Source organism: Schistocerca gregaria, chromosome 3, assembly GCF_023897955.1.
Source record: "Schistocerca gregaria isolate iqSchGreg1 chromosome 3, iqSchGreg1.2, whole genome shotgun sequence".
NCBI lineage: Eukaryota > Metazoa > Arthropoda > Insecta > Orthoptera > Acrididae > Schistocerca > Schistocerca gregaria.
The window spans coordinates 21,194,411-21,262,177 of NC_064922.1; the positions used below are offsets into that span (position 1 = coordinate 21,194,411).

The following is a 67,767-nucleotide window of genomic DNA, read 5'->3' on the forward strand; positions in this document are numbered from 1 at the left end:
TCGTGGTGTCATCGAGTGCAGATCTGTCTTAGGTATCACGGCTTAACGTCATTGAAGTCTAGAGGTGGACAACACGTTCGTCTTACTCAGAGCGGTGTCTGAACTCTATTTTCGACGTTATGCGTGCCACTTTCATTGTGGCCAACTACGATTCGATACAGAATGCACGAAACCTGAAAGACACCCTCACTGATACATAGAGAGTAGTGTTTGTCTGCGGAATAATGGGAGTGCAAGGGTCTGTGACGTTGATATGACTGTATGTAGCACTACTAGTTACCGGGGGGTGGGCGTAGCTCAGATGGTAGAGCGCTCGCTTAGCGTGCGAGAGGTACTGGGATCGATACCCAGCGCCTCCAGAATTTTTAACACACCTACATGCGCACCTTGCGATGCAAGTGGAATAATTCCCAACCGGCAGAGGTGTGTAGGCAGATACAAGCGAACGACTAGCATCCACAATTGCGCCGATTTCACGTAAATCCCACTCCACGTTCCCATCCTTTGCGTGCAGTCGGCTGCTACTGGTGTTGCTGGTTGTGACTGCTGATAACAGATGCCGTAGCAATCAATTCATGGAGTGAGTTGTATGTTTTGCGATAGTCTGTCTCTGACAAGGAAGCACAGGTGATATAGGTGCGAACACAGAAAGCTTGCAGCCCCTCGCTGCCTGCAGACACAGGGCAGCCACACTAGAAGAGCGGCCTAAGCCGTAGGCGAAATGTGCTCATTCGCTTTGGCGCGACGTCGAACTATAAATAAGGCTGTCACTAGCGTGAGCGTTGCGTGAGCGTCGTGTAAAGTCGGAAAAGTCATCTGCATGGGTGATTGCCAAGTTTGGGGAGCGTTTCGTAGTACGATCAGTGCAAAGGGGAAGCGGAAACTTGTTGTGTCCCAGTGTTTTGCAGTTGGACGACAAGAGTTTGACACAGCAGCAAAGAGCGAGGCACTGAGTTGGCATGAACAATGGAGAGCACAATGGGGCTTGAGATGTGCTTGTTACCTCAGGTGCTGTGTGATTGTGGACAAGGAGTGAAATGGACCAATTTGTGACCGCCCTTTCAATTTAAGACGTTCAAAACAGACGGAATTTGCATTCGTAATACCAGAGCATCGAAACTACTTGGAACTCTTGTGTATATGAACGTGTCCGCGCCTTTGTATTCTGGTACCTTCGCCGCTACAAACCAACCAACCATCGTGTCCGTGCACATCAGAGTCGCAAAGAATGGAGAATAGCCAGGCTTGGTCGTGTGTGTAGCTGTAGCTCAGTTGGCAGATCGTTCGCTTAGCGTGTGAACGGTCTGGGTTTCAAGCCCCGGCTCCTCCATGTTTTGTGGTCAGTGCATGGTAAGTGTTGGTCGCAGCGAACATAAACGCACGCAAGAAGTTGCAAAACCAGCGTCACAGACTGATATGATGTATACTGTCATAAGGAGAGCAAGATGTAAGTGTGGGGACCGGCTGTTATCGTGGTGTCATCGAGTGCAGATCTGTCTTAGATATCACGGCTTAACGTCATTGAAGTCTAGAGGTGGACAACACGTTCGTCTTACTCAGAGCGGTGTCTGAACTCTATTTTCGACGTTATGCGTGCCACTTTCATTGTGGCCAACTACGATTCGATACAGAATGCACGAAAACCTGAAAGACACCCTCACTGATACATAGAGAGTAGTGTTTGTCTGCGGAATAATGGGAGTGCAAGGGTCTGTGACGTTGATATGACTGTATGTAGCACTACTAGTTATCGGGGGGGTGGGCGTAGCTCAGATGGTAGAGCGCTCGCTTAGCGTGCGAGAGGTACTGGGATCGATACCCAGCGCCTCCAGAATTTTTAACACACCTACATGCGCACCTTGCGATGCAAGTGGAATAATTCCCAACCGGCAGAGGTGTGTAGGCAGATACAAGCGAACGATTAGCATCCACAATTGCGCCGATTTCACGTAAATCCCACTGCACGTTCCCATTCTTTGCGTGCAGTCGGCTGCTACTGGTGTTGCTGGTTGTGACTGCTGATAACAGATGCCGTAGCAATCAATTCATGGAGTGAGTTGTATGTTTTGCGATAGTCTGTCTCTGACAACGAAAGCACAGGTGATATAGGTGCGAACACAGGAAGCTTGCAGCCCCTCGCTGCCTGCAGACACAGGGCAGCCACACTAGAAGAGCGGCCTAAGCCGTAGGCGAAATGTGCTCATTCGCTTTGGCGCGACGTCGAACTATAAATAAGGCTGTCACTAGCGTGAGCGTTGCGTAAGCGTCGTGTAAAGTCGGAAAAGTCATCTGCATGAGTGATTGCCAAGTTTGGGGAGCGTTTCGTAGTACGATCAGTGCAAAGGGGAAGCGGAAACTTGTTGTGTCCCAGTGTTTTGCAGTTGGACGACAAGAGTTTGACACAGTAGCAAAGAGCGAGGCACTGAGTTGGCATGAACAATGGAGAGCACAATGGGGCTTGAGATGTGCTTGTTACCTCAGGTGCTGTGTGATTGTGGACAAGGAGTGAAATGGACCAATTTGTGACCGCCCTTTCAATTTAAGACGTTCAAAACAGACGGAATTTGCATTCGTAATACCAGAGCATCGAAACTACTTGGAACTCTTGTGTATATGAACGTGTCCGCGCCATTGTATTCTGGTACCTTCGCCGCTACAAACCAACCAACCATCGTGTCCGTGCACATCAGAGTCGCAAACAATGGAGAATAGCCAGGCTTGGTCGTGTGTGTAGCTGTAGCTCAGTTGGCAGATCGTTCGCTTAGCGTGTGAACGGTCTGGGTTTCAAGCCCCGGCTCCTCCATGTTTTGTGGTCAGTGCATGGTAAGTGTTGGTCGCAGCGAACATAAACGCACGCAAGAAGTTGCAAAACCAGCGTCACAGACTGATATGATGTATACTGTCATAAGGAGAGCAAGATGTAAGTGTGGGGACCGGCTGTTATCGTGGTGTCATCGAGTGCAGATCTGTCTTAGGTATCACGGCTTAACGTCATTGAAGTCTAGAGGTGGACAACACGTTCGTCCTACTCAGAGCGGTGTCTGAACTCTATTTTCGACGTTATGCGTGCCACTTTCATTGTGGCCAACTACGATTCGATACAGAATGCACGAAACCTGAAAGACACCCTCACTGATACATAGAGAGTAGTGTTTGTCTGCGGAATAATGGGAGTGCAAGGGTCTGTGACGTTGATATGACTGTATGTAGCACTACTAGATACCGGGGGGGGTGGGCGTAGCTCAGGTGGTAGAGCGCTCGCTTAGCGTGCGAGAGGTACTGGGATCGATACCCAGCGCCTCCACAATTTTTAACACACCTACATGCGCACCTTGCGATGCAAGTGGAATAATTCCCAACCGGCAGAGGTGTGTAGGCAGATACAAGCGAACGATTAGCATCCACAATTGCGCCGATTTCACGTAAATCCCACTGCACGTTCCCATCCTTTGCGTGCAGTCGGCTGCTACTGGTGTTGCTGGTTGTGACTGCTGATAACAGATGCCGTAGCAATCAATTCATCGAGTGAGTTGTATGTTTTGCGATAGTCTGTCTCTGACAAGGAAGCACAGGTGATATAGGTGCGAACACAGAAAGCTTGCAGCCCCTTGCTGCCTGCAGACACAGGGCAGCCACACTAGAAGAGCGGCCTAAGCCGTAGGCGAAATGTGCTCATTCGCTTTGGCGCGACGTCGAACTATAAATAAGGCTGTCACTAGCGTGAGCGTTGCGTGAGCGTCGTGTAAAGTCGAAAAAGTCATCTGCATGGGTGATTGCCAAGTTTGGGGAGCGTTTCGTAGTACGATCAGTGCAAAGGGGAAGCGGAAACTTGTTGTGTCCCAGTGTTTTGCAGTTGGACGACAAGAGTTTGACACAGTAGCAAAGAGCGAGGCACTGAGTTGGCATGAACAATGGAGAGCACAATGGGGCTTGAGATGTGCTTGTTACCTCAGGTGCTGTGTGATTGTGGACAAGGAGTGAAATGGACCAATTTGTGACCGCCCTTTCAATTTAAGACGTTCAAAACAGACGGAATTTGCATTCGTAATACCAGAGCATCGAAACTACTTGGAACTCTTGTGTATATGAACGTGTCCGCGCCTTTGTATTCTGGTACCTTCGCCGCTACAAACCAACCAACCATCGTGTCCGTGCACATCAGAGTCGCAAAGAATGGAGAATAGCCAGGCTTGGTCGTGTGTGTAGCTGTAGCTCAGTTGGCAGATCGTTCGCTTAGCGTGTGAACGGTCTCGGTTTCAAGCCCCCGCTCCTCCATGTTTTGTGGTCAGTGCATGGTAAGTGTTGGTCGCAGCGAACATAAACGCACGCAAGAAGTTGCAAAACCAGCGTCACAGACTGATATGATGTATACTGTCATAAGGAGAGCAAGATGTAAGTGTGGGGACCGGCTGTTATCGTGGTGTCATCGAGTGCAGATCTGTCTTAGGTATCACGACTTAACGTCATTGAAGTCTAGAGGTGGACAACACGTTCGTCTTACTCAGAGCGGTGTCTGAACTCTATTTTCGACGTTATGCGTGCCACTTTCATTGTGGCCAACTACGATTCGATACAGAATGCACGAAACCTGAAAGACACCCTCACTGATACATAGAGAGTAGTGTTTGTCTGCGGAATAATGGGAGTGCAAGGGTCTGTGACGTTGATATGACTGTATGTAGCACTACTAGTTATCGGGGGGGGTGGGCGTAGCTCAGATGGTAGAGCGCTCGCTTAGCGTGCGAGAGGTACTGGGATCGATACCCAGCGCCTCCAGAATTTTCAACACACCTACATGCGCACCTTGCGATGCAAGTGGAATAATTCCCAACCGGCAGAGGTGTGTAGGCAGATACAAGCGAACGATTAGCATCCACAATTGCGCCGATTTCACGTAAATCCCACTGCACGTTCCCATTCTTTGCGTGCAGTCGGCTGCTACTGGTGTTGCTGATTGTGACTGCTGATAACAGATGCCGTAGCAATCAATTCATGGAGTGAGTTGTATCTTTTGCGATAGTCTGTCTCTGACAACGAAAGCACAGGTGATATAGGTGCGAACACAGGAAGCTTGCAGCCCCTCGCTGCCTGCAGACACAGGGCAGCCACACTAGAAGAGCGGCCTAAGCCGTAGGCGAAATGTGCTCATTCGCTTTGGCGCGACGTCGAACTATAAATAAGGCTGTCACTAGCGTGAGCGTTGCGTAAGCGTCGTGTAAAGTCGGAAAAGTCATCTGCATGAGTGATTGGCAAGTTTGGGGAGCGTTTCGTAGTACGATCAGTGCAAAGGGGAAGCGGAAACTTGTTGTGTCCCAGTGTTTTGCAGTTGGACGACAAGAGTTTGACACAGCAGCAAAGAGCGAGGCACTGAGTTGGCATGAACAATGGAGAGCACAATGGGGCTTGAGATGTGCTTGTTACCTCAGGTGCTGTGTGATTGTGGACAAGGAGTGAAATGGACCAATTTGTGACCGCCCTTTCAATTTAAGACGTTCAAAACAGACGGAATTTGCATTCGTAATACCAGAGCATCGAAACTACTTGGAACTCTTGTGTATATGAACGTGTCCGCGCCTTTGTATTCTGGTACCTTCGCCGCTACAAACCAACCAACCATCGTGTCCGTGCACATCAGAGTCGCAAAGAATGGAGAATAGCCAGGCTTGGTCGTGTGTGTAGCTGTAGCTCAGTTGGCAGATCGTTCGCTTAGCGTGTGAACGGTCTCGGTTTCAAGCCCCCGCTCCTCCATGTTTTGTGGTCAGTGCATGGTAAGTGTTGGTCGCAGCGAACATAAACGCACGCAAGAAGTTGCAAAACCAGCGTCACAGACTGATATGATGTATACTGTCATAAAGAGAGCAAGATGTAAGTGTGGGGACCGGCTGTTATCGTGGTGTCATCGAGTGCAGATCTGTCTTAGGTATCACGACTTAACGTCATTGAAGTCTAGAGGTGGACAACACGTTCGTCTTACTCAGAGCGGTGTCTGAACTCTATTTTCGACGTTATGCGTGCCACTTTCATTGTGGCCAACTACGATTCGATACAGAATGCACGAAACCTGAAAGACACCCTCACTGATACATAGAGAGTAGTGTTTGTCTGCGGAATAATGGGAGTGCAAGGGTCTGTGACGTTGATATGACTGTATGTAGCACTACTAGTTATCGGGGGGGTGGGCGTAGCTCAGATGGTAGAGCGCTCGCTTAGCGTGCGAGAGGTACTGGGATCGATACCCAGCGCCTCCAGAATTTTTAACACACCTACATGCGCACCTTGCGATGCAAGTGGAATAATTCCCAACCGGCAGAGGTGTGTAGGCAGATACAAGCGAACGATTAGCATCCACAATTGCGCCGATTTCACGTAAATCCCACTGCACGATCCCATTCTTTGCGTGCAGTCGGCTGCTACTGGTGTTGCTGGTTGTGACTGCTGATAACAGATGCCGTAGCAATCAATTCATGGAGTGAGTTGTATCTTTTGCGATAGTCTGTCTCTGACAACGAAAGCACAGGTGATATAGGTGCGAACACAGGAAGCTTGCAGCCCCTCGCTGCCTGCAGACACAGGGCAGCCACACTAGAAGAGCGGCCTAAGCCGTAGGCGAAATGTGCTCATTCGCTTTGGCGCGACGTCGAACTATAAATAAGGCTGTCACTAGCGTGAGCGTTGCGTAAGCGTCGTGTAAAGTCGGAAAAGTCATCTGCATGAGTGATTGGCAAGTTTGGGGAGCGTTTCGTAGTACGATCAGTGCAAAGGGGAAGCGGAAACTTGTTGTGTCCCAGTGTTTTGCAGTTGGACGACAAGAGTTTGACACAGTAGCAAAGAGCGAGGCACTGAGTTGGCATGAACAATGGAGAGCACAATGGGGCTTGAGATGTGCTTGTTACCTCAGGTGCTGTGTGATTGTGGACAAGGAGTGAAATGGACCAATTTGTGACCGCCCTTTCAATTTAAGACGTTCAAAACAGACGGAATTTGCATTCGTAATACCAGAGCATCGAAACTACTTGGAACTCTTGTGTATATGAACGTGTCCGCGCCTTTGTATTCTGGTACCTTCGCCGCTACAAACCAACCAACCATCGTGTCCGTGCACATCAGAGTCGCAAAGAATGGAGAATAGCCAGGCTTGGTCGTGTGTGTAGCTGTAGCTCAGTTGGCAGATCGTTCGCTTAGCGTGTGAACGGTCTCGGTTTCAAGCCCCGGCTCCTCCATGTTTTGTGGTCAGTGCATGGTAAGTGTTGGTCGCAGCGAACATAAACGCACGCAAGAAGTTGCAAAACCAGCGTCACAGACTGATATGATGTATAGTGTCATAAGGAGAGCAAGATGTAAGTGTGGGGACCGGCTGTTATCGTGGTGTCATCGAGTGCAGATCTGTCTTAGGTATCACGACTTAACGTCATTGAAGTCTAGAGGTGGACAACACGTTCGTCTTACTCAGAGCGGTGTCTGAACTCTATTTTCGACGTTATGCGTGCCACTTTCATTGTGGCCAACTACGATTCGATACAGAATGCACGAAACCTGAAAGACACCCTCACTGATACATAGAGAGTAGTGTTTGTCTGCGGAATAATGGGAGTGCAAGGGTCTGTGACGTTGATATGACTGTATGTAGCACTACTAGTTATCGGGGGGGTGGGCGTAGCTCAGATGGTAGAGCGCTCGCTTAGCGTGCGAGAGGTACTGGGATCGATACCCAGCGCCTCCAGAATTTTTAACACACCTACATGCGCACCTTGCGATGCAAGTGGAATAATTCCCAACCGGCAGAGGTGTGTAGGCAGATACAAGCGAACGATTAGCATCCACAATTGCGCCGATTTCACGTAAATCCCACTGCACGATCCCATTCTTTGCGTGCAGTCGGCTGCTACTGGTGTTGCTGGTTGTGACTGCTGATAACAGATGCCGTAGCAATCAATTCATGGAGTGAGTTGTATCTTTTGCGATAGTCTGTCTCTGACAACGAAAGCACAGGTGATATAGGTGCGAACACAGGAAGCTTGCAGCCCCTCGCTGCCTGCAGACACAGGGCAGCCACACTAGAAGAGCGGCCTAAGCCGTAGGCGAAATGTGCTCATTCGCTTTGGCGCGACGTCGAACTATAAATAAGGCTGTCACTAGCGTGAGCGTTGCGTAAGCGTCGTGTAAAGTCGGAAAAGTCATCTGCATGAGTGATTGGCAAGTTTGGGGAGCGTTTCGTAGTACGATCAGTGCAAAGGGGAAGCGGAAACTTGTTGTGTCCCAGTGTTTTGCAGTTGGACGACAAGAGTTTGACACAGTAGCAAAGAGCGAGGCACTGAGTTGGCATGAACAATGGAGAGCACAATGGGGCTTGAGATGTGCTTGTTACCTCAGGTGCTGTGTGATTGTGGACAAGGAGTGAAATGGACCAATTTGTGACCGCCCTTTCAATTTAAGACGTTCAAAACAGACGGAATTTGCATTCGTAATACCAGAGCATCGAAACTACTTGGAACTCTTGTGTATATGAACGTGTCCGCGCCTTTGTATTCTGGTACCTTCGCCGCTACAAACCAACCAACCATCGTGTCCGTGCACATCAGAGTCGCAAAGAATGGAGAATAGCCAGGCTTGGTCGTGTGTGTAGCTGTAGCTCAGTTGGCAGATCGTTCGCTTAGCGTGTGAACGGTCTCGGTTTCAAGCCCCGGCTCCTCCATGTTTTGTGGTCAGTGCATGGTAAGTGTTGGTCGCAGCGAACATAAACGCACGCAAGAAGTTGCAAAACCAGCGTCACAGACTGATATGATGTATAGTGTCATAAGGAGAGCAAGATGTAAGTGTGGGGACCGGCTGTTATCGTGGTGTCATCGAGTGCAGATCTGTCTTAGGTATCACGGCTTAACGTCATTGAAGTCTAGAGGTGGACAACACGTTCGTCTTACTCAGAGCGGTGTCTGAACTCTATTTTCGACGTTATGCGTGCCACTTTCATTGTGGCCAACTACGATTCGATACAGAATGCACGAAACCTGAAAGACACCCTCACTGATACATAGAGAGTAGTGTTTGTCTGCGGAATAATGGGAGTGCAAGGGTCTGTGACGTTGATATGACTGTATGTAGCACTACTAGATACCGGGGGGGTGGGCGTAGCTCAGGTGGTAGAGCGCTCGCTTAGCGTAAGAGAGGTACTGGGATCGATACCCAGCGCCTCCAGAATTTTTAACACACCTACATGCGCACCTTGCGATGCAAGTGGAATAATTCCCAACCGGCAGAGGTGTGTAGGCAGATACAAGCGAACGATTAGCATCCACAATTGCGCCGATTTCACGTAAATCCCACTGCACGTTCCCATTCTTTGCGTGCAGTCGGCTGCTACTGGTGTTGCTGGTTGTGACTGCTGATAACAGATGCCGTAGCAATCAATTCATCGAGTGAGTTGTATGTTTTGCGATAGTCCGTCTCTGACAAGGAAGCACAGGTGATATAGGTGCGAACACAGAAAGCTTGCAGCCCCTTGCTGCCTGCAGACACAGGGCAGCCACACTAGAAGAGCGGCCTAAGCCGTAGGCGAAATGTGCTCATTCGCTTTGGCGCGACGTCGAACTATAAATAAGGCTGTCACTAGCGTGAGCGTTGCGTGAGCGTCGTGTAAAGTCGGAAAAGTCATCTGCATGGGTGATTGCCAAGTTTGGGGAGCGTTTCGTAGTACGATCAGTGCAAAGGGGAAGCGGAAACTTGTTGTGTCCCAGTGTTTTGCAGTTGGACGACAAGAGTTTGACACAGTAGCAAAGAGCGAGGCACTGAGTTGGCATGAACAATGGAGAGCACAATGGGGCTTGAGATGTGCTTGTTACCTCAGGTGCTGTGTGATTGTCGACAAGGAGTGAAATGGACCAATTTGTGACCGCCCTTTCAATTTAAGACGTTCAAAACAGACGGAATTTGCATTCGTAATACCAGAGCATCGAAACTACTTGGAACTCTTGTGTATATGAACGTGTCCGCGCCATTGTATTCTGGTACCTTCGCCGCTACAAACCAACCAACCATCGTGTCCGTGCACATCAGAGTCGCAAACAATGGAGAATAGCCAGGCTTGGTCGTGTGTGTAGCTGTAGCTCAGTTGGCAGATCGTTCGCTTAGCGTGTGAACGGTCTCGGTTTCAAGCCCCGCTCCTCCATGTTTTGTGGTCAGTGCATGGTAAGTGTTGGTCGCAGCGAACATAAACGCACGCAAGAAGTTGCAAAACCAGCGTCACAGACTGATATGATGTATACTGTCATAAGGAGAGCAAGATGTAAGTGTGGGGACCGGCTGTTATCGTGGTGTCATCGAGTGCAGATCTGTCTTAGGTATCACGGCTTAACGTCATTGAAGTCTAGAGGTGGACAACACGTTGGTCTTACTCAGAGCGGTGTCTGAACTCTATTTTCGACGTTATGCGTGCCACTTTCATTGTGGCCAACTACGATTCGATACAGAATGCACGAAACCTGAAAGACACCCTCACTGATACATAGAGAGTAGTGTTTGTCTGCGGAATAATGGGAGTGCAAGGGTCTGTGACGTTGATATGACTGTATGTAGCACTACTAGTTATCCGGGGGGGTGGGCGTAGCTCAGGTGGTAGAGCGCTCGCTTAGCGTGCGAGAGGTACTGGGATCGATACCCAGCGCCTCCAGAATTTTTAACACACCTACATGCGCACCTTGCGATGCAAGTGGAATAATTCCCAACCGGCAGAGGTGTGTAGGCAGATACAAGCGAACGATTAGCATCCACAATTGCGCCGATTTCACGTAAATCCCACTGCACGTTCCCATTCTTTGCGTGCAGTCGGCTGCTACTGGTGTTGCTGGTTGTGACTGCTGATAACAGATGCCGTAGCAATCAATTCATGGAGTGAGTTGTATCTTTTGCGATAGTCTGTCTCTGACAACGAAAGCACAGGTGATATAGGTGCGAACACAGGAAGCTTGCAGCCCCTCGCTGCCTGCAGACACAGGGCAGCCACACTAGAAGAGCGGCCTAAGCCGTAGGCGAAATGTGCTCATTCGCTTTGGCGCGACGTCGAACTATAAATAAGGCTGTCACTAGCGTGAGCGTTGCGTAAGCGTCGTGTAAAGTCGGAAAAGTCATCTGCATGAGTGATTGGCAAGTTTGGGGAGCGTTTCGTAGTACGATCAGTGCAAAGGGGAAGCGGAAACTTGTTGTGTCCCAGTGTTTTGCAGTTGGACGACAAGAGTTTGACACAGCAGCAAAGAGCGAGGCACTGAGTTGGCATGAACAATGGAGAGCACAATGGGGCTTGAGATGTGCTTGTTACCTCAGGTGCTGTGTGATTGTGGACAAGGAGTGAAATGGACCAATTTGTGACCGCCCTTTCAATTTAAGACGTTCAAAACAGACGGAATTTGCATTCGTAATACCAGAGCATCGAAACTACTTGGAACTCTTGTGTATATGAACGTGTCCGCGCCTTTGTATTCTGGTACCTTCGCCGCTACAAACCAACCAACCATCGTGTCCGTGCACATCAGAGTCGCAAAGAATGGAGAATAGCCAGGCTTGGTCGTGTGTGTAGCTGTAGCTCAGTTGGCAGATCGTTCGCTTAGCGTGTGAACGGTCTGGGTTTCAAGCCCCCGCTCCTCCATGTTTTGTGGTCAGTGCATGGTAAGTGTTGGTCGCAGCGAACATAAACGCACGCAAGAAGTTGCAAAACCAGCGTCACAGACTGATATGATGTATACTGTCATAAGGAGAGCAAGATGTAAGTGTGGGGACCGGCTGTTATCGTGGTGTCATCGAGTGCAGATCTGTCTTAGGTATCACGACTTAACGTCATTGAAGTCTAGAGGTGGACAACACGTTCGTCTTACTCAGAGCGGTGTCTGAACTCTATTTTCGACGTTATGCGTGCCACTTTCATTGTGGCCAACTACGATTCGATACAGAATGCACGAAACCTGAAAGACACCCTCACTGATACATAGAGAGTAGTGTTTGTCTGCGGAATAATGGGAGTGCAAGGGTCTGTGACGTTGATATGACTGTATGTAGCACTACTAGTTATCGGGGGGGTGGGCGTAGCTCAGATGGTAGAGCGCTCGCTTAGCGTGCGAGAGGTACTGGGATCGATACCCAGCGCCTCCAGAATTTTTAACACACCTACATGCGCACCTTGCGATGCAAGTGGAATAATTCCCAACCGGCAGAGGTGTGTAGGCAGATACAAGCGAACGATTAGCATCCACAATTGCGCCGATTTCACGTAAATCCCACTGCACGTTCCCATTCTTTGCGTGCAGTCGGCTGCTACTGGTGTTGCTGGTTGTGACTGCTGATAACAGATGCCGTAGCAATCAATTCATGGAGTGAGTTGTATCTTTTGCGATAGTCTGTCTCTGACAACGAAAGCACAGGTGATATAGGTGCGAACACAGGAAGCTTGCAGCCCCTCGCTGCCTGCAGACACAGGGCAGCCACACTAGAAGAGCGGCCTAAGCCGTAGGCGAAATGTGCTCATTCGCTTTGGCGCGACGTCGAACTATAAATAAGGCTGTCACTAGCGTGAGCGTTGCGTAAGCGTCGTGTAAAGTCGGAAAAGTCATCTGCATGAGTGATTGGCAAGTTTGGGGAGCGTTTCGTAGTACGATCAGTGCAAAGGGGAAGCGGAAACTTGTTGTGTCCCAGTGTTTTGCAGTTGGACGACAAGAGTTTCACACAGTAGCAAAGAGCGAGGCACTGAGTTGGCATGAACAATGGAGAGCACAATGGGGCTTGAGATGTGCTTGTTACCTCAGGTGCTGTGTGATTGTGGACAAGGAGTGAAATGGACCAATTTGTGACCGCCCTTTCAATTTAAGACGTTCAAAACAGACGGAATTTGCATTCGTAATACCAGAGCATCGAAACCACTTGGAACTCTTGTGTATATGAACGTGTCCGCGCCTTTGTATTCTGGTACCTTCGCCGCTACAAACCAACCAACCATCGTGTCCGTGCACATCAGAGTCGCAAACAATGGAGAATAGCCAGGCTTGGTCGTGTGTGTAGCTGTAGCTCAGTTGGCAGATCGTTCGCTTAGCGTGTGAACGGTCTCGGTTTCAAGCCCCGGCTCCTCCATGTTTTGTGGTCAGTGCATGGTAAGTGTTGGTCGCAGCGAACATAAACGCACGCAAGAAGTTGCAAAACCAGCGTCACAGACTGATATGATGTATACTGTCATAAGGAGAGCAAGATGTATGTGTGGGGACCGGCTGTTATCGTGGTGTCATCGAGTGCAGATCTGTCTTAGGTATCACGGCTTAACGTCATTGAAGTCTAGAGGTGGACAACACGTTCGTCTTACTCAGAGCGGTGTCTGAACTCTATTTTCGACGTTATGCGTGCCACTTTCATTGTGGCCAACTACGATTCGATACAGAATGCACGAAACCTGAAAGACACCCTCACTGATACATAGAGAGTAGTGTTTGTCTGCGGAATAATGGGAGTGCAAGGGTCTGCGACGTTGATATGACTGTATGTAGCACTACTAGATACCGGGGGGGTGGGCGTAGCTCAGGTGGTAGAGCGCTCGCTTAGCGTGCGAGATGTACTGGGATCGATACCCAGCGCCTCCAGAATTTTTAACACACCTACATGCGCACCTTGCGATGCAAGTGGAATAATTCCCAACCGGCAGAGGTGTGTAGGCAGATACAAGCGAACGATTAGCATCCACAATTGCGCCGATTTCACGTAAATCCCACTGCACGATCCCATTCTTTGCGTGCAGTCGGCTGCTACTGGTGTTGCTGGTTGTGACTGCTGATAACAGATGCCGTAGCAATCAATTCATCGAGTGAGTTGTATGTTTTGCGATAGTCTGTCTCTGACAAGGAAGCACAGGTGATATAGGTGCGAACACAGAAAGCTTGCAGCCCCTTGCTGCCTGCAGACACAGGGCAGCCACACTAGAAGAGCGGCCTAAGCCGTAGGCGAAATGTGCTCATTCGCTTTGGCGCGACGTCGAACTATAAATAAGGCTGTCACTAGCGTGAGCGTTGCGTGAGCGTCGTGTAAAGTCGGAAAAGTCATCTGCATGGGTGATTGCCAAGTTTGGGGAGCGTTTCGTAGTACGATCAGTGCAAAGTGGAAGCGGAAACTTGTTGTGTCCCAGTGTTTTGCAGTTGGACGACAAGAGTTTGACACAGTAGCAAAGAGCGAGGCACTGAGTTGGCATGAACAATGGAGAGCACAATGGGGCTTGAGATGTGCTTGTTACCTCAGGTGCTGTGTGATTGTGGACAAGGAGTGAAATGGACCAATTTGTGACCGCCCTTTCAATTTAAGACGTTCAAAACAGACGGAATTTGCATTCGTAATACCAGAGCATCGAAACTACTTGGAACTCTTGTGTATATGAACGTGTCCGCGCCTTTGTATTCTGGTACCTTCGCCGCTACAAACCAACCAACCATCGTGTCCGTACACATCAGAGTCGCAAACAATGGAGAATAGCCAGGCTTGGTCGTGTGTGTAGCGGTAGCTCAGTTGGCAGATCGTTCGCTTAGCGTGTGAACGGTCTCGGTTTCAAGCCCCGGCTCCTCCATGTAATGTGGTCAGTGTATGGTAAGTGTTGGTCGCAGCGAACATAAACGCACGCAAGAAGTTGCAAAACCAGCGTCACAGACTGATATGATGTATACTGTCATAAGGAGAGCAAGATGTAAGTGTGGGGACCGGCTGTTATCGTGGTGTCATCGAGTGCAGATCTGTCTTAGGTATCACGGCTTAACGTCATTGAAGTCTAGAGGTGGACAACACGTTCGTCTTACTCAGAGCGGTGTCTGAACTCTATTTTCGACGTTATGCGTGCCACTTTCATTGTGGCCAACTACGATTCGATACAGAATGCACGAAACCTGAAAGACACCCTCACTGATACATAGAGAGTAGTGTTTGTCTGCGGAATAATGGGAGTGCAAGGGTCTGTGACGTTGATATGACTGTATGTAGCACTACTAGTTACCGGGGGGGTGGGCGTAGCTCAGGTGGTAGAGCGCTCGCTTAGCGTGCGAGAGGTACTGGGATCGATACCCAGCGCCTCCAGAATTTTTAACACACCTACATGCGCACCTTGCGATGCAAGTGGAATAATTCCCAACCGGCAGAGGTGTGTAGGCAGATACAAGCGAACGATTAGCATCCACAATTGCGCCGATTTCACGTAAATCCCACTGCACGTTCCCATTCTTTGCGTGCAGTCGGCTGCTACTGGTGTTGCTGGTTGTGACTGCTGATAACAGATGCCGTAGCAATCAATTCATCGAGTGAGTTGTATGTTTTGCGATAGTCTGTCTCTGACAAGGAAGCACAGGTGATATAGGTGCGAACACAGAAAGCTTGCAGCCCCTCGCTGCCTGCAGACACAGGGCAGCCACACTAGAAGAGCGGCCTAAGCCGTAGGCGAAATGTGCTCATTCGCTTTGGCGCGACGTCGAACTATAAATAAGGCTGTCACTAGCGTGAGCGTTGCGTGAGCGTCGTGTAAAGTCGGAAAAGTCATCTGCATGGGTGATTGCCAAGTTTGGGGAGCGTTTCGTAGTACGATCAGTGCAAAGGGGAAGCGGAAACTTGTTGTGTCCCAGTGTTTTGCAGTTGGACGACAAGAGTTTGACACAGTAGCAAAGAGCGAGGCACTGAGTTGGCATGAACAATGGAGAGCACAATGGGGCTTGAGATGTGCTTGTTACCTCAGGTGCTGTGTGATTGTCGACAAGGAGTGAAATGGACCAATTTGTGACCGCCCTTTCAATTTAAGACGTTCAAAACAGACGGAATTTGCATTCGTAATACCAGAGCATCGAAACTACTTGGAACTCTTGTGTATATGAACGTGTCCGCGCCTTTGTATTCTGGTACCTTCGCCGCTACAAACCAACCAACCATCGTGTCCGTACACATCAGAGTCGCAAACAATGGAGAATAGCCAGGCTTGGTCGTGTGTGTAGCTGTAGCTCAGTTGGCAGATCGTTCGCTTAGCGTGTGAACGGTCTGGGTTTCAAGCCTCGGCTCCTCCATGTTTTGTGGTCAGTGCATGGTAAGTGTTGGTCGCAGCGAACATAAACGCACGCAGGAAGTTGCAAAACCAGCGTCACAGACTGATATGATGTATACTGTCATAAGGAGAGCAAGATGTAAGTGTGGGGACCGGCTGTTATCGTGGTGTCATCGAGTGCAGATCTGTCTTAGGTATCACGGCTTAACGTCATTGAAGTCTAGAGGTGGACAACACGTTCGTCTTACTCAGAGCGGTGTCTGAACTCTATTTTCGACGTTATGCGTGCCACTTTCATTGTGGCCAACTACGATTCGATACAGAATGCACGAAACCTGAAAGACACCCTCACTGATACATAGAGAGTAGTGTTTGTCTGCGGAATAATGGGAGTGCAAGGGTCTGTGACGTTGATATGACTGTATGTAGCACTACTAGTTATCGGGGGGGTGGGCGTAGCTCAGATGGTAGAGCGCTCGCTTAGCGTGCGAGAGGTACTGGGATCGATACCCAGCGCCTCCAGAATTTTTAACACACCCACATGCGCACCTTGCGATGCAAGTGGAATAATTCCCAACCGGCAGAGGTGTGTAGGCAGATACAAGCGAACGATTAGCATCCACAATTGCGCCGATTTCACGTAAATCCCACTGCACGTTCCCATTCTTTGCGTGCAGTCGGCTGCTACTGGTGTTGCTGGTTGTGACTGCTGATAACAGATGCCGTAGCAATCAATTCATGGAGTGAGTTGTATGTTTTGCGATAGTCTGTCTCTGACAAGGAAGCACAGGTGATATAGGTGCGAACACAGAAAGCTTGCAGCCCCTCGCTGCCTGCAGACACAGGGCAGCCACACTAGAAGAGCGGCCTAAGCCGTAGGCGAAATGTGCTCATTCGCTTTGGCGCGACGTCGAACTATAAATAAGGCTGTCACTAGCGTGAGCGTCGTGTAAAGTCGGAAAAGTCATCTGCATGGGTGATTGCCAAGTTTGGGGAGCGTTTCGTAGTACGATCAGTGCAAAGGGGAAGCGGAAACTTGTTGTGTCCCAGTGTTTTGCAGTTGGACGACAAGAGTTTGACACAGTAGCAAAGAGCGAGGCACTGAGTTGGCATGAACAATGGAGAGCACAATGGGGCTTGAGATGTGCTTGTTACCTCAGGTGCTGTGTGATTGTGGACAAGGAGTGAAATGGACCAATTTGTGACCGCCCTTTCAATTTAAGACGTTCAAAACAGACGGAATTTGCATTCGTAATACCAGAGCATCGAAACTACTTGGAACTCTTGTGTATATGAACGTGTCCGCGCCTTTGTATTCTGGTACCTTCGCCGCTACAAACCAACCAACCATCGTGTCCGTGCACATCAGAGTCGCAAACAATGGAGAATAGCCAGGCTTGGTCGTGTGTGTAGCTGTAGCTCAGTTGGCAGATCGTTCGCTTAGCGTGTGAACGGTCTGGGTTTCAAGCCCCGGCTCCTCCATGTTTTGTGGTCAGTGCATGGTAAGTGTTGGTCGCAGCGAACATAAACGCACGCAGGAAGTTGCAAAACCAGCGTCACAGACTGATATGATGTATACTGTCATAAGGAGAGCAAGATGTAAGTGTGGGGACCGGCTGTTATCGTGGTGTCATCGAGTGCAGATCTGTCTTAGGTATCACGGCTTAACGTCATTGAAGTCTAGAGGTGGACAACACGTTCGTCTTACTCAGAGCGGTGTCTGAACTCTATTTTCGACGTTATGCGTGCCACTTTCATTGTGGCCAACTACGATTCGATACAGAATGCACGAAACCTGAAAGACACCCTCACTGATACATAGAGAGTAGTGTTTGTCTGCGGAATAATGGGAGTGCAAGGGTCTGTGACGTTGATATGACTGTATGTAGCAATACTAGTTATCGGGGGGGTGGGCGTAGATCAGATGGTAGAGCGCTCGCTTAGCGTGCGAGAGGTACTGGGATCGATACCCAGCGCCTCCAGAATTTTTAACACACCTACATGCGCACCTTGCGATGCAAGTGGAATAATTCCCAACCGGCAGAGGTGTGTAGGCAGATACAAGCGAACGATTAGCATCCACAATTGCGCCGATTTCACGTAAATCCCACTGCACGTTCCCATTCCTTGCGTGCAGTCGGCTGCTACTTGTGTTGCTGGTTGTGACTGCTGATAACAGATGCCGTAGCAATCAATTCATCGAGTGAGTTGTATGTTTTGCGATAGTCTGTCTCTGACAAGGAAGCACAGGTGATATAGGTGCGAACACAGAAAGCTTGCAGCCCCTCGCTGCCTGCAGACACAGGGCAGCCACACTAGAAGAGCGGCCTAAGCCGTAGGCGAAATGTGCTCATTCGCTTTGGCGCGACGTCGAACTATAAATAAGGCTGTCACTAGCGTGAGCGTCGTGTAAAGTCGGAAAAGTCATCTGCATGGGTGATTGCCAAGTTTGGGGAGCGTTTCGTAGTACGATCAGTGCAAAGGGGAAGCGGAAACTTGTTGTGTCCCAGTGTTTTGCAGTTGGACGACAAGAGTTTGACACAGTAGCAAAGAGCGAGGCACTGAGTTGGCATGAACAATGGAGAGCACAATGGGGCTTGAGATGTGCTTGTTACCTCAGGTGCTGTGTGATTGTCGACAAGGAGTGAAATGGACCAATTTGTGACCGCCCTTTCAATTTAAGACGTTCAAAACAGACGGAATTTGCATTCGTAATACCAGAGCATCGAAACTACTTGGAACTCTTGTGTATATGAACGTGTCCGCGCCTTTGTATTCTGGTACCTTCGCCGCTACAAACCAACCAACCATCGTGTCCGTACACATCAGAGTCGCAAACAATGGAGAATAGCCAGGCTTGGTCGTGTGTGTAGCTGTAGCTCAGTTGGCAGATCGTTCGCTTAGCGTGTGAACGGTCTGGGTTTCAAGCCTCGGCTCCTCCATGTTTTGTGGTCAGTGCATGGTAAGTGTTGGTCGCAGCGAACATAAACGCACGCAAGAAGTTGCAAAACCAGCGTCACAGACTGATATGATGTATACTGTCATAAGGAGAGCAAGATGTAAGTGTGGGGACCGGCTGTTATCGTGGTGTCATCGAGTGCAGATCTGTCTTAGGTATCACGGCTTAACGTCATTGAAGTCTAGAGGTGGACAACACGTTCGTCTTACTCAGAGCGGTGTCTGAACTCTATTTTCGACGTTATGCGTGCCACTTTCATTGTGGCCAACTACGATTCGATACAGAATGCACGAAACCTGAAAGACACCCTCACTGATACATAGAGAGTAGTGTTTGTCTGCGGAATAATGGGAGTGCAAGGGTCTGTGACGTTGATATGACTGTATGTAGCACTACTAGTTATCGGGGGGGTGGGCGTAGCTCAGATGGTAGAGCGCTCGCTTAGCGTGCGAGAGGTACTGGGATCGATACCCAGCGCCTCCAGAATTTTTAACACACCTACATGCGCACCTTGCGATGCAAGTGGAATAATTCCCAACCGGCAGAGGTTTGTAGGCAGATACAAGCGAACGATTAGCATCCACAATTGCGCCGATTTCACGTAAATCCCACTGCACGTTCCCATTCTTTGCGTGCAGTCGGCTGCTACTGGTGTTGCTGGTTGTGACTGCTGATAACAGATGCCGTAGCAATCAATTCATGGAGTGAGTTGTATGTTTTGCGATAGTCTGTCTCTGACAAGGAAGCACAGGTGATATAGGTGCGAACACAGAAAGCTTGCAGCCCCTCGCTGCCTGCAGACACAGGGCAGCCACACTAGAAGAGCGGCCTAAGCCGTAGGCGAAATGTGCTCATTCGCTTTGGCGCGACGTCGAACTATAAATAAGGCTGTCACTAGCGTGAGCGTCGTGTAAAGTCGGAAAAGTCATCTGCATGGGTGATTGCCAAGTTTGGGGAGCGTTTCGTAGTACGATCAGTGCAAAGGGGAAGCGGAAACTTGTTGTGTCCCAGTGTTTTGCAGTTGGACGACAAGAGTTTGACACAGTAGCAAAGAGCGAGGCACTGAGTTGGCATGAACAATGGAGAGCACAATGGGGCTTGAGATGTGCTTGTTACCTCAGGTGCTGTGTGATTGTGGACAAGGAGTGAAATGGACCAATTTGTGACCGCCCTTTCAATTTAAGACGTTCAAAGCAGACGTAATTTGCATTCGTAATACCAGAGCATCGAAACTACTTGGAACTCTTGTGTATATGAACGTGTCCGCGCCTTTGTATTCTGGTACCTTCGCCGCTACAAACCAACCAACCATCGTGTCCGTGCACATCAGAGCCGCAAACAATGGAGAATAGCCAGGCTTGGTCGTGTGTGTAGCTGTAGCTCAGTTGGCAGATCGTTCGCTTAGCGTGTGAACGGTCTCGGTTTCAAGCCCCGGCTCCTCCATGTTTTGTGGTCAGTGCATGGTAAGTGTTGGTCGCAGCGAACATAAACGCACGCAGGAAGTTGCAAAACCAGCGTCACAGACTGATATGATGTATACTGTCATAAGGAGAGCAAGATGTAAGTGTGGGGACCGGCTGTTATCGTGGTGTCATCGAGTGCAGATCTGTCTTAGGTATCACGGCTTAACGTCATTGAAGTCTAGAGGTGGACAACACGTTCGTCTTACTCAGAGCGGTGTCTGAACTCTATTTTCGACGTTATGCGTGCCACTTTCATTGTGGCCAACTACGATTCGATACAGAATGCACGAAACCTGAAAGACACCCTCACTGATACATAGAGAGTAGTGTTTGTCTGCGGAATAATGGGAGTGCAAGGGTCTGTGACGTTGATATGACTGTATGTAGCACTACTAGTTATCGGGGGGGTGGGCGTAGCTCAGATGGTAGAGCGCTCGCTTAGCGTGCGAGAGGTACTGGGATCGATACCCAGCGCCTCCAGAATTTTTAACACACCCACATGCGCACCTTGCGATGCAAGTGGAATAATTCCCAACCGGCAGAGGTGTGTAGGCAGATACAAGCGAACGATTAGCATCCACAATTGCGCCGATTTCACGTAAATCCCACTGCACGTTCCCATTCTTTGCGTGCAGTCGGCTGCTACTGGTGTTGCTGGTTGTGACTGCTGATAACAGATGCCGTAGCAATCAATTCATGGAGTGAGTTGTATGTTTTGCGATAGTCTGTCTCTGACAAGGAAGCACAGGTGATATAGGTGCGAACACAGAAAGCTTGCAGCCCCTCGCTGCCTGCAGACACAGGGCAGCCACACTAGAAGAGCGGCCTAAGCCGTAGGCGAAATGTGCTCATTCGCTTTGGCGCGACGTCGAACTATAAATAAGGCTGTCACTAGCGTGAGCGTCGTGTAAAGTCGGAAAAGTCATCTGCATGGGTGATTGCCAAGTTTGGGGAGCGTTTCGTAGTACGATCAGTGCAAAGGGGAAGCGGAAACTTGTTGTGTCCCAGTGTTTTGCAGTTGGACGACAAGAGTTTGACACAGTAGCAAAGAGCGAGGCACTGAGTTGGCATGAACAATGGAGAGCACAATGGGGCTTGAGATGTGCTTGTTACCTCAGGTGCTGTGTGATTGTGGACAAGGAGTGAAATGGACCAATTTGTGACCGCCCTTTCAATTTAAGACGTTCAAAACAGACGGAATTTGCATTCGTAATACCAGAGCATCGAAACTACTTGGAACTCTTGTGTATATGAACGTGTCCGCGCCTTTGTATTCTGGTACCTTCGCCGCTACAAACCAACCAACCATCGTGTCCGTGCACATCAGAGTCGCAAACAATGGAGAATAGCCAGGCTTGGTCGTGTGTGTAGCTGTAGCTCAGTTGGCAGATCGTTCGCTTAGCGTGTGAACGGTCTGGGTTTCAAGCCCCGGCTCCTCCATGTTTTGTGGTCAGTGCATGGTAAGTGTTGGTCGCAGCGAACATAAACGCACGCAGGAAGTTGCAAAACCAGCGTCACAGACTGATATGATGTATACTGTCATAAGGAGAGCAAGATGTAAGTGTGGGGACCGGCTGTTATCGTGGTGTCATCGAGTGCAGATCTGTCTTAGGTATCACGGCTTAACGTCATTGAAGTCTAGAGGTGGACAACACGTTCGTCTTACTCAGAGCGGTGTCTGAACTCTATTTTCGACGTTATGCGTGCCACTTTCATTGTGGCCAACTACGATTCGATACAGAATGCACGAAACCTGAAAGACACCCTCACTGATACATAGAGAGTAGTGTTTGTCTGCGGAATAATGGGAGTGCAAGGGTCTGTGACGTTGATATGACTGTATGTAGCAATACTAGTTATCGGGGGGGTGGGCGTAGATCAGATGGTAGAGCGCTCGCTTAGCGTGCGAGAGGTACTGGGATCGATACCCAGCGCCTCCAGAATTTTTAACACACCTACATGCGCACCTTGCGATGCAAGTGGAATAATTCCCAACCGGCAGAGGTGTGTAGGCAGATACAAGCGAACGATTAGCATCCACAATTGCGCCGATTTCACGTAAATCCCACTGCACGTTCCCATTCCTTGCGTGCAGTCGGCTGCTACTTGTGTTGCTGGTTGTGACTGCTGATAACAGATGCCGTAGCAATCAATTCATCGAGTGAGTTGTATGTTTTGCGATAGTCTGTCTCTGACAAGGAAGCACAGGTGATATAGGTGCGAACACAGAAAGCTTGCAGCCCCTCGCTGCCTGCAGACACAGGGCAGCCACACTAGAAGAGCGGCCTAAGCCGTAGGCGAAATGTGCTCATTCGCTTTGGCGCGACGTCGAACTATAAATAAGGCTGTCACTAGCGTGAGCGTCGTGTAAAGTCGGAAAAGTCATCTGCATGGGTGATTGCCAAGTTTGGGGAGCGTTTCGTAGTACGATCAGTGCAAAGGGGAAGCGGAAACTTGTTGTGTCCCAGTGTTTTGCAGTTGGACGACAAGAGTTTGACACAGTAGCAAAGAGCGAGGCACTGAGTTGGCATGAACAATGGAGAGCACAATGGGGCTTGAGATGTGCTTGTTACCTCAGGTGCTGTGTGATTGTCGACAAGGAGTGAAATGGACCAATTTGTGACCGCCCTTTCAATTTAAGACGTTCAAAACAGACGGAATTTGCATTCGTAATACCAGAGCATCGAAACTACTTGGAACTCTTGTGTATATGAACGTGTCCGCGCCTTTGTATTCTGGTACCTTCGCCGCTACAAACCAACCAACCATCGTGTCCGTACACATCAGAGTCGCAAACAATGGAGAATAGCCAGGCTTGGTCGTGTGTGTAGCTGTAGCTCAGTTGGCAGATCGTTCGCTTAGCGTGTGAACGGTCTGGGTTTCAAGCCTCGGCTCCTCCATGTTTTGTGGTCAGTGCATGGTAAGTGTTGGTCGCAGCGAACATAAACGCACGCAGGAAGTTGCAAAACCAGCGTCACAGACTGATATGATGTATACTGTCATAAGGAGAGCAAGATGTAAGTGTGGGGACCGGCTGTTATCGTGGTGTCATCGAGTGCAGATCTGTCTTAGGTATCACGGCTTAACGTCATTGAAGTCTAGAGGTGGACAACACGTTCGTCTTACTCAGAGCGGTGTCTGAACTCTATTTTCGACGTTATGCGTGCCACTTTCATTGTGGCCAACTACGATTCGATACAGAATGCACGAAACCTGAAAGACACCCTCACTGATACATAGAGAGTAGTGTTTGTCTGCGGAATAATGGGAGTGCAAGGGTCTGTGACGTTGATATGACTGTATGTAGCACTACTAGTTATCGGGGGGGTGGGCGTAGCTCAGATGGTAGAGCGCTCGCTTAGCGTGCGAGAGGTACTGGGATCGATACCCAGCGCCTCCAGAATTTTTAACACACCTACATGCGCACCTTGCGATGCAAGTGGAATAATTCCCAACCGGCAGAGGTTTGTAGGCAGATACAAGCGAACGATTAGCATCCACAATTGCGCCGATTTCACGTAAATCCCACTGCACGTTCCCATTCTTTGCGTGCAGTCGGCTGCTACTGGTGTTGCTGGTTGTGACTGCTGATAACAGATGCCGTAGCAATCAATTCATGGAGTGAGTTGTATGTTTTGCGATAGTCTGTCTCTGACAAGGAAGCACAGGTGATATAGGTGCGAACACAGAAAGCTTGCAGCCCCTCGCTGCCTGCAGACACAGGGCAGCCACACTAGAAGAGCGGCCTAAGCCGTAGGCGAAATGTGCTCATTCGCTTTGGCGCGACGTCGAACTATAAATAAGGCTGTCACTAGCGTGAGCGTCGTGTAAAGTCGGAAAAGTCATCTGCATGGGTGATTGCCAAGTTTGGGGAGCGTTTCGTAGTACGATCAGTGCAAAGGGGAAGCGGAAACTTGTTGTGTCCCAGTGTTTTGCAGTTGGACGACAAGAGTTTGACACAGTAGCAAAGAGCGAGGCACTGAGTTGGCATGAACAATGGAGAGCACAATGGGGCTTGAGATGTGCTTGTTACCTCAGGTGCTGTGTGATTGTGGACAAGGAGTGAAATGGACCAATTTGTGACCGCCCTTTCAATTTAAGACGTTCAAAGCAGACGTAATTTGCATTCGTAATACCAGAGCATCGAAACTACTTGGAACTCTTGTGTATATGAACGTGTCCGCGCCTTTGTATTCTGGTACCTTCGCCGCTACAAACCAACCAACCATCGTGTCCGTGCACATCAGAGCCGCAAACAATGGAGAATAGCCAGGCTTGGTCGTGTGTGTAGCTGTAGCTCAGTTGGCAGATCGTTCGCTTAGCGTGTGAACGGTCTCGGTTTCAAGCCCCGGCTCCTCCATGTTTTGTGGTCAGTGCATGGTAAGTGTTGGTCGCAGCGAACATAAACGCACGCAGGAAGTTGCAAAACCAGCGTCACAGACTGATATGATGTATACTGTCATAAGGAGAGCAAGATGTAAGTGTGGGGACCGGCTGTTATCGTGGTGTCATCGAGTGCAGATCTGTCTTAGGTATCACGGCTTAACGTCATTGAAGTCTAGAGGTGGACAACACGTTCGTCTTACTCAGAGCGGTGTCTGAACTCTATTTTCGACGTTATGCGTGCCACTTTCATTGTGGCCAACTACGATTCGATACAGAATGCACGAAACCTGAAAGACACCCTCACTGATACATAGAGAGTAGTGTTTGTCTGCGGAATAATGGGAGTGCAAGGGTCTGTGACGTTGATATGACTGTATGTAGCAATACTAGTTATCGGGGGGGTGGGCGTAGATCAGATGGTAGAGCGCTCGCTTAGCGTGCGAGAGGTACTGGGATCGATACCCAGCGCCTCCAGAATTTTTAACACACCTACATGCGCACCTTGCGATGCAAGTGGAATAATTCCCAACCGGCAGAGGTGTGTAGGCAGATACAAGCGAACGATTAGCATCCACAATTGCGCCGATTTCACGTAAATCCCACTGCACGTTCCCATTCCTTGCGTGCAGTCGGCTGCTACTGGTGTTGCTGGTTGTGACTGCTGATAACAGATGCCGTAGCAATCAATTCATGGAGTGAGTTGTATGTTTTGCGATAGTCTGTCTCTGACAAGGAAGCACAGGTGATATAGGTGCGAACACAGAAAGCTTGCAGCCCCTCGCTGCCCGCAGACACAGGGCAGCCACACTAGAAGAGCGGCCTAAGCCGTAGGCGAAATGTGCTCATTCGCTTTGGCGCGACGTCGAACTATAAATAAGGCTGTCACTAGCGTGAGCGTTGCGTGAGCGTCGTGTAAAGTCGGAAAAGTCATCTGCATGGGTGATTGCCAAGTTTGGGGAGCGTTTCGTAGTACGATCAGTGCAAAGGGGAAGCGGAAACTTGTTGTGTCCCAGTGTTTTGCAGTTGGACGACAAGAGTTTGACACAGTAGCAAAGAGCGAGGCACTGAGTTGGCATGAACAATGGAGAGCACAATGGGGCTTGAGATGTGCTTGTTACCTCAGGTGCTGTGTGATTGTGGACAAGGAGTGAAATGGACCAATTTGTGACCGCCCTTTCAATTTAAGACGTTCAAAACAAACGGAATTTGCATTCGTAATACCAGAGCATCGAAACTACTTGGAACTCTTGTGTATATGAACGTGTCCGCGCCTTTGTATTCTGGTACCTTCGCCGCTACAAACCAACCAACCATCGTGTCCGTGCACATCAGAGTCGCAAACAATGGAGAATAGCCAGGCTTGGTCGTGTGTGTAGCTGTAGCTCAGTTGGCAGATCGTTCGCTTAGCGTGTGAACGGTCTGGGTTTCAAGCCCCGGCTCCTCCATGTTTTGTGGTCAGTGCATGGTAAGTGTTGGTCGCAGCGAACATAAACGCACGCAGGAAGTTGCAAAACCAGCGTCACAGACTGATATGATGTATACTGTCATAAGGAGAGCAAGATGTAAGTGTGGGGACCGGCTGTTATCGTGGTGTCATCGAGTGCAGATCTGTCTTAGGTATCACGGCTTAACGTCATTGAAGTCTAGAGGTGGACAACACGTTCGTCTTACTCAGAGCGGTGTCTGAACTCTATTTTCGACGTTATGCGTGCCACTTTCATTGTGGCCAACTACGATTCGATACAGAATGCACGAAACCTGAAAGACACCCTCACTGATACATAGAGAGTAGTGTTTGTCTGCGGAATAATGGGAGTGCAAGGGTCTGTGACGTTGATATGACTGTATGTAGCAATACTAGTTATCGGGGGGGTGGGCGTAGATCAGATGGTAGAGCGCTCGCTAAGCGTGCGAGAGGTACTGGGATCGATACCCAGCGCCTCCAGAATTTTTAACACACCTACATGCGCACCTTGCGATGCAAGTGGAATAATTCCCAACCGGCAGAGGTGTGTAGGCAGATACAAGCGAACGATTAGCATCCACAATTGCGCCGATTTCACGTAAATCCCACTGCACGTTCCCATTCCTTGCGTGCAGTCGGCTGCTACTGGTGTTGCTGGTTGTGACTGCTGATAACAGATGCCGTAGCAATCAATTCATGGAGTGAGTTGTATGTTTTGCGATAGTCTGTCTCTGACAAGGAAGCACAGGTGATATAGGTGCGAACACAGAAAGCTTGCAGCCCCTCGCTGCCCGCAGACACAGGGCAGCCACACTAGAAGAGCGGCCTAAGCCGTAGGCGAAATGTGCTCATTCGCTTTGGCGCGACGTCGAACTATAAATAAGGCTGTCACTAGCGTGAGCGTTGCGTGAGCGTCGTGTAAAGTCGGAAAAGTCATCTGCATGGGTGATTGCCAAGTTTGGGGAGCGTTTCGTAGTACGATCAGTGCAAAGGGGAAGCGGAAACTTGTTGTGTCCCAGTGTTTTGCAGTTGGACGACAAGAGTTTGACACAGTAGCAAAGAGCGAGGCACTGAGTTGGCATGAACAATGGAGAGCACAATGGGGCTTGAGATGTGCTTGTTACCTCAGGTGCTGTGTGATTGTGGACAAGGAGTGAAATGGACCAATTTGTGACCGCCCTTTCAATTTAAGACGTTCAAAACAGACGGAATTTGCATTCGTAATACCAGAGCATCGAAACTACTTGGAACTCTTGTGTATATGAACGTGTCCGCGCCTTTGTATTCTGGTACCTTCGCCGCTACAAACGAACCAACCATCGTGTCCGTGCACATCAGAGTCGCAAAGAATGGAGAATAGCCAGGCTTGGTCGTGTGTGTAGCTGTAGCTCAGTTGGCAGATCGTTCGCTTAGCGTGTGAACGGTCTCGGTTTCAAGCCCCGGCTCCTCCATGTTTTGTGGTCAGTGCATGGTAAGTGTTGGTCGCAGCGAACATAAACGCACGCAAGAAGTTGCAAAACCAGCGTCACAGACTGATATGATGTATACTGTCATAAGGAGAGCAAGATGTAAGTGTGGGGACCGGCTGTTATCGTGGTGTCATCGAGTGCAGATCTTTCTTAGGTATCACGGCTTAACGTCATTGAAGTCTAGAGGTGGACAACACGTTCGTCTTACTCAGAGCGGTGTCTGAACTCTATTTTCGACGTTATGCGTGCCACTTTCATTGTGGCCAACTACGATTCGATACAGAATGCACGAAACCTGAAAGACACCCTCACTGATACATAGAGAGTAGTGTTTGTCTGCGGAATAATGGGAGTGCAAGGGTCTGTGACGTTGATATGACTGTATGTAGCACTACTAGTTACCGGGGGGGTGGGCGTAGCTCAGGTGGTAGAGCGCTCGCTTAGCGTGCGAGAGGTACTGGGATCGATACCCAGCGCCTCCAGAATTTTTAACACACCTACATGCGCACCTTGCGATGCAAGTGGAATAATTCCCAACCGGCAGAGGTGTGTAGGCAGATACAAGCGAACGATTAGCATCCACAATTGCGCCGATTTCACGTAAATCCCACTGCACGTTCCCATTCTTTGCGTGCAGTCGGCTGCTACTGGTGTTGCTGGTTGTGACTGCTGATAACAGATGCCGTAGCAATCAATTCATGGAGTGAGTTGTATGTTTTGCGATAGTCTGTCTCTGACAAGGAAGCACAGGTGATATAGGTGCGAACACAGAAAGCTTGCAGCCCCTCGCTGCCCGCAGACACAGGGCAGCCACACTAGAAGAGCGGCCTAAGCCGTAGGCGAAATGTGCTCATTCGCTTTGGCGCGACGTCGAACTATAAATAAGGCTGTCACTAGCGTGAGCGTTGCGTGAGCGTCGTGTAAAGTCGGAAAAGTCATCTGCATGGGTGATTGCCAAGTTTGGGGAGCGTTTCGTAGTACGATCAGTGCAAAGGGGAAGCGGAAACTTGTTGTGTCCCAGTGTTTTGCAGTTGGACGACAAGAGTTTGACACAGTAGCAAAGAGCGAGGCACTGAGTTGGCATGAACAATGGAGAGCACAATGGGGCTTGAGATGTGCTTGTTACCTCAGGTGCTGTGTGATTGTGGACAAGGAGTGAAATGGACCAATTTGTGACCGCCCTTTCAATTTAAGACGTTCAAAACAGACGGAATTTGCATTCGTAATACCAGAGCATCGAAACTACTTGGAACTCTTGTGTATATGAACGTGTCCGCGCCTTTGTATTCTGGTACCTTCGCCGCTACAAACGAACCAACCATCGTGTCCGTGCACATCAGAGTCGCAAAGAATGGAGAATAGCCAGGCTTGGTCGTGTGTGTAGCTGTAGCTCAGTTGGCAGATCGTTCGCTTAGCGTGTGAACGGTCTCGGTTTCAAGCCCCGGCTCCTCCATGTTTTGTGGTCAGTGCATGGTAAGTGTTGGTCGCAGCGAACATAAACGCACGCAAGAAGTTGCAAAACCAGCGTCACAGACTGATATGATGTATACTGTCATAAGGAGAGCAAGATGTAAGTGTGGGGACCGGCTGTTATCGTGGTGTCATCGAGTGCAGATCTTTCTTAGGTATCACGGCTTAACGTCATTGAAGTCTAGAGGTGGACAACACGTTCGTCTTACTCAGAGCGGTGTCTGAACTCTATTTTCGACGTTATGCGTGCCACTTTCATTGTGGCCAACTACGATTCGATACAGAATGCACGAAACCTGAAAGACACCCTCACTGATACATAGAGAGTAGTGTTTGTCTGCGGAATAATGGGAGTGCAAGGGTCTGTGACGTTGATATGACTGTATGTAGCACTACTAGTTACCGGGGGGGTGGGCGTAGCTCAGGTGGTAGAGCGCTCGCTTAGCGTGCGAGAGGTACTGGGATCGATACCCAGCGCCTCCAGAATTTTTAACACACCTACATGCGCACCTTGCGATGCAAGTGGAATAATTCCCAACCGGCAGAGGTGTGTAGGCAGATACAAGCGAACGATTAGCATCCACAATTGCGCCGATTTCACGTAAATCCCACTGCACGTTCCCACTCTTTGCGTGCAGTCGGCTGCTACTGGTGTTGCTGGTTGTGACTGCTGATAACAGATGCCGTAGCAATCAATTCATGGAGTGAGTTGTATGTTTTGCGATAGTCTGTCTCTGACAAGGAAGCACAGGTGATATAGGTGCGAACACAGGAAGCTTGCAGCCCCTCGCTGCTTGCAGACACAGGGCAGCCACACTAGAAGAGCGGCCTAAGCCGTAGGCGAAATGTGCTCATTCGCTTTGGCGCGACGTCGAACTATAAATAAGGCTGTCACTAGCGTGAGCGTTGCGTGAGCGTCGTGTAAAGTCGGAAAAGTCATCTGCATGGGTGGTTGCCAAGTTTGGGGAGCGTTTCGTAGTACGATCAGTGCAAAGGGGAAGCGGAAACTTGTTGTGTCCCAGTGTTTTGCAGTTGGACGACAAGAGTTTGACACAGTAGCAAAGAGCGAGGCACTGAGTTGGCATGAACAATGGAGAGCACAATGGGGCTTGAGATGTGCTTGTTACCTCAGGTGCTGTGTGATTGTGGACAAGGAGTGAAATGGACCAATTTGTGACCGCCCTTTCAATTTAAGACGTTCAAAGCAGACGTAATTTGCATTCGTAATACCAGAGCATCGAAACTACTTGGAACTCTTGTGTATATGAACGTGTCCGCGCCTTTGTATTCTGGTACCTTCGCCGCTACAAACCAACCAACCATCGTGTCCGTGCACATCAGAGTCGCAAAGAATGGAGAATAGCCAGGCTTGGTCGTGTGTGTAGCTGTAGCTCAGTTGGCAGATCGTTCGCTTAGCGTGTGAACGGTCTCGGTTTCAAGCCCCGGCTCCTCCATGTTTTGTGGTCAGTGCATGGTAAGTGTTGGTCGCAGCGAACATAAACGCACGCAGGAAGTTGCAAAACCAGCGTCACAGACTGATATGATGTATACTGTCATAAGGAGAGCAAGATGTAAGTGTGGGGACCGGCTGTTATCGTGGTGTCATCGAGTGCAGATCTGTCTTAGGTATCACGGCTTAACGTCATTGAAGTCTAGAGGTGGACAACACGTTCGTCTTACGCAGAGCGGTGTCTGAACTCTATTTTCGACGTTATGCGTGCCACTTTCATTGTGGCCAACTACGATTCGATACAGAATGCACGAAACCTGAAAGACACCCTCACTGATACATAGAGAGTAGTGTTTGTCTGCGGAATAATGGGAGTGCAAGGGTCTGTGACGTTGATATGACTGTATGTAGCAATACTAGTTATCGGGGGGGTGGGCGTAGATCAGATGGTAGAGCGCTCGCTTAGCGTGCGAGAGGTACTGGGATCGATACCCAGCGCCTCCAGAATTTTTAACACACCTACATGCGCACCTTGCGATGCAAGTGGAATAATTCCCAACCGGCAGAGGTGTGTAGGCAGATACAAGCGAACGATTAGCATCCACAATTGCGCCGATTTCACGTAAATCCCACTGCACGTTCCCATTCCTTGCGTGCAGTCGGCTGCTACTGGTGTTGCTGGTTGTGACTGCTGATAACAGATGCCGTAGCAATCAATTCATGGAGTGAGTTGTATGTTTTGCGATAGTCTGTCTCTGACAAGGAAGCACAGGTGATATAGGTGCGAACACAGAAAGCTTGCAGCCCCTCGCTGCCCGCAGACACAGGGCAGCCACACTAGAAGAGCGGCCTAAGCCGTAGGCGAAATGTGCTCATTCGCTTTGGCGCGACGTCGAACTATAAATAAGGCTGTCACTAGCGTGAGCGTTGCGTGAGCGTCGTGTAAAGTCATAAAAGTCATCTGCATGGGTGATTGCCAAGTTTGGGGAGCGTTTCGTAGTACGATCAGTGCAAAGGGGAAGCGGAAACTTGTTGTGTCCCAGTGTTTTGCAGTTGGACGACAAGAGTTTGACACAGTAGCAAAGAGCGAGGCACTGAGTTGGCATGAACAATGGAGAGCACAATGGGGCTTGAGATGTGCTTGTTACCTCAGGTGCTGTGTGATTGTGGACAAGGAGTGAAATGGACCAATTTGTGACCGCCCTTTCAATTTAAGACGTTCAAAACAGACGGAATTTGCATTCGTAATACCAGAGCATCGAAACTACTTGGAACTCTTGTGTATATGAACGTGTCCGCGCCTTTGTATTCTGGTACCTTCGCCGCTACAAACGAACCAACCATCGTGTCCGTGCACATCAGAGTCGCAAAGAATGGAGAATAGCCAGGCTTGGTCGTGTGTGTAGCTGTAGCTCAGTTGGCAGATCGTTCGCTTAGCGTGTGAACGGTCTCGGTTTCAAGCCCCGGCTCCTCCATGTTTTGTGGTCAGTGCATGGTAAGTGTTGGTCGCAGCGAACATAAACGCACGCAAGAAGTTGCAAAACCAGCGTCACAGACTGATATGATGTATACTGTCATAAGGAGAGCAAGATGTAAGTGTGGGGACCGGCTGTTATCGTGGTGTCATCGAGTGCAGATCTGTCTTAGGTATCACGGCTTAACGTCATTGAAGTCTAGAGGTGGACAACACGTTCGTCTTACTCAGAGCGGTGTCTGAACTCTATTTTCGACGTTATGCGTGCCACTTTCATTGTGGCCAACTACGATTCGATACAGAATGCACGAAACCTGAAAGACACCCTCACTGATACATAGAGAGTAGTGTTTGTCTGCGGAATAATGGGAGTGCAAGGGTCTGTGACGTTGATATGACTGTATGTAGCACTACTAGTTACCGGGGGGGTGGGCGTAGCTCAGGTGGTAGAGCGCACACTAGATCGCGTGTTGGTACTGGGATCGATACCCAGCGCCTCCAGAATTTTTAACACACCTACATGCGCACCTTGCGATGCAAGTGGAATAATTCCCAACCGGCAGAGGTGTGTAGGCAGATACAAGCGAACGATTAGCATCCACAATTGCGCCGATTTCACGTAAATCCCACTGCACGTTCCCATTCTTTGCGTGCAGTCGGCTGCTACTGGTGTTGCTGGTTGTGACTGCTGATAACAGATGCCGTAGCAATCAATTCATGGAGTGAGTTGTATGTTTTGCGATAGTCTGTCTCTGACAAGGAAGCACAGGTGATATAGGTGCGAACACAGGAAGCTTGCAGCCCCTCGCTGCTTGCAGACACAGGGCAGCCACACTTGAAGAGCGGCCTAAGCCGTAGGCGAAATGTGCTCATTCGCTTTGGCGCGACGTCGAACTATAAATAAGGCTGTCACTAGCGTGAGCGTTGCGTGAGCGTCGTGTAAAGTCGGAAAAGTCATCTGCATGGGTGATTGCCAAGTTTGGGGAGCGTTTCGTAGTACGATCAGTGCAAAGGGGAAGCGGAAACTTGTTGTGTCCCAGTGTTTTGCAGTTGGACGACAAGAGTTTGACACAGTAGCAAAGAGCGAGGCACTGAGTTGGCATGAACAATGGAGAGCACAATGGGGCTTGAGATGTGCTTGTTACCTCAGGTGCTGTGTGATTGTGGACAAGGAGTGAAATGGACCAATTTGTGACCGCCCTTTCAATTTAAGACGTTCAAAGCAGACGTAATTTGCATTCGTAATACCAGAGCATCGAAACTACTTGGAACTCTTGTGTATATGAACGTGTCCGCGCCTTTGTATTCTGGTACCTTCGCCGCTACAAACCAACCAACCATCGTGTCCGTGCACATCAGAGTCGCAAACAATGGAGAATAGCCAGGCTTGGTCGTGTGTGTAGCTGTAGCTCAGTTGGCAGATCGTTCGCTTAGCGTGTGAACGGTCTCGGTTTCAAGCCCGGCTCCTCCATGTTTTGTGGTCAGTGCATGGTAAGTGTTGGTCGCAGCGAACATAAACGCACGCAGGAAGTTGCAAAACCAGCGTCACAGACTGATATGATGTATACTGTCATAAGGAGAGCAAGATGTAAGTGTGGGGACCGGCTGTTATCGTGGTGTCATCGAGTGCAGATCTGTCTTAGGTATCACGGCTTAACGTCATTGAAGTCTAGAGGTGGACAACACGTTCGTCTTACGCAGAGCGGTGTCTGAACTCTATTTTCGACGTTATGCGTGCCACTTTCATTGTGGCCAACTACGATTCGATACAGAATGCACGAAACCTGAAAGACACCCTCACTGATACATAGAGAGTAGTGTTTGTCTGCGGAATAATGGGAGTGCAAGGGTCTGTGACGTTGATATGACTGTATGTAGCACTACTAGTTACCGGGGGGGTGGGCGTAGCTCAGGTGGTAGAGCGCTCGCTTAGCGTGCGAGAGGTACTGGGATCGATACCCAGCGTCTCCAGAATTCTTAACACACCTACATGCGCACCTTGCGATGCAAGTGGAATAATTCCCAACCGGCAGAGGTGTGTAGGCAGATACAAGCGAACGATTAGCATCCACAATTGCGCCGATTTCACGTAAATCCCACTGCACGTTCCCATTCTTTGCGTGCAGTCGGCTGCTACTGGTGTTGCTGGTTGTGACTGCTGATAACAGATGCCGTAGCAATCAATTCATGGAGTGAGTTGTATGTTTTGCGATAGTCTGTCTCTGACAAGGAAGCACAGGTGATATAGGTGCGAACACAGAAAGCTTGCAGCCCCTCGCTGCCTGCAGACACAGGGCAGCCACACTAGAAGAGCGGCCTAAGCCGTAGGCGAAATGTGCTCATTCGCTTTGGCGCGACGTCGAACTATAAATAAGGCTGTCACTAGCGTGAGCGTTGCGTGAGCGTCGTGTAAAGTCGGAAAAGTCATCTGCATGGGTGATTGCCAAGTTTGGGGAGCGTTTCGTAGTACGATCAGTGCAAAGGGGAAGCGGAAACTTGTTGTGTCCCAGTGTTTTGCAGTTGGACGACAAGAGTTTGACACAGTAGCAAAGAGCGAGGCACTGAGTTGGCATGAACAATGGAGAGCACAATGGGGCTTGAGATGTGCTTGTTACCTCAGGTGCTGTGTGATTGTGGACAAGGAGTGAAATGGACCAATTTGTGACCGCCCTTTCAATTTAAGACGTTCAAAGCAGACGTAATTTGCATTCGTAATACCAGAGCATCGAAACTACTTGGAACTCTTGTGTATATGAACGTGTCCGCGCCTTTGTATTCTGGTACCTTCGCCGCTACAAACCAACCAACCATCGTGTCCGTGCACATCAGAGTCGCAAACAATGGAGAATAGCCAGGCTTGGTCGTGTGTGTAGCTGTAGCTCAGTTGGCAGATCGTTCGCTTAGCGTGTGAACGGTCTCGGTTTCAAGCCCCGGCTCCTCCATGTTTTGTGGTCAGTGCATGGTAAGTGTTGGTCGCAGCGAACATAAACGCACGCAGGAAGTTGCAAAACCAGCGTCACAGACTGATATGATGTATACTGTCATAAGGAGAGCAAGATGTAAGTGTACACTAGATCGCGTGTTCTTAGGTATCACGGCTTAACGTCATTGAAGTCTAGAGGTGGACAACACGTTCGTCTTACGCAGAGCGGTGTCTGAACTCTATTTTCGACGTTATGCGTGGCCACTTTCATTGTGGCCAACTACGATTCGATACAGAATGCACGAAACCTGAAAGACACCCTCACTGATACATAGAGAGTAGTGTTTGTCTGCGGAATAATGGGAGTGCAAGGGTCTGTGACGTTGATATGACTGTATGTAGCACTACTAGTTACCGGGGGGGTGGGCGTAGCTCAGGTGGTAGAGCGCTCGCTTAGCGTGCGAGAGGTACTGGGATCGATACCCAGCGTCTCCAGAATTCTTAACACACCTACATGCGCACCTTGCGATGCAAGTGGAATAATTCCCAACCGGCAGAGGTGTGTAGGCAGATACAAGCGAACGATTAGCATCCACAATTGCGCCGATTTCACGTAAATCCCACTGCACGTTTCCCATTCTTTGCGTGCAGTCGGCTGCTACTGGTGTTGCTGGTTGTGACTGCTGATAACAGATGCCGTAGCAATCAATTCATGGAGTGAGTTGTATGTTTTGCGATAGTCTGTGCTCTGACAAGGGAAGCACAGGTGATATAGGTGCGAACACAGAAAGCTTGCAGCCCCTCGCTGCCTGCAGACACAGGGCAGCCACACTAGAAGAGCGGGCCTAAGCCGTAGGCGAAATGTGCTCATTCGCTTTGGCGCGACGTCGAACTATAAATAAGCGGCTGTCACTAGCGTGAGCGTTGCGGTGAGCGTCGTGTAAAGTCGGAAAAGTCATCTGCATGGGTGATTGCCAAGTTTGGGGAGCGTTTTCGTAGTACGATCAGTGCAAAGGGGAAGCGGAAACTTGTTGTTGTCCCAGTGTTTTGCAGTTGGACGACAAGAGTTTGACACAGTAGCAAAGAGCGAGGCACTGAGTTGGCATGAACAATGGAGAGCACAATGGGGCTTGAGATGTGCTTGTTACCTCAAGGTGTGCTGTGTGATTGTGGACAAGGAGTGAAATGGACCATTTGTGACCGCCCTTTCAATTTAAGACGTTCAAAACAGACGGGAATTTGCATTCGTAATACCAGAGCATCGAAACTACTTGGAACTCTTGTGTATATGAACGTGTCCGCGCCTTTGTATTCTGGTACCTTCGCCGCTACCAAACGAACCAAACCATCGTGTCCGTGCACATCAGAGATCGCAAAGAATGGAGAATAGCCAGGCTTGGTCGTGTGTGTAGCTGTAGCTCAGGTTGGCAGATCGTTCGCTTAGCGTGTGAACGGTCTCGGTTTCAAGCCCCGGCTCCTCCATGTTTTTGTGGTCAGTGCATGGTAAGTGTTGGTCGCCAGCGAACATAAACGCACGCAAGAAGTTGCAAAACCAGCGTCACAGACTGATATGATGTATACTGTCATAAGGAGAGCAAGATGTAAGTGTGCGGGACCGGCTGTTATCGTGGTGTCATCGAGTGCAGATCTGTCTTAGGTATACACGGCTTAACGTCATTGAAGTCTAGAGGTGGACAACACGTTCGTCTTACTCAGAGCGGTGTCTGAACTCTATTTTCGACGTTATGCGTGCCACTTTTCATTGTGGCCAACTACGATTCGATACAGAATGCACGAAACCTGAAAGACACCCTCACTGATACATAGAGAGTAGTGTTTGTCTGCGGAATAATGGGAGTGCAAGGAGGTCTGTGACGTTGATATGACTGTATGTAGCACTACTAGTTACCGGGGGGGTGGGCGTAGCTCAGGTGGTAGAGCGCTCGCTTAGCGTGCGAGAGGTACTGGGATCGATACCCAGCGCCTCCAGAATTTTTAACACACCTACATGCGCACCTTGCGATGCAAGTGGAATAATTCCCAACCGGCAGAGGTGTGCTAGGCAGATACAAGCGAACGATTAGCATCCACAATTGCGCCGATTTCACGTAAATCCCACTGCACGTTCCCATTCTTTGCGTGCAGTCGGCTGCTACTGGTGTTGCTGGTTGTGACTGCTGATAACAGATGCCGTAGCAATCAATTCATGGAGTGAGTTGTATGTTTTGCGATAGTCTGTCTCTGACAAGGAAGCACAGGTGATATAGGTGCGAACACAGGAAGCTTGCAGCCCCTCGCTGCTTGCAGACACAGGGCAGCCACACTAGAAGAGCGGCCTAAGCCGTAGGCGAAATGTGCTCATTCGCTTTGGCGCGACGTCGAACTATAAATAAGGCTGTCACTAGCGTGAGCGTTGCGTGAGCGTCGTGTAAAGTCGGAAAAGTCATCTGCATGGGTGATTGCCAAGTTTGGGGAGCGTTTCGTAGTACGATCAGTGCAAAGGGGAAGCGGAAACTTGTTGTACACACGCGAGACAGATGGACGACAAGAGTTTGACACAGTAGCAAAGAGCGAGGGCACTGAGTTGGCATGAACAATGGAGAGCACAATGGGGCTTGAGATGTGCTTGTTACCTCAGGTGCTGTGTGATTGTGGACAAGGAGTGAAATGGACCAATTTGTGACCGCCCTTTCAATTTAAGACGTTCAAAACAGACGGAATTTGCATTCGTAATACCAGAGCATCGAAACTACTTGGAACTCTTGTGTATATGAACGTGTCCGCGCCTTTGTATTCTGGTACCTTCGCCGCTACAAACGAACCAACCATCGTGTCCGTGCACATCAGAGTCGCAAAGAATGGAGAATAGCCAGGCTTGGTCGTGTGTGTAGCTGTAGCTCAGTTGGCAGATCGTTCGCTTAGCGTGGTGAACGGTCTCGGTTTCAAGCCCCGGCTCCTCCATGTTTTGTGGTCAGTGCATGGTAAGTGTTGGTCGCAGCGAACATAAACGCACGCAAGAAGTTGCAAAACCAGCGTCACAGACTGATATGATGTATACTGTCATAAGGAGAGCAAGATGTAAGTGTGGGGACCGGCTGTTATCGTGGTGTCATCGAGTGCAGATCTGTCTTAGGTATCACGGCTTAACGTCATTGAAGTCTAGAGGTGGACAACACGTTCGTCTTACTCAGAGCGGTGTCTGAACTCTATTTTCGACGTTATGCGTGCCACTTTCATTGTGGCCAACTACGATTCGATACAGAATGCACGAAACCTGAAAGACACCCTCACTGATACATAGAGAGTAGTGTTTGTCTGCGGAATAATGGGAGTGCAAGGGTCTGTGACGTTGATATGACTGTATGTAGCACTACTAGTTACCGGGGGGGGTGGGCGTAGCTCAGGTGGTAGAGCGCTCGCTTAGCGTGCGAGAGGTACTGGGATCGATACCCAGCGCCTCCAGAATTTTTAACACACCTACATGCGCACCTTGCGATGCAAGTGGAATAATTCCCAACCGGCAGAGGTGTGTAGGCAGATACAAGCGAACGATTAGCATCCACAATTGCGCCGATTTCACGTAAATCCCACTGCACGTTCCCATTCTTTGCGTGCAGTCGGCTGCTACTGGTGTTGCTGGTTGTGACTGCTGATAACAGATGCCGTAGCAATCAATTCATGGAGTGAGTTGTATGTTTTGCGATAGTCTGTCTCTGACAAGGAAGCACAGGTGATATAGGTGCGAACACAGGAAGCTTGCAGCCCCTCGCTGCTTGCAGACACAGGGCAGCCACACTAGAAGAGCGGCCTAAGCCGTAGGCGAAATGTGCTCATTCGCTTTGGCGCGACGTCGAACTATAAATAAGGCTGTCACTAGCGTGAGCGTTGCGTGAGCGTCGTGTAAAGTCGGAAAAGTCATCTGCATGGGTGATTGCCAAGTTTGGGGAGCGTTTCGTAGTACGATCAGTGCAAAGGGGAAGCGGAAACTTGTTGTGTCCCAGTGTTTTGCAGTTGGACGACAAGAGTTTGACACAGTAGCAAAGAGCGAGGCACTGAGTTGGCATGAACAATGGAGAGCACAATGGGGCTTGAGATGTGCTTGTTACCTCAGGTGCTGTGTGATTGTGGACAAGGAGTGAAATGGACCAATTTGTGACCGCCCTTTCAATTTAAGACGTTCAAAGCAGACGTAATTTGCATTCGTAATACCAGAGCATCGAAACTACTTGGAACTCTTGTGTATATGAACGTGTCCGCGCCTTTGTATTCTGGTACCTTCGCCGCTACAAACCAACCAACCATCGTGTCCGTGCACATCAGAGTCGCAAAGAATGGAGAATAGCCAGGCTTGGTCGTGTGTGTAGCTGTAGCTCAGTTGGCAGATCGTTCGCTTAGCGTGTGAACGGTCTCGGTTTCAAGCCCCGGCTCCTCCATGTTTTGTGGTCAGTGCATGGTAAGTGTTGGTCGCAGCGAACATAAACGCACGCAGGAAGTTGCAAAACCAGCGTCACAGACTGATATGATGTATACTGTCATAAGGAGAGCAAGATGTAAGTGTGGGGACCGGCTGTTATCGTGGTGTCATCGAGTGCAGATCTGTCTTAGGTATCACGGCTTAACGTCATTGAAGTCTAGAGGTGGACAACACGTTCGTCTTACGCAGAGCGGTGTCTGAACTCTATTTTCGACGTTATGCGTGCCACTTTCATTGTGGCCAACTACGATTCGATACAGAATGCACGAAAACCTGAAAGACACCCTCACTGATACATAGAGAGTAGTGTTTGTCTGCGGAATAATGGGAGTGCAAGGGTCTGTGACGTTGATATGACTGTATGTAGCAATACTAGTTATCGGGGGGGTGGGCGTAGATCAGATGGTAGAGCGCTCGCTTAGCGTGCGAGAGGTACTGGGATCGATACCCAGCGCCTCCAGAATTTTTAACACACCTACATGCGCACCTTGCGATGCAAGTGGAATAATTCCCAACCGGCAGAGGTGTGTAGGCAGATACAAGCGAACGATTAGCATCCACAATTGCGCCGATTTCACGTAAATCCCACTGCACGTTCCCATTCCTTGCGTGCAGTCGGCTGCTACTGGTGTTGCTGGTTGTGACTGCTGATAACAGATGCCGTAGCAATCAATTCATGGAGTGAGTTGTATGTTTTGCGATAGTCTGTCTCTGACAAGGAAGCACAGGTGATATAGGTGCGAACACAGAAAGCTTGCAGCCCCTCGCTGCCCGCAGACACAGGGCAGCCACACTAGAAGAGCGGCCTAAGCCGTAGGCGAAATGTGCTCATTCGCTTTGGCGCGACGTCGAACTATAAATAAGGCTGTCACTAGCGTGAGCGTTGCGTGAGCGTCGTGTAAAGTCGGAAAAGTCATCTGCATGGGTGATTGCCAAGTTTGGGGAGCGTTTCGTAGTACGATCAGTGCAAAGGGGAAGCGGAAACTTGTTGTGTCCCAGTGTTTTGCAGTTGGACGACAAGAGTTTGACACAGTAGCAAAGAGCGAGGCACTGAGTTGGCATGAACAATGGAGAGCACAATGGGGCTTGAGATGTGCTTGTTACCTCAGGTGCTGTGTGATTGTGGACAAGGAGTGAAATGGACCAATTTGTGACCGCCCTTTCAATTTAAGACGTTCAAAACAGACGGAATTTGCATTCGTAATACCAGAGCATCGAAACTACTTGGAACTCTTGTGTATATGAACGTGTCCGCGCCTTTGTATTCTGGTACCTTCGCCGCTACAAACGAACCAACCATCGTGTCCGTGCACATCAGAGTCGCAAAGAATGGAGAATAGCCAGGCTTGGTCGTGTGTGTAGCTGTAGCTCAGTTGGCAGATCGTTCGCTTAGCGTGTGAACGGTCTCGGTTTCAAGCCCCGGCTCCTCCATGTTTTGTGGTCAGTGCATGGTAAGTGTTGGTCGCAGCGAACATAAACGCACGCAAGAAGTTGCAAAACCAGCGTCACAGACTGATATGATGTATACTGTCATAAGGAGAGCAAGATGTAAGTGTGGGGACCGGCTGTTATCGTGGTGTCATCGAGTGCAGATCTGTCTTAGGTATCACGGCTTAACGTCATTGAAGTCTAGAGGTGGACAACACGTTCGTCTTACTCAGAGCGGTGTCTGAACTCTATTTTCGACGTTATGCGTGCCACTTTCATTGTGGCCAACTACGATTCGATACAGAATGCACGAAACCTGAAAGACACCCTCACTGATACATAGAGAGTAGTGTTTGTCTGCGGAATAATGGGAGTGCAAGGGTCTGTGACGTTGATATGACTGTATGTAGCACTACTAGTTACCGGGGGGGTGGGCGTAGCTCAGGTGGTAGAGCGCTCGCTTAGCGTGCGAGAGGTACTGGGATCGATACCCAGCGCCTCCAGAATTTTTAACACACCTACATGCGCACCTTGCGATGCAAGTGGAATAATTCCCAACCGGCAGAGGTGTGTAGGCAGATACAAGCGAACGATTAGCATCCACAATTGCGCCGATTTCACGTAAATCCCACTGCACGTTCCCATTCTTTGCGTGCAGTCGGCTGCTACTGGTGTTGCTGGTTGTGACTGCTGATAACAGATGCCGTAGCAATCAATTCATGGAGTGAGTTGTATGTTTTGCGATAGTCTGTCTCTGACAAGGAAGCACAGGTGATATAGGTGCGAACACAGGAAGCTTGCAGCCCCTCGCTGCTTGCAGACACAGGGCAGCCACACTAGAAGAGCGGCCTAAGCCGTAGGCGAAATGTGCTCATTCGCTTTGGCGCGACGTCGAACTATAAATAAGGCTGTCACTAGCGTGAGCGTTGCGTGAGCGTCGTGTAAAGTCGGAAAAGTCATCTGCATGGGTGATTGCCAAGTTTGGGGAGCGTTTCGTAGTACGATCAGTGCAAAGGGGAAGCGGAAACTTGTTGTGTCCCAGTGTTTTGCAGTTGGACGACAAGAGTTTGACACAGTAGCAAAGAGCGAGGCACTGAGTTGGCATGAACAATGGAGAGCACAATGGGGCTTGAGATGTGCTTGTTACCTCAGGTGCTGTGTGATTGTGGACAAGGAGTGAAATGGACCAATTTGTGACCGCCCTTTCAATTTAAGACGTTCAAAGCAGACGTAATTTGCATTCGTAATACCAGAGCATCGAAACTACTTGGAACTCTTGTGTATATGAACGTGTCCGCGCCTTTGTATTCTGGTACCTTCGCCGCTACAAACCAACCAACCATCGTGTCCGTGCACATCAGAGTCGCAAACAATGGAGAATAGCCAGGCTTGGTCGTGTGTGTAGCTGTAGCTCAGTTGGCAGATCGTTCGCTTAGCGTGTGAACGGTCTCGGTTTCAAGCCCCGGCTCCTCCATGTTTTGTGGTCAGTGCATGGTAAGTGTTGGTCGCAGCGAACATAAACGCACGCAGGAAGTTGCAAAACCAGCGTCACAGACTGATATGATGTATACTGTCATAAGGAGAGCAAGATGTAAGTGTGGGGACCGGCTGTTATCGTGGTGTCATCGAGTGCAGATCTGTCTTAGGTATCACGGCTTAACGTCATTGAAGTCTAGAGGTGGACAACACGTTCGTCTTACGCAGAGCGGTGTCTGAACTCTATTTTCGACGTTATGCGTGCCACTTTCATTGTGGCCAACTACGATTCGATACAGAATGCACGAAACCTGAAAGACACCCTCACTGATACATAGAGAGTAGTGTTTGTCTGCGGAATAATGGGAGTGCAAGGGTCTGTGACGTTGATATGACTGTATGTAGCAATACTAGTTATCGGGGGGGTGGGCGTAGATCAGATGGTAGAGCGCTCGCTTAGCGTGCGAGAGGTACTGGGATCGATACCCAGCGCCTCCAGAATTTTTAACACACCTACATGCGCACCTTGCGATGCAAGTGGAATAATTCCCAACCGGCAGAGGTGTGTAGGCAGATACAAGCGAACGATTAGCATCCACAATTGCGCCGATTTCACGTAAATCCCACTGCACGTTCCCATTCCTTGCGTGCAGTCGGCTGCTACTGGTGTTGCTGGTTGTGACTGCTGATAACAGATGCCGTAGCAATCAATTCATGGAGTGAGTTGTATGTTTTGCGATAGTCTGTCTCTGACAAGGAAGCACAGGTGATATAGGTGCGAACACAGGAAGCTTGCAGCCCCTCGCTGCTTGCAGACACAGGGCAGCCACACTAGAAGAGCGGCCTAAGCCGTAGGCGAAATGTGCTCATTCGCTTTGGCGCGACGTCGAACTATAAATAAGGCTGTCACTAGCGTGAGCGTTGCGTGAGCGTCGTGTAAAGTCGGAAAAGTCATCTGCATGGGTGATTGCCAAGTTTGGGGAGCGTTTCGTAGTACGATCAGTGCAAAGGGGAAGCGGAAACTTGTTGTGTCCCAGTGTTTTGCAGTTGGACGACAAGAGTTTGACACAGTAGCAAAGAGCGAGGCACTGAGTTGGCATGAACAATGGAGAGCACAATGGGGCTTGAGATGTGCTTGTTACCTCAGGTGCTGTGTGATTGTGGACAAGGAGTGAAATGGACCAATTTGTGACCGCCCTTTCAATTTAAGACGTTCAAAGCAGACGTAATTTGCATTCGTAATACCAGAGCATCGAAACTACTTGGAACTCTTGTGTATATGAACGTGTCCGCGCCTTTGTATTCTGGTACCTTCGCCGCTACAAACCAACCAACCATCGTGTCCGTGCACATCAGAGTCGCAAAGAATGGAGAATAGCCAGGCTTGGTCGTGTGTGTAGCTGTAGCTCAGTTGGCAGATCGTTCGCTTAGCGTGTGAACGGTCTCGGTTTCAAGCCCCGGCTCCTCCATGTTTTGTGGTCAGTGCATGGTAAGTGTTGGTCGCAGCGAACATAAACGCACGCAGGAAGTTGCAAAACCAGCGTCACAGACTGATATGATGTATACTGTCATAAGGAGAGCAAGATGTAAGTGTGGGGACCGGCTGTTATCGTGGTGTCATCGAGTGCAGATCTGTCTTAGGTATCACGGCTTAACGTCATTGAAGTCTAGAGGTGGACAACACGTTCGTCTTACGCAGAGCGGTGTCTGAACTCTATTTTCGACGTTATGCGTGCCACTTTCATTGTGGCCAACTACGATTCGATACAGAATGCACGAAACCTGAAAGACACCCTCACTGATACATAGAGAGTAGTGTTTGTCTGCGGAATAATGGGAGTGCAAGGGTCTGTGACGTTGATATGACTGTATGTAGCACTACTAGTTACCGGGGGGGTGGGCGTAGCTCAGGTGGTAGAGCGCTCGCTTAGCGTGCGAGAGGTACTGGGATCGATACCCAGCGTCTCCAGAATTCTTAACACACCTACATGCGCACCTTGCGATGCAAGTGGAATAATTCCCAACCGGCAGAGGTGTGTAGGCAGATACAAGCGAACGATTAGCATCCACAATTGCGCCGATTTCACGTAAATCCCACTGCACGTTCCCATTCTTTGCGTGCAGTCGGCTGCTACTGGTGTTGCTGGTTGTGACTGCTGATAACAGATGCCGTAGCAATCAATTCATGGAGTGAGTTGTATGTTTTGCGATAGTCTGTCTCTGACAAGGAAGCACAGGTGATATAGGTGCGAACACAGAAAGCTTGCAGCCCCTCGCTGCCTGCAGACACAGGGCAGCCACACTAGAAGAGCGGCCTAAGCCGTAGGCGAAATGTGCTCATTCGCTTTGGCGCGACGTCGAACTATAAATAAGGCTGTCACTAGCGTGAGCGTTGCGTGAGCGTCGTGTAAAGTCGGAAAAGTCATCTGCATGGGTGATTGCCAAGTTTGGGGAGCGTTTCGTAGTACGATCAGTGCAAAGGGGAAGCGGAAACTTGTTGTGTCCCAGTGTTTTGCAGTTGGACGACAAGAGTTTGACACAGTAGCAAAGAGCGAGGCACTGAGTTGGCATGAACAATGGAGAGCACAATGGGGCTTGAGATGTGCTTGTTACCTCAGGTGCTGTGTGATTGTGGACAAGGAGTGAAATGGACCAATTTGTGACCGCCCTTTCAATTTAAGACGTTCAAAACAGACGGAATTTGCATTCGTAATACCAGAGCATCGAAACTACTTGGAACTCTTGTGTATATGAACGTGTCCGCGCCTTTGTATTCTGGTACCTTCGCCGCTACAAACGAACCAACCATCGTGTCCGTGCACATCAGAGTCGCAAAGAATGGAGAATAGCCAGGCTTGGTCGTGTGTGTAGCTGTAGCTCAGTTGGCAGATCGTTCGCTTAGCGTGTGAACGGTCTCGGTTTCAAGCCCCGGCTCCTCCATGTTTTGTGGTCAGTGCATGGTAAGTGTTGGTCGCAGCGAACATAAACGCACGCAAGAAGTTGCAAAACCAGCGTCACAGACTGATATGATGTATAGTGTCATAAGGAGAGCAAGATGTAAGTGTGGGGACCGGCTGTTATCGTGGTGTCATCGAGTGCAGATCTGTCTTAGGTATCACGGCTTAACGTCATTGAAGTCTAGAGGTGGACAACACGTTCGTCTTACTCAGAGCGGTGTCTGAACTCTATTTTCGACGTTATGCGTGCCACTTTCATTGTGGCCAACTACGATTCGATACAGAATGCACGAAACCTGAAAGACACCCTCACTGATACATAGAGAGTAGTGTTTGTCTGCGGAATAATGGGAGTGCAAGGGTCTGTGACGTTGATATGACTGTATGTAGCACTACTAGTTACCGGGGGGGTGGGCGTAGCTCAGGTGGTAGAGCGCTCGCTTAGCGTGCGAGAGGTACTGGGATCGATACCCAGCGCCTCCAGAATTTTTAACACACCTACATGCGCACCTTGCGATGCAAGTGGAATAATTCCCAACCGGCAGAGGTGTGTAGGCAGATACAAGCGAACGATTAGCATCCACAATTGCGCCGATTTCACGTAAATCCCACTGCACGTTCCCATTCTTTGCGTGCAGTCGGCTGCTACTGGTGTTGCTGGTTGTGACTGCTGATAACAGATGCCGTAGCAATCAATTCATGGAGTGAGTTGTATGTTTTGCGATAGTCTGTCTCTGACAAGGAAGCACAGGTGATATAGGTGCGAACACAGGAAGCTTGCAGCCCCTCGCTGCTTGCAGACACAGGGCAGCCACACTAGAAGAGCGGCCTAAGCCGTAGGCGAAATGTGCTCATTCGCTTTGGCGCGACGTCGAACTATAAATAAGGCTGTCACTAGCGTGAGCGTTGCGTGAGCGTCGTGTAAAGTCGGAAAAGTCATCTGCATGGGTGATTGCCAAGTTTGGGGAGCGTTTCGTAGTACGATCAGTGCAAAGGGGAAGCGGAAACTTGTTGTGTCCCAGTGTTTTGCAGTTGGACGACAAGAGTTTGACACAGTAGCAAAGAGCGAGGCACTGAGTTGGCATGAACAATGGAGAGCACAATGGGGCTTGAGATGTGCTTGTTACCTCAGGTGCTGTGTGATTGTGGACAAGGAGTGAAATGGACCAATTTGTGACCGCCCTTTCAATTTAAGACGTTCAAAGCAGACGTAATTTGCATTCGTAATACCAGAGCATCGAAACTACTTGGAACTCTTGTGTATATGAACGTGTCCGCGCCTTTGTATTCTGGTACCTTCGCCGCTACAAACCAACCAACCATCGTGTCCGTGCACATCAGAGTCGCAAAGAATGGAGAATAGCCAGGCTTGGTCGTGTGTGTAGCTGTAGCTCAGTTGGCAGATCGTTCGCTTAGCGTGTGAACGGTCTCGGTTTCAAGCCCCGGCTCCTCCATGTTTTGTGGTCAGTGCATGGTAAGTGTTGGTCGCAGCGAACATAAACGCACGCAGGAAGTTGCAAAACCAGCGTCACAGACTGATATGATGTATACTGTCATAAGGAGAGCAAGATGTAAGTGTGGGGACCGGCTGTTATCGTGGTGTCATCGAGTGCAGATCTGTCTTAGGTATCACGGCTTAACGTCATTGAAGTCTAGAGGTGGACAACACGTTCGTCTTACGCAGAGCGGTGTCTGAACTCTATTTTCGACGTTATGCGTGCCACTTTCATTGTGGCCAACTACGATTCGATACAGAATGCACGAAACCTGAAAGACACCCTCACTGATACATAGAGAGTAGTGTTTGTCTGCGGAATAATGGGAGTGCAAGGGTCTGTGACGTTGATATGACTGTATGTAGCAATACTAGTTATCGGGGGGGTGGGCGTAGATCAGATGGTAGAGCGCTCGCTTAGCGTGCGAGAGGTACTGGGATCGATACCCAGCGCCTCCAGAATTTTTAACACACCTACATGCGCACCTTGCGATGCAAGTGGAATAATTCCCAACCGGCAGAGGTGTGTAGGCAGATACAAGCGAACGATTAGCATCCACAATTGCGCCGATTTCACGTAAATCCCACTGCACGTTCCCATTCCTTGCGTGCAGTCGGCTGCTACTGGTGTTGCTGGTTGTGACTGCTGATAACAGATGCCGTAGCAATCAATTCATGGAGTGAGTTGTATGTTTTGCGATAGTCTGTCTCTGACAAGGAAGCACAGGTGATATAGGTGCGAACACAGGAAGCTTGCAGCCCCTCGCTGCTTGCAGACACAGGGCAGCCACACTAGAAGAGCGGCCTAAGCCGTAGGCGAAATGTGCTCATTCGCTTTGGCGCGACGTCGAACTATAAATAAGGCTGTCACTAGCGTGAGCGTTGCGTGAGCGTCGTGTAAAGTCGGAAAAGTCATCTGCATGGGTGATTGCCAAGTTTGGGGAGCGTTTCGTAGTACGATCAGTGCAAAGGGGAAGCGGAAACTTGTTGTGTCCCAGTGTTTTGCAGTTGGACGACAAGAGTTTGACACAGTAGCAAAGAGCGAGGCACTGAGTTGGCATGAACAATGGAGAGCACAATGGGGCTTGAGATGTGCTTGTTACCTCAGGTGCTGTGTGATTGTGGACAAGGAGTGAAATGGACCAATTTGTGACCGCCCTTTCAATTTAAGACGTTCAAAGCAGACGTAATTTGCATTCGTAATACCAGAGCATCGAAACTACTTGGAACTCTTGTGTATATGAACGTGTCCGCGCCTTTGTATTCTGGTACCTTCGCCGCTACAAACCAACCAACCATCGTGTCCGTGCACATCAGAGTCGCAAAGAATGGAGAATAGCCAGGCTTGGTCGTGTGTGTAGCTGTAGCTCAGTTGGCAGATCGTTCGCTTAGCGTGTGAACGGTCTCGGTTTCAAGCCCCGGCTCCTCCATGTTTTGTGGTCAGTGCATGGTAAGTGTTGGTCGCAGCGAACATAAACGCACGCAGGAAGTTGCAAAACCAGCGTCACAGACTGATATGATGTATACTGTCATAAGGAGAGCAAGATGTAAGTGTGGGGACCGGCTGTTATCGTGGTGTCATCGAGTGCAGATCTGTCTTAGGTATCACGGCTTAACGTCATTGAAGTCTAGAGGTGGACAACACGTTCGTCTTACGCAGAGCGGTGTCTGAACTCTATTTTCGACGTTATGCGTGCCACTTTCATTGTGGCCAACTACGATTCGATACAGAATGCACGAAACCTGAAAGACACCCTCACTGATACATAGAGAGTAGTGTTTGTCTGCGGAATAATGGGAGTGCAAGGGTCTGTGACGTTGATATGACTGTATGTAGCACTACTAGTTACCGGGGGGGTGGGCGTAGCTCAGGTGGTAGAGCGCTCGCTTAGCGTGCGAGAGGTACTGGGATCGATACCCAGCGTCTCCAGAATTCTTAACACACCTACATGCGCACCTTGCGATGCAAGTGGAATAATTCCCAACCGGCAGAGGTGTGTAGGCAGATACAAGCGAACGATTAGCATCCACAATTGCGCCGATTTCACGTAAATCCCACTGCACGTTCCCATTCTTTGCGTGCAGTCGGCTGCTACTGGTGTTGCTGGTTGTGACTGCTGATAACAGATGCCGTAGCAATCAATTCATGGAGTGAGTTGTATGTTTTGCGATAGTCTGTCTCTGACAAGGAAGCACAGGTGATATAGGTGCGAACACAGAAAGCTTGCAGCCCCTCGCTGCCTGCAGACACAGGGCAGCCACACTAGAAGAGCGGCCTAAGCCGTACGCGAAATGTGCTCATTCGCTTTGGCGCGACGTCGAACTATAAATAAGGCTGTCACTAGCGTGAGCGTTGCGTGAGCGTCGTGTAAAGTCGGAAAAGTCATCTGCATGGGTGATTGCCAAGTTTGGGGAGCGTTTCGTAGTACGATCAGTGCAAAGGGGAAGCGGAAACTTGTTGTGTCCCAGTGTTTTGCAGTTGGACGACAAGAGTTTGACACAGTAGCAAAGAGCGAGGCACTGAGTTGGCATGAACAATGGAGAGCACAATGGGGCTTGAGATGTGCTTGTTACCTCAGGTGCTGTGTGATTGTGGACAAGGAGTGAAATGGACCAATTTGTGACCGCCCTTTCAATTTAAGACGTTCAAAACAGACGGAATTTGCATTCGTAATACCAGAGCATCGAAACTACTTGGAACTCTTGTGTATATGAACGTGTCCGCGCCTTTGTATTCTGGTACCTTCGCCGCTACAAACGAACCAACCATCGTGTCCGTGCACATCAGAGTCGCAAAGAATGGAGAATAGCCAGGCTTGGTCGTGTGTGTAGCTGTAGCTCAGTTGGCAGATCGTTCGCTTAGCGTGTGAACGGTCTCGGTTTCAAGCCCCGGCTCCTCCATGTTTTGTGGTCAGTGCATGGTAAGTGTTGGTCGCAGCGAACATAAACGCACGCAAGAAGTTGCAAAACCAGCGTCACAGACTGATATGATGTATACTGTCATAAGGAGAGCAAGATGTAAGTGTGGGGACCGGCTGTTATCGTGGTGTCATCGAGTGCAGATCTGTCTTAGGTATCACGGCTTAACGTCATTGAAGTCTAGAGGTGGACAACACGTTCGTCTTACTCAGAGCGGTGTCTGAACTCTATTTTCGACGTTATGCGTGCCACTTTCATTGTGGCCAACTACGATTCGATACAGAATGCACGAAACCTGAAAGACACCCTCACTGATACATAGAGAGTAGTGTTTGTCTGCGGAATAATGGGAGTGCAAGGGTCTGTGACGTTGATATGACTGTATGTAGCACTACTAGTTACCGGGGGGGTGGGCGTAGCTCAGGTGGTAGAGCGCTCGCTTAGCGTGCGAGAGGTACTGGGATCGATACCCAGCGCCTCCAGAATTTTTAACACACCTACATGCGCACCTTGCGATGCAAGTGGAATAATTCCCAACCGGCAGAGGTGTGTAGGCAGATACAAGCGAACGATTAGCATCCACAATTGCGCCGATTTCACGTAAATCCCACTGCACGTTCCCATTCTTTGCGTGCAGTCGGCTGCTACTGGTGTTGCTGGTTGTGACTGCTGATAACAGATGCCGTAGCAATCAATTCATGGAGTGAGTTGTATGTTTTGCGATAGTCTGTCTCTGACAAGGAAGCACAGGTGATATAGGTGCGAACACAGGAAGCTTGCAGCCCCTCGCTGCTTGCAGACACAGGGCAGCCACACTAGAAGAGCGGCCTAAGCCGTAGGCGAAATGTGCTCATTCGCTTTGGCGCGACGTCGAACTATAAATAAGGCTGTCACTAGCGTGAGCGTTGCGTGAGCGTCGTGTAAAGTCGGAAAAGTCATCTGCATGGGTGATTGCCAAGTTTGGGGAGCGTTTCGTAGTACGATCAGTGCAAAGGGGAAGCGGAAACTTGTTGTGTCCCAGTGTTTTGCAGTTGGACGACAAGAGTTTGACACAGTAGCAAAGAGCGAGGCACTGAGTTGGCATGAACAATGGAGAGCACAATGGGGCTTGAGATGTGCTTGTTACCTCAGGTGCTGTGTGATTGTGGACAAGGAGTGAAATGGACCAATTTGTGACCGCCCTTTCAATTTAAGACGTTCAAAGCAGACGTAATTTGCATTCGTAATACCAGAGCATCGAAACTACTTGGAACTCTTGTGTATATGAACGTGTCCGCGCCTTTGTATTCTGGTACCTTCGCCGCTACAAACCAACCAACCATCGTGTCCGTGCACATCAGAGTCGCAAAGAATGGAGAATAGCCAGGCTTGGTCGTGTGTGTAGCTGTAGCTCAGTTGGCAGATCGTTCGCTTAGCGTGTGAACGGTCTCGGTTTCAAGCCCCGGCTCCTCCATGTTTTGTGGTCAGTGCATGGTAAGTGTTGGTCGCAGCGAACATAAACGCACGCAGGAAGTTGCAAAACCAGCGTCACAGACTGATATGATGTATACTGTCATAAGGAGAGCAAGATGTAAGTGTGGGGACCGGCTGTTATCGTGGTGTCATCGAGTGCAGATCTGTCTTAGGTATCACGGCTTAACGTCATTGAAGTCTAGAGGTGGACAACACGTTCGTCTTACTCAGAGCGGTGTCTGAACTCTATTTTCGACGTTATGCGTGCCACTTTCATTGTGGCCAACTACGATTCGATACAGAATGCACGAAACCTGAAAGACACCCTCACTGATACATAGAGAGTAGTGTTTGTCTGCGGAATAATGGGAGTGCAAGGGTCTGTGACGTTGATATGACTGTATGTAGCACTACTAGTTACCGGGGGGGTGGGCGTAGCTCAGATGGTAGAGCGCTCGCTTAGCGTGCGAGAGGTACTGGGATCGATACCCAGCGCCTCCAGAATTTTTAACACACCTACATGCGCACCTTGCGATGCAAGTGGAATAATTCCCAACCGGCAGAGGTGTCTAGGCAGATACAAGCGAACGATTAGCATCCACAATTGCGCCGATTTCACGTAAATCCCACTGCACGTTCCCATTCTTTGCGTGCAGTCGGCTGCTACTGGTGTTGCTGGTTGTGACTGCTGATAACAGATGCCGTAGCAATCAATTCATGGAGTGAGTTGTATGTTTTGCGATAGTCTGTCTCTGACAAGGAAGCACAGGTGATATAGGTGCGAACACAGGAAGCTTGCAGCCCCTCGCTGCCTGCAGACACAGGGCAGCCACACTAGAAGAGCGGCCTAAGCCGTAGGCGAAATGTGCTCATTCGCTTTGGCGCGACGTCGAACTATAAATAAGGCTGTCACTAGCGTGAGCGTTGCGTGAGCGTCGTGTAAAGTCGGAAAAGTCATCTGCATGGGTGATTGCCAAGTTTGGGGAGCGTTTCGTAGTACGATCAGTGCAAAGGGGAAGCGGAAACTTGTTGTGTCCCAGTGTTTTGCAGTTGGACGACAAGAGTTTGACACAGTAGCAAAGAGCGAGGCACTGAGTTGGCATGAACAATGGAGAGCACAATGGGGCTTGAGATGTGCTTGTTACCTCAGGTGCTGTGTGATTGTGGACAAGGAGTGAAATGGACCAATTTGTGACCGCCCTTTCAATTTAAGACGTTCAAAGCAGACGTAATTTGCATTCGTAATACCAGAGCATCGAAACTACTTGGAACTCTTGTGTATATGAACGTGTCCGCGCCTTTGTATTCTGGTACCTTCGCCGCTACAAACCAACCAACCATCGTGTCCGTGCACATCAGAGTCGCAAAGAATGGAGAATAGCCAGGCTTGGTCGTGTGTGTAGCTGTAGCTCAGTTGGCAGATCGTTCGCTTAGCGTGTGAACGGTCTCGGTTTCAAGCCCCGGCTCCTCCATGTTTTGTGGTCAGTGCATGGTAAGTGTTGGTCGCGGCGAACATAAACGCACGCAGGAAGTTGCAAAACCAGCGTCACAGACTGATATGATGTATACTGTCATAAGGAGAGCAAGATGTAAGTGTGGGGACCGGCTGTTATCGTGGTGTCATCGAGTGCAGATCTGTCTTAGGTATCACGGCTTAACGTCATTGAAGTCTAGAGGTGGACAACACGTTCGTCTTACTCAGAGCGGTGTCTGAACTCTATTTTCGACGTTATGCGTGCCACTTTCATTGTGGCCAACTACGATTCGATACAGAATGCACGAAACCTGAAAGACACCCTCACTGATACATAGAGAGTAGTGTTTGTCTGCGGAATAATGGGAGTGCAAGGGTCTGTGACGTTGATATGACTGTATGTAGCACTACTAGTTACCGGGGGGGTGGGCGTAGCTCAGGTGGTAGAGCGCTCGCTTAGCGTGCGAGAGGTACTGGGATCGATACCCAGCGTCTCCAGAATTCTTAACACACCTACATGCGCACCTTGCGATGCAAGTGGAATAATTCCCAACCGGCAGAGGTGTGTAGGCAGATACAAGCGAACGATTAGCATCCACAATTGCGCCGATTTCACGTAAATCCCACTGCACGTTCCCATTCTTTGCGTGCAGTCGGCTGCTACTGGTGTTGCTGGTTGTGACTGCTGATAACAGATGCCGTAGCAATCAATTCATGGAGTGAGTTGTATGTTTTGCGATAGTCTGTCTCTGACAAGGAAGCACAGGTGATATAGGTGCGAACACAGAAAGCTTGCAGCCCCTCGCTGCCTGCAGACACAGGGCAGCCACACTAGAAGAGCGGCCTAAGCCGTAGGCGAAATGTGCTCATTCGCTTTGGCGCGACGTCGAACTATAAATAAGGCTGTCACTAGCGTGAGCGTTGCGTGAGCGTCGTGTAAAGTCATCTGCATGGGTGATTGCCAAGTTTGGGGAGCGTTTCGTAGTACGATCAGTGCAAAGGGGAAGCGGAAACTTGTTGTGTCCCAGTGTTTTGCAGTTGGACGACAAGAGTTTGACACAGTAGCAAAGAGCGAGGCACTGAGTTGGCATGAACAATGGAGAGCACAATGGGGCTTGAGATGTGCTTGTTACCTCAGGTGCTGTGTGATTGTGGACAAGGAGTGAAATGGACCAATTTGTGACCGCCCTTTCAATTTAAGACGTTCAAAACAGACGGAATTTGCATTCGTAATACCAGAGCATCGAAACTACTTGGAACTCTTGTGTATATGAACGTGTCCGCGCCTTTGTATTCTGGTACCTTCGCCGCTACAAACCAACCAACCATCGTGTCCGTGCACATCAGAGTCGCAAACAATGGAGAATAGCCAGGCTTGGTCGTGTGTGTAGCTGTAGCTCAGTTGGCAGATCGTTCGCTTAGCGTGTGAACGGTCTCGGTTTCAAGCCCCGGCTCCTCCATGTTTTGTGGTCAGTGCATGGTAAGTGTTGGTCGCAGCGAACATAAACGCACGCAGGAAGTTGCAAAACCAGCGTCACAGACTGATATGATGTATACTGTCATAAGGAGAGCAAGATGTAAGTGTGGGGACCGGCTGTTATCGTGGTGTCATCGAGTGCAGATCTGTCTTAGGTATCACGGCTTAACGTCATTGAAGTCTAGAGGTGGACAACACGTTCGTCTTACTCAGAGCGGTGTCTGAACTCTATTTTCGACGTTATGCGTGCCACTTTCATTGTGGCCAACTACGATTCGATACAGAATGCACGAAACCTGAAAGACACCCTCACTGATACATAGAGAGTAGTGTTTGTCTGCGGAATAATGGGAGTGCAAGGGTCTGTGACGTTGATATGACTGTATGTAGCACTACTAGTTACCGGGGGGGTGGGCGTAGCTCAGATGGTAGAGCGCTCGCTTAGCGTGCGAGAGGTACTGGGATCGATACCCAGCGCCTCCAGAATTTTTAACACACCTACATGCGCACCTTGCGATGCAAGTGGAATAATTCCCAACCGGCAGAGGTGTCTAGGCAGATACAAGCGAACGATTAGCATCCACAATTGCGCCGATTTCACGTAAATCCCACTGCACGTTCCCATTCTTTGCGTGCAGTCGGCTGCTACTGGTGTTGCTGGTTGTGACTGCTGATAACAGATGCCGTAGCAATCAATTCATGGAGTGAGTTGTATGTTTTGCGATAGTCTGTCTCTGACAAGGAAGCACAGGTGATATAGGTGCGAACACAGGAAGCTTGCAGCCCCTCGCTGCCTGCAGACACAGGGCAGCCACACTAGAAGAGCGGCCTAAGCCGTAGGCGAAATGTGCTCATTCGCTTTGGCGCGACGTCGAACTATAAATAAGGCTGTCACTAGCGTGAGCGTTGCGTGAGCGTCGTGTAAAGTCGGAAAAGTCATCTGCATGGGTGATTGCCAAGTTTGGGGAGCGTTTCGTAGTACGATCAGTGCAAAGGGGAAGCGGAAACTTGTTGTGTCCCAGTGTTTTGCAGTTGGACGACAAGAGTTTGACACAGTAGCAAAGAGCGAGGCACTGAGTTGGCATGAACAATGGAGAGCACAATGGGGCTTGAGATGTGCTTGTTACCTCAGGTGCTGTGTGATTGTGGACAAGGAGTGAAATGGACCAATTTGTGACCGCCCTTTCAATTTAAGACGTTCAAAGCAGACGTAATTTGCATTCGTAATACCAGAGCATCGAAACTACTTGGAACTCTTGTGTATATGAACGTGTCCGCGCCTTTGTATTCTGGTACCTTCGCCGCTACAAACCAACCAACCATCGTGTCCGTGCACATCAGAGTCGCAAACAATGGAGAATAGCCAGGCTTGGTCGTGTGTGTAGCTGTAGCTCAGTTGGCAGATCGTTCGCTTAGCGTGTGAACGGTCTCGGTTTCAAGCCCCGGCTCCTCCATGTTTTGTGGTCAGTGCATGGTAAGTGTTGGTCGCAGCGAACATAAACGCACGCAGGAAGTTGCAAAACCAGCGTCACAGACTGATATGATGTATACTGTCATAAGGAGAGCAAGATGTAAGTGTGGGGACCGGCTGTTATCGTGGTGTCATCGAGTGCAGATCTGTCTTAGGTATCACGGCTTAACGTCATTGAAGTCTAGAGGTGGACAACACGTTCGTCTTACTCAGAGCGGTGTCTGAACTCTATTTTCGACGTTATGCGTGCCACTTTCATTGTGGCCAACTACGATTCGATACAGAATGCACGAAACCTGAAAGACACCCTCACTGATACATAGAGAGTAGTGTTTGTCTGCGGAATAATGGGAGTGCAAGGGTCTGTGACGTTGATATGACTGTATGTAGCACTACTAGTTATCGGGGGGGGGGGGGGGGGGCGTAGCTCAGATGGTAGAGCGCTCGCTTAGCGTGCGAGAGGTACTGGGATTGATACCCAGCGCCTCCAGAATTTTTAACACACCTACATGCGCACCTTGCCATGCAAGTGGAATAATTCCCAACCGGCAGAGGTGTCTAGGCAGATACAAGCGAACGATTAGCATCCACAATTGCGCCGATTTCACGTAAATCCCACTGCACGTTCCCATTCTTTGCGTGCAGTCGGCTGCTACTGGTGTTGCTGGTTGTGACTGCTGATAACAGATGCCGTAGCAATCAATTCATGGAGTGAGTTGTATGTTTTGCGATAGTCTGTCTCTGACAAGGAAGCACAGGTGATATAGGTGCGAACACAGGAAGCTTGCAGCCCCTCGCTGCCTGCAGACACAGGGCAGCCACACTAGAAGAGCGGCCTAAGCCGTAGGCGAAATGTGCTCATTCGCTTTGGCGCGACGTCGAACTATAAATAAGGCTGTCACTAGCGTGAGCGTTGCGTGAGCGTCGTGTAAAGTCGGAAAAGTCATCTGCATGGGTGATTGCCAAGTTTGGGGAGCGTTTCGTAGTACGATCAGTGCAAAGGGGAAGCGGAAACTTGTTGTGTCCCAGTGTTTTGCAGTTGGACGACAAGAGTTTGACACAGTAGCAAAGAGCGAGGCACTGAGTTGGCATGAACAATGGAGAGCACAATGGGGCTTGAGATGTGCTTGTTACCTCAGGTGCTGTGTGATTGTGGACAAGGAGTGAAATGGACCAATTTGTGACCGCCCTTTCAATTTAAGACGTTCAAAGCAGACGTAATTTGCATTCGTAATACCAGAGCATCGAAACTACTTGGAACTCTTGTGTATATGAACGTGTCCGCGCCTTTGTATTCTGGTACCTTCGCCGCTACAAACCAACCAACCATCGTGTCCGTGCACATCAGAGTCGCAAAGAATGGAGAATAGCCAGGCTTGGTCGTGTGTGTAGCTGTAGCTCAGTTGGCAGATCGTTCGCTTAGCGTGTGAACGGTCTCGGTTTCAAGCCCCGGCTCCTCCATGTTTTGTGGTCAGTGCATGGTAAGTGTTGGTCGCAGCGAACATAAACGCACGCAGGAAGTTGCAAAACCAGCGTCACAGACTGATATGATGTATACTGTCATAAGGAGAGCAAGATGTAAGTGTGGGGACCGGCTGTTATCGTGGTGTCATCGAGTGCAGATCTGTCTTAGGTATCACGGCTTAACGTCATTGAAGTCTAGAGGTGGACAACACGTTCGTCTTACTCAGAGCGGTGTCTGAACTCTATTTTCGACGTTATGCGTGCCACTTTCATTGTGGCCAACTACGATTCGATACAGAATGCACGAAACCTGAAAGACACCCTCACTGATACATAGAGAGTAGTGTTTGTCTGCGGAATAATGGGAGTGCAAGGGTCTGTGACGTTGATATGACTGTATGTAGCACTACTAGTTACCGGGGGGGTGGGCGTAGCTCAGGTGGTAGAGCGCTCGCTTAGCGTGCGAGAGGTACTGGGATCGATACCCAGCGTCTCCAGAATTCTTAACACACCTACATGCGCACCTTGCGATGCAAGTGGAATAATTCCCAACCGGCAGAGGTGTGTAGGCAGATACAAGCGAACGATTAGCATCCACAATTGCGCCGATTTCACGTAAATCCCACTGCACGTTCCCATTCTTTGCGTGCAGTCGGCTGCTACTGGTGTTGCTGGTTGTGACTGCTGATAACAGATGCCGTAGCAATCAATTCATGGAGTGAGTTGTATGTTTTGCGATAGTCTGTCTCTGACAAGGAAGCACAGGTGATATAGGTGCGAACACAGAAAGCTTGCAGCCCCTCGCTGCCTGCAGACACAGGGCAGCCACACTAGAAGAGCGGCCTAAGCCGTAGGCGAAATGTGCTCATTCGCTTTGGCGCGACGTCGAACTATAAATAAGGCTGTCACTAGCGTGAGCGTTGCGTGAGCGTCGTGTAAAGTCATCTGCATGGGTGATTGCCAAGTTTGGGGAGCGTTTCGTAGTACGATCAGTGCAAAGGGGAAGCGGAAACTTGTTGTGTCCCAGTGTTTTGCAGTTGGACGACAAGAGTTTGACACAGTAGCAAAGAGCGAGGCACTGAGTTGGCATGAACAATGGAGAGCACAATGGGGCTTGAGATGTGCTTGTTACCTCAGGTGCTGTGTGATTGTGGACAAGGAGTGAAATGGACCAATTTGTGACCGCCCTTTCAATTTAAGACGTTCAAAACAGACGGAATTTGCATTCGTAATACCAGAGCATCGAAACTACTTGGAACTCTTGTGTATATGAACGTGTCCGCGCCTTTGTATTCTGGTACCTTCGCCGCTACAAACCAACCAACCATCGTGTCCGTGCACATCAGAGTCGCAAACAATGGAGAATAGCCAGGCTTGGTCGTGTGTGTAGCTGTAGCTCAGTTGGCAGATCGTTCGCTTAGCGTGTGAACGGTCTCGGTTTCAAGCCCCGGCTCCTCCATGTTTTGTGGTCAGTGCATGGTAAGTGTTGGTCGCAGCGAACATAAACGCACGCAGGAAGTTGCAAAACCAGCGTCACAGACTGATATGATGTATACTGTCATAAGGAGAGCAAGATGTAAGTGTGGGGACCGGCTGTTATCGTGGTGTCATCGAGTGCAGATCTGTCTTAGGTATCACGGCTTAACGTCATTGAAGTCTAGAGGTGGACAACACGTTCGTCTTACTCAGAGCGGTGTCTGAACTCTATTTTCGACGTTATGCGTGCCACTTTCATTGTGGCCAACTACGATTCGATACAGAATGCACGAAACCTGAAAGACACCCTCACTGATACATAGAGAGTAGTGTTTGTCTGCGGAATAATGGGAGTGCAAGGGTCTGTGACGTTGATATGACTGTATGTAGCACTACTAGTTGTTGGGGGGTTGGGCGTAGCTCAGATGGTAGAGCGCTCGCTTAGCGTGCGAGAGGTACTGGGATCGATACCCAGCGCCTCCAGAATTTTTAACACACCTACATGCGCACCTTGCGATGCAAGTGGAATAATTCCCAACCGGCAGAGGTGTGTAGGCAGATACAAGCGAACGATTAGCATATACAATTGCGCCGATTTCACGTAAATCCCACTGCACGTTCCCATTCTTTGCGTGCAGTCGGCTGCTACTGGTGTTGCTGGTTGTGACTGCTGATAACAGATGCCGTAGCAATCAATTCATGGAGTGAGTTGTATGTTTTGCGATAGTCTGTCTCTGACAAGGAAGCACAGGTGATATAGGTGCGAACACAGAAAGCTTGCAGCCCCTCGCTGCCTGCAGACACAGGGCAGCCACACTAGAAGAGCGGCCTAAGCCGTAGGCGAAATGTGCTCATTCGCTTTGGCGCGACGTCGAACTATAAATAAGGCTGTCACTAGCGTGAGCGTTGCGTGAGCGTCGTGTAAAGTCGGAAAAGTCATCTGCATGGGTGATTGCCAAGTTTGGGGAGCGTTTCGTAGTACGATCAGTGCAAAGGGGAAGCGGAAACTTGTTGTGTCCCAGTGTTTTGCAGTTGGACGACAAGAGTTTGACACAGTAGCAAAGAGCGAGGCACTGAGTTGGCATGAACAATGGAGAGCACAATGGGGCTTGAGATGTGCTTGTTACCTCAGGTGCTGTGTGATTGTGGACAAGGAGTGAAATGGACCAATTTGTGACCGCCCTTTCAATTTAAGACGTTCAAAACAGACGGAATTTGCATTCGTAATACCAGAGCATCGAAACTACTTGGAACTCTTGTGTATATGAACGTGTCCGCGCCTTTGTATTCTGGTACCTTCGCCGCTACAAACCAACCAACCATCGTGTCCGTGCACATCAGAGTCGCAAACAATGGAGAATAGCCAGGCTTGGTCGTGTGTGTAGCTGTAGCTCAGTTGGCAGATCGTTCGCTTAGCGTGTGAACGGTCTCGGTTTCAAGCCCCGGCTCCTCCATGTTTTGTGGTCAGTGCATGGTAAGTGTTGGTCGCAGCGAACATAAACGCACGCAGGAAGTTGCAAAACCAGCGTCACAGACTGATATGATGTATACTGTCATAAGGAGAGCAAGATGTAAGTGTGGGGACCGGCTGTTATCGTGGTGTCATCGAGTGCAGATCTGTCTTAGGTATCACGGCTTAACGTCATTGAAGTCTAGAGGTGGACAACACGTTCGTCTTACTCAGAGCGGTGTCTGAACTCTATTTTCGACGTTATGCGTGCCACTTTCATTGTGGCCAACTACGATTCGATACAGAATGCACGAAACCTGAAAGACACCCTCACTGATACATAGAGAGTAGTGTTTGTCTGCGGAATAATGGGAGTGCAAGGGTCTGTGACGTTGATATGACTGTATGTAGCACTACTAGTTGTTGGGGGGTTGGGCGTAGCTCAGATGGTAGAGCGCTCGCTTAGCGTGCGAGAGGTACTGGGATCGATACCCAGCGCCTCCAGAATTTTTAACACACCTACATGCGCACCTTGCGATGCAAGTGGAATAATTCCCAACCGGCAGAGGTGTGTAGGCAGATACAAGCGAACGATTAGCATATACAATTGCGCCGATTTCACGTAAATCCCACTGCACGTTCCCATTCTTTGCGTGCAGTCGGCTGCTACTGGTGTTGCTGGTTGTGACTGCTGATAACAGATGCCGTAGCAATCAATTCATGGAGTGAGTTGTATGTTTTGCGATAGTCTGTCTCTGACAAGGAAGCACAGGTGATATAGGTGCGAACACAGAAAGCTTGCAGCCCCTCGCTGCCTGCAGACACAGGGCAGCCACACTAGAAGAGCGGCCTAAGCCGTAGGCGAAATGTGCTCATTCGCTTTGGCGCGACGTCGAACTATAAATAAGGCTGTCACTAGCGTGAGCGTCGTGTAAAGTCGGAAAAGTCATCTGCATGGGTGATTGCCAAGTTTGGGGAGCGTTTCGTAGTACGATCAGTGCAAAGGGGAAGCGGAAACTTGTTGTGTCCCAGTGTTTTGCAGTTGGACGACAAGAGTTTGACACAGTAGCAAAGAGCGAGGCACTGAGTTGGCATGAACAATGGAGAGCACAATGGGGCTTGAGATGTGCTTGTTACCTCAGGTGCTGTGTGATTGTGGACAAGGAGTGAAATGGACCAATTTGTGACCGCCCTTTCAATTTAAGACGTTCAAAACAGACGGAATTTGCATTCGTAATACCAGAGCATCGAAACTACTTGGAACTCTTGTGTATATGAACGTGTCCGCGCCTTTGTATTCTGGTACCTTCGCCGCTACAAACCAACCAACCATCGTGTCCGTGCACATCAGAGTCGCAAACAATGGAGAATAGCCAGGCTTGGTCGTGTGTGTAGCTGTAGCTCAGTTGGCAGATCGTTCGCTTAGCGTGTGAACGGTCTCGGTTTCAAGCCCCGGCTCCTCCATGTTTTGTGGTCAGTGCATGGTAAGTGTTGGTCGCAGCGAACATAAACGCAGGCAGGAAGTTGCAAAACCAGCGTCACAGACTGATATGATGTATACTGTCATAAGGAGAGCAAGATGTAAGTGTGGGGACCGGCTGTTATCGTGGTGTCATCGAGTGCAGATCTGTCTTAGGTATCACGGCTTAACGTCATTGAAGTCTAGAGGTGGACAACACGTTCGTCTTACTCAGAGCGGTGTCTGAACTCTATTTTCGACGTTATGCGTGCCACTTTCATTGTGGCCAACTACGATTCGATACAGAATGCACGAAACCTGAAAGACACCCTCACTGATACATAGAGAGTAGTGTTTGTCTGCGGAATAATGGGAGTGCAAGGGTCTGTGACGTTGATATGACTGTATGTAGCACTACTAGTTATCGGGGGGGGGGGGGGGGGCGTAGCTCAGATGGTAGAGCGCTCGCTTAGCGTGCGAGAGGTACTGGGATCGATACCCAGCGTCTCCAGAATTCTTAACACACCTACATGCGCACCTTGCGATGCAAGTGGAATAATTCCCAACCGGCAGAGGTGTGTAGGCAGATACAAGCGAACGATTAGCATCCACAATTGCGCCGATTTCACGTAAATCCCACTGCACGTTCCCATTCTTTGCGTGCAGTCGGCTGCTACTGGTGTTGCTGGTTGTGACTGCTGATAACAGATGCCGTAGCAATCAATTCATGGAGTGAGTTGTATGTTTTGCGATAGTCTGTCTCTGACAAGGAAGCACAGGTGATATAGGTGCGAACACAGAAAGCTTGCAGCCCCTCGCTGCCCGCAGACACAGGGCAGCCACACTAGAAGAGCGGCCTAAGCCGTAGGCGAAATGTGCTCATTCGCTTTGGCGCGACGTCGAACTATAAATAAGGCTGTCACTAGCGTGAGCGTCGTGTAAAGTCGGAAAAGTCATCTGCATGGGTGATTGCCAAGTTTGGGGAGCGTTTCGTAGTACGATCAGTGCAAAGGGGAAGCGGAAACTTGTTGTGTCCCAGTGTTTTGCAGTTGGACGACAAGAGTTTGACACAGTAGCAAAGAGCGAGGCACTGAGTTGGCATGAACAATGGAGAGCACAATGGGGCTTGAGATGTGCTTGTTACCTCAGGTGCTGTGTGATTGTGGACAAGGAGTGAAATGGACCAATTTGTGACCGCCCTTTCAATTTAAGACGTTCAAAACAGACGGAATTTGCATTCGTAATACCAGAGCATCGAAACTACTTGGAACTCTTGTGTATATGAACGTGTCCGCGCCTTTGTATTCTGGTACCTTCGCCGCTACAAACCAACCAACCATCGTGTCCGTGCACATCAGAGTCGCAAACAATGGAGAATAGCCAGGCTTGGTCGTGTGTGTAGCTGTAGCTCAGTTGGCAGATCGTTCGCTTAGCGTGTGAACGGTCTCGGTTTCAAGCCCCGGCTCCTCCATGTTTTGTGGTCAGTGCATGGTAAGTGTTGGTCGCAGCGAACATAAAACGCACGCAGGAAGTTGCAAAACCAGCGTCACAGACTGATATGATGTATACTGTCATAAGGAGAGCAAGATGTAAGTGTGGGGACCGGCTGTTATCGTGGTGTCATCGAGTGCAGATCTGTCTTAGGTATCACGGCTTAACGTCATTGAAGTCTAGAGGTGGACAACACGTTCGTCTTACTCAGAGCGGTGTCTGAACTCTATTTTCGACGTTATGCGTGCCACTTTCATTGTGGCCAACTACGATTCGATACAGAATGCACGAAACCTGAAAGACACCCTCACTGATACATAGAGAGTAGTGTTTGTCTGCGGAATAATGGGAGTGCAAGGGTCTGTGACGTTGATATGACTGTATGTAGCACTACTAGTTACCGAGGGGGTGGGCGTAGCTCAGATGGTAGAGCGCTCGCTTAGCGTGCGAGAGGTACTGGGATCGATACCCAGCGCCTCCAGAATTTTTAACACACCTACATGCGCACCTTGCGATGCAAGTGGAATAATTCCCAACCGGCAGAGGTGTGTAGGCAGATACAAGCGAACGATTAGCATATACAATTGCGCCGATTTCACGTAAATCCCACTGCACGTTCCCATTCTTTGCGTGCAGTCGGCTGCTACTGGTGTTGCTGGTTGTGACTGCTGATAACAGATGCCGTAGCAATCAATTCATGGAGTGAGTTGTATGTTTTGCGATAGTCTGTCTCTGACAAGGAAGCACAGGTGATATAGGTGCGAACACAGAAAGCTTGCAGCCCCTCGCTGCCTGCAGACACAGGGCAGCCACACTAGAAGAGCGGCCTAAGCCGTAGGCGAAATGTGCTCATTCGCTTTGGCGCGACGTCGAACTATAAATAAGGCTGTTACTAGCGTGAGCGTTGCGTGAGCGTCGTGTAAAGTCGGAAAAGTCATCTGCATGGGTGATTGCCAAGTTTGGGGAGCGTTTCGTAGTACGATCAGTGCAAAGGGGAAGCGGAAACTTGTTGTGTCCCAGTGTTTTGCAGTTGGACGACAAGAGTTTGACACAGTAGCAAAGAGCGAGGCACTGAGTTGGCATGAACAATGGAGAGCACAATGGGGCTTGAGATGTGCTTGTTACCTCAGGTGCTGTGTGATTGTGGACAAGGAGTGAAATGGACCAATTTGTGACCGCCCTTTCAATTTAAGACGTTCAAAACAGACGGAATTTGCATTCGTAATACCAGAGCATCGAAACTACTTGGAACTCTTGTGTATATGAACGTGTCCGCGCCTTTGTATTCTGGTACCTTAGCCGCTACAAACCAACCAACCATCGTGTCCGTGCACATCAGAGTCGCAAACAATGGAGAATAGCCAGGCTTGGTCGTGTGTGTAGCTGTAGCTCAGTTGGCAGATCATTCGCTTAGCGTGTGAACGGTCTCGGTTTCAAGCCCCGGCTCCTCCATGTTTTGTGGTCAGTGCATGGTAAGTGTTGGTCGCAGCGAACATAAACGCACGCAGGAAGTTGCAAAACCAGCGTCACAGACTGATATGATGTATACTGTCATAAGGAGAGCAAGATGTAAGTGTGGGGACCGGCTGTTATCGTGGTGTCATCGAGTGCAGATCTGTCTTAGGTATCACGGCTTAACGTCATTGAAGTCTAGAGGTGGACAACACGTTGGTCTTACTCAGAGCGGTGTCTGAACTCTATTTTCGACGTTATGCGTGCCACTTTCATTGTGGCCAACTACGATTCGATACAGAATGCACGAAACCTGAAAGACACCCTCACTGATACATAGAGAGTAGTGTTTGTTTGCGGAATAATGGGAGTGCAACGGTCTGTGACGTTGATATGACTGTATGTAGCACTACTAGTTATCGGGGGGGGGGGGGGGGTGGGCGTAGCTCAGATGGTAGAGCGCTCGCTTAGCGTGCGAGAGGTACTGGGATCGATACCCAGCGTCTCCAGAACTCTTAACACACCTACATGCGCACCTTGCCATGCAAGTGGAATAATTCCCAACCGGCAGAGGTGTGTAGGCAGATACAAGCGAACGATTAGCATCCACAATTGCGCCGATTTCACGTATATCCCACTGCACGTTCCCATTCTTTGCGTGCAGTCGGCTGCTACTGGTGTTGCTGGTTGTGACTGCTGATAACAGATGCCGTAGCAATCAATTCATGGAGAGAGTTGTATGTTTTGCGATAGTCTGTCTCTGACAAGGAAGCACAGGTGATATAGGTGCGAACACAGAAAGCTTGCAGCCCCTCGCTGCCTGCAGACACAGGGCAGCCACACTAGAAGAGCGGCCTAAGCCGTAGGCGAAATGTGCTCATTCGCTTTGGCGCGACGTCGAACTATAAATAAGGCTGTCACTAGCGTGAGCGTCGTGTAAAGTCGGAAAAGTCATCTGCATGGGTGATTGCCAAGTTTGGGGAGCGTTTCGTAGTACGATCAGTGCAAAGGGGAAGCGGAAACTTGTTGTGTCCCAGTGTTTTGCAGTTGGACGACAAGAGTTTGACACAGTAGCAAAGAGCGAGGCACTGAGTTGGCATGAACAATGGAGAGCACAATGGGGCTTGAGATGTGCTTGTTACCTCAGGTGCTGTGTGATTGTGGACAAGGAGTGAAATGGACCAATTTGTGACCGCCCTTTCAATTTAAGACGTTCAAAACAGACGGAATTTGCATTCGTAATACCAGAGCATCGAAACTACTTGGAACTCTTGTGTATATGAACGTGTCCGCGCCTTTGTATTCTGGTACCTTCGCCGCTACAAACCAACCAACCATCGTGTCCGTGCACATCAGAGTCGCAAACAATGGAGAATAGCCAGGCTTGGTCGTGTGTGTAGCTGTAGCTCAGTTGGCAGATCGTTCGCTTAGCGTGTGAACGGTCTCGGTTTCAAGCCCCGGCTCCTCCATGTTTTGTGGTCAGTGCATGGTAAGTGTTGGTCGCAGCGAACATAAACGCACGCAGGAAGTTGCAAAACCAGCGTCACAGACTGATATGATGTATACTGTCATAAGGAGAGCAAGATGTAAGTGTGGGGACCGGCTGTTACCGTGGTGTCATCGAGTGCAGATCTGTCTTAGGTATCACGGCTTAACGTCATTGAAGTCTAGAGGTGGACAACACGTTCGTCTTACTCAGAGCGGTGTCTGAACTCTATTTTCGACGTTATGCGTGCCACTTTCATTGTGGCCAACTACGATTCGATACAGAATGCACGAAACCTGAAAGACACCCTCACTGATACATAGAGATTCGTGTTTGTCTGCGGAATAATGGGAGTGCAAGGGTCTGTGACGTTGATATGACTGTATGTAGCACTACTAGTTATCGGGGGGGTGGGCGTAGCTCAGATGGTAGAGCGCTCGCTTAGCGTGCGAGAGGTACTGGGATCGATACCCAGCGCCTCCAGAATTTTTAACACACCTACATGCGCACCTTGCGATGCAAGTGGAATAATTCCCAACCGGCAGAGGTGTGTAGTTAGATACAAGCGAACGATTAGCATCCACAATTGCGCCGATTTCACGTAAATCCCACTGCACGTTCCCATTCTTTGCGTGCAGTCGGCTGCTACTGGTGTTGCTGGTTGTGACTGCTGATAACAGATGCCGTAGCAATCAATTCATGGAGTGAGTTGTATGTTTTGCGATAGTCTGTCTCTGACAAGGAAGCACAGGTGATATAGGTGCGAACACAGAAAGCTTGCAGCCCCTCGCTGCCTGCAGACACAGGGCAGCCACACTAGAAGAGCGGCCTAAGCCGTAGGCGAAATGTGCTCATTCGCTTTGGCGCGACGTCGAACTATAAATAAGGCTGTCACTAGCGTGAGCGTTGCGTGAGCGTCGTGTAAAGTCGGAAAAGTCATCTGCATGGGTGATTGCCAAGTTTGGGGAGCGTTTCGTAGTACGATCAGTGCAAAGGGGAAGCGGAAACTTGTTGTGTCCCAGTGTTTTGCAGTTGGACGACAAGAGTTTGACACAGTAGCAAAGAGCGAGGCACTGAGTTGGCATGAACAATGGAGAGCACAATGGGGCTTGAGATGTGCTTGTTACCTCAGGTGCTGTGTGATTGTGGACAAGGAGTGAAATGGACCAATTTGTGACCGCCCTTTCAATTTAAGACGTTCAAAACAGACGGAATTTGCATTCGTAATACCAGAGCATCGAAACTACTTGGAACTCTTGTGTATATGAACGTGTCCGCGCCTTTGTATTCTGGTACCTTCGCCGCTACAAACCAACCAACCATCGTGTCCGTGCACATCAGAGTCGCAAACAATGGAGAATAGCCAGGCTTGGTCGTGTGTGTAGCTGTAGCTCAGTTGGCAGATCGTTCGCTTAGCGTGTGAACGGTCTCGGTTTCAAGCCCCGGCTCCTCCATGTTTTGTGGTCAGTGCATGGTAAGTGTTGGTCGCAGCGAACATAAACGCACGCAAGAAGTTGCAAAACCAGCGTCACAGACTGATATGATGTATACTGTCATAAGGAGAGCAAGATGTAAGTGTGGGGACCGGCTGTTATCGTGGTGTCATCGAGTGCAGATCTGTCTTAGGTATCACGGCTTAACGTCATTGAAGTCTAGAGGTGGACAACACGTTGGTCTTACTCAGAGCGGTGTCTGAACTCTATTTTCGACGTTATGCGTGCCACTTTCATTGTGGCCAACTACGATTCGATACAGAATGCACGAAACCTGAAAGACACCC

At 49.5% G+C, this 67,767-nt stretch overlaps 35 non-coding genes across 35 annotated transcripts; all 35 read left to right on the forward strand.

Annotated features, from left to right (window-relative positions):
• The first annotated feature begins 285 nt into the window (after positions 1-285).
• Positions 286-359, forward strand: Trnaa-agc (transfer RNA alanine (anticodon AGC)). The gene has a single exon. It is a non-coding gene; the product is annotated as a tRNA-Ala (tRNA).
• Positions 360-1,757: 1,398 nt separating this feature from the next.
• Positions 1,758-1,831, forward strand: Trnaa-agc (transfer RNA alanine (anticodon AGC)). The gene has a single exon. It is a non-coding gene; the product is annotated as a tRNA-Ala (tRNA).
• Positions 1,832-3,230: 1,399 nt separating this feature from the next.
• Positions 3,231-3,304, forward strand: Trnaa-agc (transfer RNA alanine (anticodon AGC)). Its single transcript has one exon. It is a non-coding gene; the product is annotated as a tRNA-Ala (tRNA).
• A 1,398-nt stretch (positions 3,305-4,702) lies between these two features.
• Trnaa-agc (transfer RNA alanine (anticodon AGC)) lies at positions 4,703-4,776 on the forward strand. The gene has a single exon. It is a non-coding gene; the product is annotated as a tRNA-Ala (tRNA).
• A 1,398-nt stretch (positions 4,777-6,174) lies between these two features.
• Positions 6,175-6,248, forward strand: Trnaa-agc (transfer RNA alanine (anticodon AGC)). Its single transcript has one exon. It is a non-coding gene; the product is annotated as a tRNA-Ala (tRNA).
• Positions 6,249-7,646: 1,398 nt separating this feature from the next.
• On the forward strand, positions 7,647-7,720 carry Trnaa-agc (transfer RNA alanine (anticodon AGC)). Its single transcript has one exon. It is a non-coding gene; the product is annotated as a tRNA-Ala (tRNA).
• A 2,869-nt stretch (positions 7,721-10,589) lies between these two features.
• On the forward strand, positions 10,590-10,663 carry Trnaa-agc (transfer RNA alanine (anticodon AGC)). The gene has a single exon. It is a non-coding gene; the product is annotated as a tRNA-Ala (tRNA).
• Positions 10,664-12,061: 1,398 nt separating this feature from the next.
• Trnaa-agc (transfer RNA alanine (anticodon AGC)) lies at positions 12,062-12,135 on the forward strand. Its single transcript has one exon. It is a non-coding gene; the product is annotated as a tRNA-Ala (tRNA).
• A 2,869-nt stretch (positions 12,136-15,004) lies between these two features.
• Trnaa-agc (transfer RNA alanine (anticodon AGC)) lies at positions 15,005-15,078 on the forward strand. The gene has a single exon. It is a non-coding gene; the product is annotated as a tRNA-Ala (tRNA).
• Positions 15,079-16,475: 1,397 nt separating this feature from the next.
• Positions 16,476-16,549, forward strand: Trnaa-agc (transfer RNA alanine (anticodon AGC)). The gene has a single exon. It is a non-coding gene; the product is annotated as a tRNA-Ala (tRNA).
• A 2,846-nt stretch (positions 16,550-19,395) lies between these two features.
• Positions 19,396-19,469, forward strand: Trnaa-agc (transfer RNA alanine (anticodon AGC)). Its single transcript has one exon. It is a non-coding gene; the product is annotated as a tRNA-Ala (tRNA).
• A 1,386-nt stretch (positions 19,470-20,855) lies between these two features.
• Trnaa-agc (transfer RNA alanine (anticodon AGC)) lies at positions 20,856-20,929 on the forward strand. Its single transcript has one exon. It is a non-coding gene; the product is annotated as a tRNA-Ala (tRNA).
• A 2,846-nt stretch (positions 20,930-23,775) lies between these two features.
• Positions 23,776-23,849, forward strand: Trnaa-agc (transfer RNA alanine (anticodon AGC)). The gene has a single exon. It is a non-coding gene; the product is annotated as a tRNA-Ala (tRNA).
• A 4,328-nt stretch (positions 23,850-28,177) lies between these two features.
• On the forward strand, positions 28,178-28,251 carry Trnaa-agc (transfer RNA alanine (anticodon AGC)). Its single transcript has one exon. It is a non-coding gene; the product is annotated as a tRNA-Ala (tRNA).
• A 1,397-nt stretch (positions 28,252-29,648) lies between these two features.
• Positions 29,649-29,722, forward strand: Trnaa-agc (transfer RNA alanine (anticodon AGC)). Its single transcript has one exon. It is a non-coding gene; the product is annotated as a tRNA-Ala (tRNA).
• Positions 29,723-34,060: 4,338 nt separating this feature from the next.
• Trnaa-agc (transfer RNA alanine (anticodon AGC)) lies at positions 34,061-34,134 on the forward strand. Its single transcript has one exon. It is a non-coding gene; the product is annotated as a tRNA-Ala (tRNA).
• Positions 34,135-35,507: 1,373 nt separating this feature from the next.
• Trnaa-agc (transfer RNA alanine (anticodon AGC)) lies at positions 35,508-35,581 on the forward strand. Its single transcript has one exon. It is a non-coding gene; the product is annotated as a tRNA-Ala (tRNA).
• Positions 35,582-37,001: 1,420 nt separating this feature from the next.
• On the forward strand, positions 37,002-37,075 carry Trnaa-agc (transfer RNA alanine (anticodon AGC)). Its single transcript has one exon. It is a non-coding gene; the product is annotated as a tRNA-Ala (tRNA).
• Positions 37,076-38,474: 1,399 nt separating this feature from the next.
• Trnaa-agc (transfer RNA alanine (anticodon AGC)) lies at positions 38,475-38,548 on the forward strand. The gene has a single exon. It is a non-coding gene; the product is annotated as a tRNA-Ala (tRNA).
• Positions 38,549-41,417: 2,869 nt separating this feature from the next.
• Trnaa-agc (transfer RNA alanine (anticodon AGC)) lies at positions 41,418-41,491 on the forward strand. Its single transcript has one exon. It is a non-coding gene; the product is annotated as a tRNA-Ala (tRNA).
• A 2,868-nt stretch (positions 41,492-44,359) lies between these two features.
• On the forward strand, positions 44,360-44,433 carry Trnaa-agc (transfer RNA alanine (anticodon AGC)). The gene has a single exon. It is a non-coding gene; the product is annotated as a tRNA-Ala (tRNA).
• A 1,397-nt stretch (positions 44,434-45,830) lies between these two features.
• On the forward strand, positions 45,831-45,904 carry Trnaa-agc (transfer RNA alanine (anticodon AGC)). The gene has a single exon. It is a non-coding gene; the product is annotated as a tRNA-Ala (tRNA).
• Positions 45,905-48,772: 2,868 nt separating this feature from the next.
• On the forward strand, positions 48,773-48,846 carry Trnaa-agc (transfer RNA alanine (anticodon AGC)). The gene has a single exon. It is a non-coding gene; the product is annotated as a tRNA-Ala (tRNA).
• Positions 48,847-50,243: 1,397 nt separating this feature from the next.
• Trnaa-agc (transfer RNA alanine (anticodon AGC)) lies at positions 50,244-50,317 on the forward strand. Its single transcript has one exon. It is a non-coding gene; the product is annotated as a tRNA-Ala (tRNA).
• Positions 50,318-51,714: 1,397 nt separating this feature from the next.
• Positions 51,715-51,788, forward strand: Trnaa-agc (transfer RNA alanine (anticodon AGC)). The gene has a single exon. It is a non-coding gene; the product is annotated as a tRNA-Ala (tRNA).
• Positions 51,789-53,185: 1,397 nt separating this feature from the next.
• On the forward strand, positions 53,186-53,259 carry Trnaa-agc (transfer RNA alanine (anticodon AGC)). Its single transcript has one exon. It is a non-coding gene; the product is annotated as a tRNA-Ala (tRNA).
• Positions 53,260-54,647: 1,388 nt separating this feature from the next.
• Positions 54,648-54,721, forward strand: Trnaa-agc (transfer RNA alanine (anticodon AGC)). Its single transcript has one exon. It is a non-coding gene; the product is annotated as a tRNA-Ala (tRNA).
• Positions 54,722-56,126: 1,405 nt separating this feature from the next.
• Positions 56,127-56,199, forward strand: Trnaa-agc (transfer RNA alanine (anticodon AGC)). Its single transcript has one exon. It is a non-coding gene; the product is annotated as a tRNA-Ala (tRNA).
• Positions 56,200-57,596: 1,397 nt separating this feature from the next.
• Trnaa-agc (transfer RNA alanine (anticodon AGC)) lies at positions 57,597-57,670 on the forward strand. The gene has a single exon. It is a non-coding gene; the product is annotated as a tRNA-Ala (tRNA).
• A 1,385-nt stretch (positions 57,671-59,055) lies between these two features.
• Trnaa-agc (transfer RNA alanine (anticodon AGC)) lies at positions 59,056-59,132 on the forward strand. Its single transcript has one exon. It is a non-coding gene; the product is annotated as a tRNA-Ala (tRNA).
• Positions 59,133-60,526: 1,394 nt separating this feature from the next.
• On the forward strand, positions 60,527-60,603 carry Trnaa-agc (transfer RNA alanine (anticodon AGC)). The gene has a single exon. It is a non-coding gene; the product is annotated as a tRNA-Ala (tRNA).
• Positions 60,604-61,996: 1,393 nt separating this feature from the next.
• Positions 61,997-62,069, forward strand: Trnaa-agc (transfer RNA alanine (anticodon AGC)). The gene has a single exon. It is a non-coding gene; the product is annotated as a tRNA-Ala (tRNA).
• Positions 62,070-63,456: 1,387 nt separating this feature from the next.
• Positions 63,457-63,530, forward strand: Trnaa-agc (transfer RNA alanine (anticodon AGC)). The gene has a single exon. It is a non-coding gene; the product is annotated as a tRNA-Ala (tRNA).
• A 1,406-nt stretch (positions 63,531-64,936) lies between these two features.
• Trnaa-agc (transfer RNA alanine (anticodon AGC)) lies at positions 64,937-65,010 on the forward strand. The gene has a single exon. It is a non-coding gene; the product is annotated as a tRNA-Ala (tRNA).
• Positions 65,011-66,396: 1,386 nt separating this feature from the next.
• Trnaa-agc (transfer RNA alanine (anticodon AGC)) lies at positions 66,397-66,470 on the forward strand. Its single transcript has one exon. It is a non-coding gene; the product is annotated as a tRNA-Ala (tRNA).
• Positions 66,471-67,767: the final 1,297 nt, after the last annotated feature.